The 72,089-nt window shown below is 38.2% G+C and overlaps 1 protein-coding gene across 1 annotated transcript; it reads right to left on the bottom strand.

Annotated features, from left to right (window-relative positions):
- Positions 1-22,250: 22,250 nt before the first annotated feature.
- LOC120770681 (acetylcholine receptor subunit alpha-like 2) lies at positions 22,251-48,392 on the bottom strand. The gene is made up of 7 exons (XM_040098269.1): positions 48,159-48,392; positions 44,611-44,765; positions 40,063-40,243; positions 39,762-39,921; positions 32,415-33,009; positions 32,074-32,275; positions 22,251-22,843 (listed from the first exon to the last, which is right to left on the bottom strand). The coding sequence occupies exons 1-7, from the start codon at positions 48,390-48,392 to the stop codon at positions 22,649-22,651; spliced, it is 1,722 nt and encodes a 573-aa protein (XP_039954203.1). The 3' UTR covers positions 22,251-22,648.
- Between the last annotated feature and the right edge of the window lie 23,697 nt (positions 48,393-72,089).

Below are 72,089 nucleotides of genomic sequence, written 5' to 3'. Positions count from 1 at the left end.
ATACAGCTCGGGAAAGAACTGTAGCCGCTCGACCTTCCCAAGCGATATAGTTTCGCTCTATTGGCTCTTGAAAAGTTTCAAGAAGATGCCACGTTTTCGATGGGTATATAAAAAACCAAATTCTCGCATTTGGAACGATGAGCAACCTAAAGAGATTCAAGGCCTGCCATTTCATACAGATAAAACAAAGATTTGGTGTTTTTTGTAGGCCTGTGGAATCACCGGTCCATATTTCTTTAAAAATTGATGACGGTGAGAACGTAACCGTCTATGGAGACCGTAATCGCGCCATGATAACTGACTATTTGATACCTGAAATTGAAGCTCGTGCTCTGGTTTCAACAAGAGGGCGCCACGTTCCACAGATCGCATCAATCAATGAATTTATTGAGAGATCACTTCGGTGAGCAAATAATTTCACGTTTTGGGCCGGTCGATATGCCACCAAGATCGTGTGATATCACACCGTTAGACTTTTTAAAGACTATGTAAAGTCTAAAGTCTATGCGGTCAATCGCGCTCCGATTCAGGCCTTGAAGCAGACATCACGCGTATCATTCGCCAGTTACTGGTTGAAATGCTCGAACGAGTAATCGAAAATTGAACTCCCTGGATGGTTAATCTGAAACGTAAGCGCGGCCAACATTTGAAAGAGATAATCTTCAAAAAATAAAGTCCGACGAATGATATTTCGTTCATTCGGTTCATTGAGTAATTTAGCTAATTTATGAAATCTACAGTGTTTGTCCGGAAAGTAATAGGACTGAGTCGATTTTTATTGAAGCAATCGTTACAATTATTTAAAAACTTTCAAAATATGCTCCTTCTGTGTCGATGCAGCGCTGCCAGCGCGATTTTCAAGCATTGAAGGCGTCACGGAAGACATCCTCCGAAATAGCCTTGAAAGCCGAGGTGCATGTTACTTGGATCCCCTTATCGTCTCAAATGTTTTCCCTTCATCGGCCTCGATTAGGTAGCTGTTCACAACAAAGGCGGTGTGATCCGGGGCGATGTCGTGGTGCTATTTCCAATCGGATGCGATGTCTTATCAGACCCGATTGACCTTTCGTTTGAGTCTCTTGAGGACTACCACGTAAAACTTGGCGTTGACGGTTTGTTCAGGAGAGACAAATTCATGGTGGACGATACCTTTGATGTCAAAAAAGACAATGAGCTTCGTTTTCATCTTGGATTCGTTCATTCATCAGCGACCTCTTCCTGATCCTCCAAAAAAGGCTGGTGCCCACCGAAACACACCACTTTTTGCTAAAGTAACATCTGGGTGAGCCTGCTTGATCATATCAAACGTCTCTGTCCCAGAGTTTCACACAGAATTTAATCGCGTACCTCTTTTGACCAGCTCGTTCGTTAGCTGGGAACGCCCTCTACCGAATCCAGTCGGTGCGCGGTCCAGGAAATCTCACTTTCGGTTATAGTCAGTTTTTGCAAGCCGGTTTAGGTTTATTGAAGACAAAGTTCTGCTCCAAAAGAATATAAATAACGAAAGCTTATTAAAAATAAAAACAAAACATGTAACTGAATAATTGCCAGATTCTGAAGTATGACTCTTCACTTATGACAACCGGCATTCGCATGTGAACCAGCGGTGAAACAGCATCTTCTAGCCAAGCCAAGCAACAACAAAGCGTATACACCTTCCGCATAGACGTCATAACAGCAGAGCTTTCTTGTCAACGTTGCTGCTTTTGATCATTAAATTAGCAATATTGACACCGCCGTCAAGTGGACTTACAACCAGTTTTGAGCAGCAGTTCTCAACTGATACGAATAATGCTTTATAGCATAAACAATGAACCGGCGTTTTTGTAGCGACGTGAACACAGTCAGTATTTATAATACTTTTTGGTGTTTTCTTTATTTGATCTTCTGTAGACCTTCACGCCACTTTGCGCTGATATGCAACTACGGAATGCGGCGCAACAGGTTGCACATCACAATAATATTTCTCTCCTGATGAAGTCATACAATTTGAGGTGAGTAGCCTTTGTGAAGTTCTGCTTTGGCTGTCGATGTTTTAAATTCATAACCAATAATATTCGTCTACTTATGTCAGCCTGCAGATTGACTTACAGTGAAACGCTGTTGGGTGAACGATTACCCGAGACAAAAGTCCAATGATTGATATGCGTGGTAGTGGTGAATCAAAATCTTTAGCATATACTATATATCCATTGTATCTATACTTTTCCCGCCCATAAATGCACAGTTTTCTGCCGGTGGCGTTAACATATCCACCGCCACCTCACAATCCTCAAATGGACGGCTTGATTTTTCTTGTTGTTTGTGTCAGCTTACTTGTTATCAGCACCTAATTCTCTGCCGGTGGTATTAATATAACGGCTATCAATTCGCAAGTGGTTGTTGTTGTTGTCTGCCTAGTTGACAGTCCTCGGCCGTATAAAAATCCGCGTCCGCTCTGGTTACGTAGATCCGACTGTTGTGGCAATGAATTCGCAAGTGGTTGTTGGTGATGAGCAACCCATGTGTGATGAAAGCGAAGAATGTGTTGAATATATGGTATGTGAAAATGTAATGTTGCGGATGTGGTAGCGATATGTAAACTAAAAAGGGTTTTTTTGAAAGCTTTAGATTCACCGGCGTTTTAAGCTGACCAAGTGAGATCGAATTAACCCATTTACAGTTATTGGTCGATTTCACCAAATCGAAAATGAACGAGATATGTCGTGAAATCCATAATTGTATGTATTTATCTGGATATCGGAAAACCTTTCTTTCTACATTTTTTATATAAATTTGGAAGAAATAGAAAAAAATGGAAAAAATAAACCTTTCGATTTATTGTAATGTTTGTTGCATATTTTATGCAAAATGTATTTTTTATCATACCGGTTGTAATACAGAATGATGACGAATGTGTGAAATTAACTAGTTGATAAATCGACCACCAGCCGAAAACGATACGACTAATTTTTCCATTTCATTACCTTTGTTCCGTGTGAACTTCAATGTTCCAAATGAATGATGGCCACTAATATGCTTTCAATTTAACAGAAACCTTCTTTGTTGACTTTATTGATTACTGAGTTATTGTACAACTGAATAATAGCAAAAAGTATCACAATCAAAAACGTACGGGACAAGAAGTCGCCTTACAGTGCATATAGTTTTTCGTGATTACGTATCAGAAAATGAAAAAATCGTCTGAATATTTATTTCCACGCCATGAGAAATTCAATAGATTCCTTTTAGATATTTCTGGAATGGAATTTTCTAGAAGCTTCTTGGGTCACGAATACAAAATGAACCCTTTCAGGCAGGCAGTTAGTCGATTGTTGTCCGTGAGCCCGAAGTCTTCCAGTGTGATTCGCAGGTATGCCCTCTAGCTGAGCGGAAGTGATGTATAGTATATCGTTCTTCGGAGACCGCTCTGGAGTGTGCTCGTAAAGACAAAATTGGACATAGTATTGACAAATTACAGAAGCGTAACATTCCCAGGTTAGTGTGAGTTTGCTCATATTATTACCTACTAGAATTTGGGTATATAAATATTACTTAATGGTTTCAGAGACTGTTTCAGTAATACCGTCTTCGTTCAGATAAGGTAGTCTATAATACGATTGGAATAGTTTTGGCGTTTTAATCGCTCACTTGTATCTACAAAGTTTAGCAACTGACCACAAAGCTTATCTTTGCGCTTTAATGTAAAAGTATAACCAGACACTGAATTGCATAAAATGTAGTAATCTACGCCATTTTTATACGCTCGCAACAAAGTTGCTAAGGAGAGTATTATAGTTTTGTTCACATAACGGTTGTTTGTAAGTCCTAAAACTAAAAGAGTCAGATATAGGGTTATATATACCAAAGTGATCAGGGTGACGAGTAGAGTCGAAATCCGGATGTCTGTCTGTCCGTCCGTCCGTCTGTCCGTCCGTCCGTCCGTGCAAGCTGTAACTTGAGTAAAAATTGAGATATCATGATGAAACTTGGTACACGTATAAGAAGGTTAAGTTCGAAGATGGGCAAAATCGGCCCACTGCCACGCCCACAAAATGGCGGAAACCGAAAACCTATAAAGTGTCATAACTAAGCCATAAATAAAGATATTAAAGTGAAATTTGGCACAAAGGATCGCATTAGGGAGGGGCATATTTGGACCCAATCGTTTTGGAAAAGTGGGCGTGGCCCCGCCCCCTACTAAGTTTTTTGTACATATCTCGGAAACTACTATAGCTATGTCAACCAAACTCTATAGAGTCGTTTCCTTCAGGCATTTCCATATACAGTTCAAAAATGAAAGAAATCGGATAATAACCACGCCCACCTCCCATACAAAGGTTATGTTGAAAATCACTAAAAGTGCGTTAACCGACTAACAAAAAACGTCAGAAACATTAAATTTTACGGAAGAAATGGCAGAAGGAAGCTGCACCCAGGCTTTTTTTTTAAATTGAAAATGGGCGTGGCGTCGCCCACTTATGGACCAAAAGCCATATCTCATGAACTACTAGACCGATTTCAATGAAATTCGGTATATAATATTTTCTTAACACCCTGATAACACGTACGAAATATAAGTGAAATCGGTTCACAACCACGCCTTCTTCCAATATAACGCTATTTTGAATTCCATCTGATGCCTTCTCTGTATAATATATAGTACATTAGGAGCCAATGATGATAGCGGAATAAAACTTTACACAAATACGGTATTTGAGCTGAGGTATCCCTTGTGGAAAAATTGTCGTGATCGGACTATAACTCTTCAAGGTCCCTTATATCGAACACGAAGAATTCAGTGCTTAACCTAACCTAACCTATTTTTTCACCGAAAATATCGGTAAATCTCTCAGATATTTTCATGTAATTCAGAGGGCATCATTTTTATATTCTCGCAATAAAGTTGCTAATAACGTTATCTCGATTATCACTTTATCATGCGAGAGTAATGAATGAGAAATGTTCGGTGACACCCGAACTTAGCCCTTCCTTACTTGTTTTTTTTTTGGGTTCGAAGTGAGATTGAGATTTTTTTTTAACTATTTTAGTCCACAAATAAATACTTTATTGTATTATGTTTTATAGTACTTTAATGAGTTACGCCAAATTGAGCTATTTCGGTTTAGAACTCAGCAGAACTAACCACTTTGGAAATCCTATATTATGCCAGTGGCTATAAATATATAAATATATAATTTTAAATATCATTATTCTGTATTTACCTTATCTCAGTTGTCTCTTGCTATAACGCATTTACATATTAGTACCTCACTTGTACTACAAATTTGTTATCAGTAATGTGAATTCGCGCTACAAATATATTTACACTACTCTGGATGTTGCTCACAAAAGACAAAGTAAATAGCAAAAACAAGAAAAAACGTTAATTTAGGTTGCAACGTAGCTGGAATAACCTTAACAAATAAATAAGTCGTCATTCAAGAACTTGATTTTCATCGTTCACTTTGTATGGCAGATATACTTGTATCACATAGTATTATGATCGGCAAAATTTCTTCCAAAATGTCGAAATTCGTCAAGTTATCTCGTCAAATGAAAAAAGCTTCTATACAAAAACTCAATTTTGATTACTTAGTTTTTATAACAGCCAAATGCTCTAGTAGTCCAATATCAGCGGCTCCGACACATGAGCAGCTTCTTGGGATGAACAGGACGAGTGCAAAATCTCGAAAACTGAGGAACTAGTTTCCGTATACACCAGTGGTTCCCAAACTTATTTTGTCTACCGCCCACTTTGAGAATAAATATTTTTTAGCGCCCCCATTTTTTCATCTACATATTTAAAAACCACTATAACTTCAAATGAATTATTGTGACCTATATACCTATGTATATTAACGGAGAATTCTAAACGAAACTTTTACTATAACCAGCAACTTGAAACCTAAGCGCAGTAGGTAACATACAACAGCGCTTAGGTCTCAAGTTAACTCTTACGGGCTCCACCAGCCAATAAGAATGATTATTGAACACAACTTTATAGTACTAAAACAGAGAATATTTTATTAAAAATAAAACTAAAATAATCGATCCATATATAAAAACTAATGTGAAGGATGTATCTGATGCTGTTTAATAAGTTTGTTAATATCAGGTTCTAATTTACTCAAGAACAGTCGCAAGTCGCCACGTTCGGTAACAAACAAACGATTTATATTTTTAGTAAGCAGTGTTGTCACAGCACTAAATCCACGTTCACACAAATTGACGATGGGAATGCTATCAAGAATTGTTGAACGATTGACCACAATCCAGGGTACAATTGCGAGATCGGTTTTTGTAGCCAAAAATCTTGGTAACCATTTTCGAACTTGATTTTTATTTCCTCGTTTGTGGTCAATTCTATAAGTTCTTCTTCCAGCTGAGGTGACATTGCTGTGTTGACATTTGAAAACGGATCCAACACCCAGTCTGGTATTTCCAAGTTCAAAATGTCCTGGAATCGTTCGGTGAACTGAATGTGGATAAAAATTCGGAAAATTGTGAAACTCACGTCTGCCCAGATTCTTTTTGTGTAGAAGCAGTTTGGCTGCGAAAGCAGCAACGACGTTTTTTGTTTTAATTAAATTTAGTTTATCGCCTTGCAGTTGGAGATTCATGTCGTTGAACAATTTATACAGGTCTGTCATGTAAGCTATATCATTCTTTGATGTTATGAGCTTGTCTTGAAATTCTGTATCTTTAGTTTCCAAGAACTCTATAACAGAGTCAAACAGGTTGTAGAATCGAGTCAGACAATTGCCTCTTGATAGCCAACGAACTTCAGTATGAAACAACAAACGATTGAAATCCTCGTCATTAGTAACACAAAGCTGATGAAATAATCTATCATTCAAAGAGCTGTTGCGGATTTTATTGACTGCTTTGATGACATATTGCAGTGATTGAAATAGTTTTTCACTTAAGTTTCTAGCAACTAAATGTTGTCTATGAATAACGCAATGTACACCAAGGACATCTGGAATTTTATTTTTTAAGTACGCTATGAAGCCTTTATGGCACCCTGTCATAGCCGGAGCGCCATCCGTAGCAACTGAAATAATATTTTTCAAAGGAATTTCTTTCTCATCGCAAAACTTTTCCAATATATTGAATATGGTTTCGCCTTTTGTATCGGTCTCTAAATTTCTATCAAATAATAGTTCTTCACATATTTTCTCATCTTTAATAAAACTCACGTAAAACAACAACAATGCTTCATTAGTTGGTAAAGTGGACTCATTCAGCTGAATTCAAAATTGACTTGACCTCAGGTGAACGTACAATGATTCTTCAATGTTTTCAGCCATTTCATCAATTCGTCTTTGCACAGAATTATTACTCAAAGGAATTTTTCGGATAATATCTGCAGCCGGTTTATGAAGCACGGTAGTTATTACTTCATTTATTGCTGGCAATATTAACTCTTCTCCGATGTTATGTGGTTTGCCTTTTTGAGCAATTAACAAAGAGATATTGTACGAAGCTCGAAGTCCGTCGTCATCTTGCTTAACAACCGCCGAAAATAGTTTTGCTACATTTGGCTGAGTATTATGCTTCTCCTCTAGGTCTTGAAAATATGCTACATTCTTGTCTCTCTTATCTGGATGCATTTTATTCAAATGATCTTGCAGTCTTGAAGGCTTCATTGCTTCATTCGAAAATGTTTTTAGACATTGAAGACACAAAGGCGAGGATGGGTTTGTGGGATTTTCAATGAATCCGAATTTAATGTATTCCGCACAGTATTGCCGTCTCTTCCTTTTTACTTCCGACATTGTTTTGCTTTGAGAAATACTTTTAACTTCGCGAGTAGTGTAAAGGAGGCGTAAGTAATGCTCATCTATTGCGCGCAAAACTACAAATGAAAATAGAATAAATATTACATTGTTTAGTATTCAATGAACCAGCCGATTGATGCAGGAATTCACAATTTGGGTTATTTAACAAAAACTTTTTAAAACATGATAGATATCTACGAGTACTAATGTCTATTAAAATGCGAAAGTGTGTCAGTTGCCTTTTTATTTGTTTGTTTGTGTCTACTTTCATTATGAAACGGAGCGACCGATTGACATGATTTTAAATTTTTATATATTCAATAAAATAGGACAGATATGTGAACTAAGCGGAGAGAAATATAGAACCGAGTTTGAGCAATATTTTAATTCATATTAGTTGAAGTTCACAAGTTGTTGTTGAGACTCGAGAGCTCATGTAGTCGTTGTCTAAGAGGCCTCGTAGCTAAATAGAATTACAAATAACCCCCCAGGCCTCTACACAACGCCCCCATTTTCTTTCTGGGTCTCTTACCGCCCCCCTTGACACCTGCAGCGCCCAGAAGGGGGTGTTATCGCCCACTTTGGGAAACACTGGTATACACAGTCAGGCGGACGGTCATTGCTAAATCAACTCAGCTATTCACGCTGTTCATTTATACATTTTATAGGGTCTCCGACGTTAACTTCTGGGTGTTACAAGCTTCGTAGCAAAAATAGTATAAATATACCCTATTTAGGGAATAACAAGTTGCATACAAGTGTAAGTTAAGCTGTAATGTTTATGTTATGTTCGCTGTCAGTGTCATCAAGATTGGTTATGTTCCGCTGCTAAGCGCTTCGTTAAGTGAGTACTCGCAATAGTCGTGTATCACATGCCGCATAAGTATGAGTAGTTGTTATTGTTGTAAAACAATTCCCCCAGTCGCAACTTATTTGTATTTTTTTCATTTAAGCAAAAGTGCATTTCAATTGAAAATAATGATAATCGCCGAAATCCCCCGAGATTAGCCGTATATACACGCATAAAGAGCGACATGTGCATGCACTTGAGAGCAGAGAGGAAGTTTTGAAGAAAAAAAACATGTTTTCATGTTTGCAAAGTTTTGTGTTTCTGGTTTAGTGTGTAAATTAGGGTGGTACTTCAGGAATAATAAACAAAATTCCTTAATCTCACGCACTTGTATCACTTTAAAGAGATCATTTGAGCCGAGCAACGAAATACTTTAAGAAGAGTATCATAAACATAAAAATTATATTTGGATATAGTTACCAAATTGAAAAATTTTGAATACTGTAAGTCCCACTGGTACCTAGAACCGTCTCTAGTAACTGATATGTCTAAGTGATGCCTTTTAGTAAATTAGCACCCATCCTGGTTGATATTTAGCGATATTTAAGTATTGGTTCTTCTTAAATTTAAGAACATACCTAATCTAAATATATCAGTGAGTTATGTATATATATTTGTAATATATTTACTTATGTACAGATGTATTTCACTTAGGAATTCGTTATAAATCTTACATATTTTTCAAAGTGGTGTATAACGAAATGGCGAATCACTTAAGTATTGATACAAGCGTGATTTTGCATTGTTCTTTTTAATAATTTAAAGTGAGGCTCGAGCAGCACACTTTAAAACCTGTATATTAATTTAGGGGCCACGTTTTTATTGAGTGTTTCACTGAAGCATCACTGGCTTGTGATAATGGCTGGTTCGAATACAACCTCCAAAGTACGTCAGTTGAGTTCTACCAAGTTAGTAATATGGCTGAGTAGACTTCGATGATTTTATGTTTAATTCTCATCTTCGAAAACCGTTAGATAACTGCTTTTCGTTGACTAAACATCAAGGCAGACATTGATTTCGGAGCCAATGTTGTTATAACTTCCATTGGTAATGCAGAAACCCGCAGAAAATTGGTATGATTTGCTGACAGTTTCTAAAAATTCTCTCTCCTAACTCTTCGGTTGATAGCTAAACTAACAGTACGGATGTGAAAACTGATTGTATGTTAGTAAACGAAAGCTATTTTATCCTCCTCTAAAAATTGTAAACCTCAGTAGTTCACTTTTTTATATGGGCTCACATAGGTCCATCACTCTGTTGAACTAGCTATGCGCTATTGAGGCAATGTGCTCCCTGCTCTCATACTTGTATATTCACTGCGCCTGCAGTTAGCTGGGAAATCCAAAAGCAGGTGTTTCGAAATTTCCAGCTCCGAAGAAACCGACAGCTGGCACAATACGCTATTCCTATTTATATGTAGGGACAATTTCTTTTCTTCTTTACTGGCGTAGACACCGTTTAAGCGGTTATGGCTGAGTTAACAACAGCGCGCCAGTTGTTCTTCCTTTTCGCTGCTTGGCGTCAATTCGAGATAACAAGTGCTGCCAGGTCCTTCTTCACCTGATCTCTCCAAAGGAGTAGAGCTTTTCCTCTTCCTCTGCTTCCCCCGGCGGGTACTCCGTCGAATACTTTCAGAGCTGGAGTGTTTTTTTGTCATTGTCCATGCCTCTGCACCATATAGCAGGACGGGAGTAATGAGTGACTTACAGTGTGCGGTCTTTCCGAAGTAGCACCTTTTGGAAAGATTTATTCTGCATTACATTTCGAGCCTGACATTGGTTGTGGTTGGTGTTAATACTGGTTCCAAGATAAGTGAAATTAGGACTGTCAACAGTGGCGTGGGACCCAAGTCGCGAGTGCGTCGACTGTTTGTTAGATGACAGAATTCGTCTTGCCTTCGTTCACTACCAGATCGATTTGCTTCCCTTCCTTATCCAGTCTGGAGAAAGCAGAACTAACAACGCAGATGTTGAGGTCAATGATATCAATATCATCGAGGTACGCCAGCAGCTGTACACTCTATAAATAGCTGCAGCTCGAATTTTTTTCTCCAGCAGTATATTGAAGAAGTTGCATGATAGGGAGTCGCCTTATCTGAAACCTTGTTTGGTATCGAACGGCTCGGAGAGGTCCGCGATCCTCACGGAGGTTTTGGTATTGCTCAACGTCAGTTTACACAGCCTTATTTGTTTTGCGGGGATACCGTCAGACATAACGACATAAACGCAGCTCCTTTCCGTGCTGTCAGGAGCAGCTTTGAAATCGACGAACACGGGCGGATAATTTTCAATCTGTTTAAAACTTGTGAGGTCGAAACCTCTCATTATAAGTATAACCCAGCGCATGTCTTTAGACTGCTGCCGACTATACGCCACCGTGTTGCAGTCTTACGGATACACCTTTGCCTCTCTGGACCTAGATGCGGTGATCTCGGTTGCAGACTGATAAGCTATTCAGTTGTTCAATACACTTCACTTGATGATTTCTGGCTTACAGTTCCAAAGATATCATACGACAAGACTCTTTAAAATTTAAAGAATTTCTGATTGATCAACATAATTTTATCCACTAGTTTAATTTTTGACCGAATATTAAGTGCTTTTCTCTGCTTCGCGAATCGTGACTTTCGAGATAATAGATCGGCAATAGCGGCAATCTAGGTCATAAGTTAAGTTATATTTCACTTGTCTTCCAATTATAATTTTCACCTAACTCAACTTTAGTTGGGTCGAGGACACCAGCGTTGCAATTTCATTTATTATTCTCTCTATTAGCTTGTTTTAAACATTGATCATATTAACATACTTCACATCAATATAAATTATTTAGAGTGTGCAGAAAAATGGCACACCATCCACTTTCTCTAGCGGAAAACTAATACAACTGCAAGCAAGTTAACGGCATAGCGCTGCTCGCCAAGCCATTCGATGGCAGCAATTTTTGTTACTTGGCTTTCAATCATCATCACAACCAATTAGCATATTAAATTAAATAAATTTTAAATTACCAAAGCCATGCAAAGAAAAGCTAAGAAGCGAGAATAAAATACAAAGCGACTGCAAAGTAATCTACAGGATATGCTGGCGAGGCCACTACGTTGCATTACATAACTTATATAAACTCATTTCGATGATGTTGCGCTGCAAGTGCGAGGGTAAAGTTTGAGAGTGTCGAGAAAAAAGTTCACAGCTGAATGCATAATGGAGCGAAGGTGGAATACCATCAATGGTGACACCGTGCAGCCAATGACAAGGCACTAATAGACACTAGGGTCTCGTATATTTCGGTTATGCAACGAGAGATGCATTGCGATGAAATGATAAAGGAGGACGCAAGAGAAAGCGTAAAGAAGAGTGAAGGAGGGCACTTTGTGTTTGTGTTAGGCTTTTATTGTTTGCTTGCCGTGCTGTAGTGCAGTTTGTGTAGCCGACCACCTGTTTAAGAATGCACAAAACCAACAAAACAAAGGCAATCTCAAAGGATTTCGCAAGTGGTTTCATAGCGGAAAACTGCGGGCTGCAGGTTGACGGGTATGCAGTGCAAAGCATGAGTGTTACAAGTGAGCGCTGAATTTTCCGAAGATTTCAAGCTTGAATACCTAAAACTATACAATGATTAATTAATGAAGCTATAGTGTATAGGCTTTTTGGAGGATGGAGTCATGTGTAGAAGTTCACGCAAGTGAGGAAAGTTCTTGGTCTTTGACCAAGTATCGGGTAGCCTAAGAACATCCATTTGAAAGCGAGGTAAAGTGAGATGGCGAAACATCCTCTACATAGGGTTGTGCGCTGGGTTTGGGACCCACTAAGTAACAAAAGCCCCCAATAAACAGTCAAAATCAGCAGCGGATGAGATGTCCGGTCCCTTAATTGGGAAGGTGCCGCTGCCCAGCTGGTTAGTGTCCTCGTGAAAATAGAGGCTGACATTACCGCCGTCCAAGAAATGTGATGAACGGGAGAAGGACTGAGGAGAGTAGGTTCTTGTGGCATTTACTACAGTGGCCATATAAAGGAGCGCAACTTTGGTGTGGGATTCGTGGGAGATAACCGCCGTCGCCGAGTACTATCATTCACTCCGGTGGATGAACATCTCGCCACAATCCGCATCAAAGCGAGATTCTTCAACATATCGTTGATTTGCGCCCACGCCCCGACGAAAAAGAAGGACAATGTGACCAAAGATGCCTTCTATGAGCGCTTGGAGCTCACCTATGAGATCTACCCACGCCACGATGTTAAAATCGGGCTTGGCGCCCTTAACGGCAGGGTAGGAAAAGAAGGTATCTTTAGCGCAACAGTCGGTAAAGATAGACGTGCGTACGTTTCGAGGTCCCAACATCGACAGCCTGCTGATTGGCAGTGAATGCATAACGCCAGGAGACGGTGAACCCGATTCCCCAATCGATGACGATGGAGCAGACGTTCCATTGCCCGACTATTGTGTCAACAAACTGATTGGACCTTATCAGTGTGGCTTTAGACTTGACAAATCAACAACTCACCAGATATTCACCATGCGCCAAATCGACACTCACTGCCTCTTCGTCGATTTCTAAGTTGCTTTTGACAGCACGAATACGGCTGTGTAAGCTGATGTTGAGCAACACCAAAAGCTCCGTCAGGATCGGGAAGGACCTCTCCGAGCCGTTCGATACCAAACGAGGCTTCAAACAAGGCGACTCTCTTTCGTGTGACTTCTATAATCTTCTTCTCGAGAAAATAACTCGGGCTGCAGAACTAAACCGAGAAGGTACAATCTTCTATAAGAGTGTACAGCTGCTGGCGTATATTGATGGTATTGATATCATTGGCCTGAACAACCGCGCCGTTAAGGCAAGACGAAATATAGGCATCCACGTCACTGTTGACAATCATACTAACTTCGAAGTTGTAGATAATTTCGTCTATCTTGGAACCAGCATCAACACCAACAACAACGTTAACCTCGAAATCCAACGCAGAATATCTCTTTCGGACTAAGTAGGCAATTGAGAAGTAAAGTCCTCTCTCGATGAACAAAACAAAACTCTATAAGTCACTCATTATTTCCGACCTGTTATATGGTGCAGAGGTATGGACGATGACAACATCTGATGAGTCGATGTTGCGAGTTCTGCGCAAGATGTGTGGTCCTTTGCGCGTTGGCCACGGCGAATATCGCATTCGATGGAACGATGAGCTGTACGAGATATACGAACACATTGACACAGTTCAGCGAATTAAAAGACAGCGGCTACACTGGCTAGGTCATGGCGCTGTTGTTAACCGCGCCAGTAAAGAAGAAGAAGAATGTGCATAGGCGCTACTTATAAATTTTGGATATTCCTAACTATTTCTTTCCTTTGTCTCGGCTCTGATTTCTCTGAAGAAGCAATTTCTTTGCAGATTACACTGTTGCCTTGGACAATGAACCAAATTTGGTGAAAATATGTCGTCGAACTAAAAAGCTTTTCATACTAGTACCTGATTCTGATCGTTCAGTTTGTATGACAGCTATATGCTAGATTAATTCGATCTAAAGGATTTCCTCGGAGATACGACCATGGTTTTAGGGAAAAATTCTTACAAAATTTCTTGAAGATGAAGAGTTTGTTCCCACAAATTAGCAGTTTCTTAGAGAGAAAAGGACGGGTGCCGAATTTCAGTTCCATATCTCAAAAACCGTGTGTCAAACTTACTTAATATACCCTGTTTAGGGCATAAATACGTACCATCTATAATCATAAATGTATACATACTTGTGTACAAACATAGAAAAAAAAAATAAGCTGGCTTACTTTTGCATCAAACCTGTCCATAATTTATACAAAACTCACTAATCACTTCGCGTGCAATGTGTGTTAGTTGGAAAAATCTCCACAGCCTCGCTTCTGAATGGATACAAGATTGGTGTGCAAAACTTTTCCTATATGTATGCATATGAAATGGTTTGTAGGCTATGGCTTCTGCAGAATATTAGTTGTTTCAGATCACACACTCATCCATATTCGGTTATATATGTAAATATGTGCTTGCGGTGTTTATGTATATGTAAATTTTTTCTCTGGTCAGTTAGTTTGAGTCTTGTTTAGAAAAAATGTGTTTATCGTTGTTGTTGTTGTCGGGCAGATTTTCTGGCAATTTCTTTTTCGTAATTTGTTGTGTGATTGTGGAATTAATTTGGAACTTTCATTGCAGTTTGTTATGTCAAAGGCACTGAAGCGACCTCAAGGGATAATGTCTTTTTCCTAGGTTTAAAATGTAGTTCGAAATATATTTTATTTAAATGAAAAGGTGGGGATGAAAACGGACTCCGATTTGAAGGCCTGAGCTTAAAACTTCACACTATCAAATCGTTATCTAAATTTTGAGGTTCATTGCTACCTGGACGGAAAATATATCGAACAATTAAGCCATATTTGCATTCACAACATTTATTTCATTACAAGACTGAAAACGTTTTAGTCACTACCTTTTAGGACTCTTAGTTTTCGTTTATCATGCCGACATGACTCGAAAAGAAATGTTTAGAAAAAATATATATAAATATGGCACCGCCCGCTCCCCATACAAAAGTTATATTAAAAACTACAAAAATCAATAAATAAATACCACAGAAAGATAAAATTTCACATTCGCGATCATAGAAGGTTCTATTGGAGCCACTGTTAAATTTTCGCACTTCCCACATTTAGGTGAAAAACCATATCTGGGACCTTAAGCGAAACAAAAGTGTTCTAGCCCCTAGGTATCGAATGTGTGGACCCAAGTGCCTTTAGTTGACTTTTTCCGAAAATATCGGTCAAATGTCGGGGCGTGTCTCGTTGTGGCGGACATTCGACCTCTTCTACTGATGAAAATATGAAAAAAGTGAAGGATATGGTGCTTGGAAATCGTCAGGAAAGTGTAAAAGAGATGGCAAGAGAGCCACGTCTCTCGTGAATCCGTTCGTATGGTTTTGGAGGATATTTTGTGTATGAAACGCGTTCTTGCTCGACTTGTACCCATAAAGATGATTTTTTTTCAGAAAGAGAACCATTAACAGGTCTCTTTGGACATGATTGATCGTGCGAATTTCGATCCCACATTCATGAGAGTATTATAATTGTCGATGAGACCTGCAAACAAGTCAGCAATCATCGGCATGGAGGGAAAAAAATGCGATCCGAAACCAAAAAAATCGACGTCAAAGCCGCTCAAAAATAAATTCGATGTTAATTGTTTTTTTCGATACTTAAAGGAACAGACGGCCAATATGAAGTTCTATTTGTCCGAATTAAGGCGTTTGCGTGAGAACATCCATCAAAAACGGCCTTAATTGTGCAAGAAAAATTAATGGACTTTACACGATGTTAATACACCAACGCATCGAGCCACAATTGTGACCGCATTTAAAGCCAAAAAGGCAATGAATACTATCGATCAAGCACCGTATACACCAGATTTGGCTCCGTGCGATTACTTCTTGTTTCCCAAACTGAAATTGACGCTTCGTTTAATCCGTTTTCAGTCGATCAAAGGGATAAAGCAAAATTCGCTGAACGAGCTGAAGTCCATCGCAAAAAGTACTTATGAAAAGTGTTTCGAGGACTAGAAAAATCGTTGGTGAATAATTAAATGTTTTGCGTTTTATTTATAATTTCCGGGTGAAATGTCCGGTGTTGTAAGTAGATTATAACATTTTCAAAGCAGTATAGGAGAATACCATTTAGGTAGCTACAGTACAGGATATGTTCCAATTTTGAAGCTCCATTGCTTTCAAAACAAAACAATCGGTTCCATTTCACAATTCATCAAAACTTGGAAAGTGGTGAATAGAACAAACAACTGACATAAATCGAATAATTGATCGAATTAGTTATATAGGAAGATAAGAAAGAGATTACACCACCTCAGTAGATCACCACATAGTCCCTGGATAACTTTTTTCTTGGTAACTCATATCGTAGTACATCCAGTTTTCAAACTTACTCGTTATTAACTACGAAGTGAACTTTTACTCGTTAAAAGTGAGATTTTGTACTCATTATTAATGATGTAATATAATTATGCCACATAATAGCACAAGAATGTAACTCGAATTGCGATGATCGCATTATTATGAGCACTTTAATTGCAAATTTGCCAATGACAACAAACAAGCTGATAATAAGTGAATCCATATAGACCTAGTAGAAGTATGTAGCTATCATGTGCAAGTAGCAGGTACTCAGGTAAAATTTATAATATAATGTTCATGAATTACATTGTTATAAGCACATACATATACAGTTATCTACTTAAACATGTGTGTATTCCCTTTGGCCAAATGATGAGAACACACTCTGTGCGAATGTAAATCAGCAATAATGAGCGTGAAAGTGACAGAGGAAAGTGCTTTCACGGTTTAATTGTAAATTTAATAATTTATGTTATTTATATGTGTTTCTTTGTAACCAGGGAGTATTAGGGTGGAACGAAGTAATATTTACCTAAAAATTTGTATAAAGATGAATACCAAGAGATGAACAGATGAACTTTTAAACATGATGAAAGAGAGCGAGATCGTCTGAGAGTATCGCACGGTAAATGAAGGTTACACAAAATATCGGCAACAAGCAAATTTATTTAACAACTTGCTGATTTGCGTGCCGGTACGAATGAATGATGAGCATTAATCTAACAGAACCTATATCTATGACTTGAGGACATAATGAAGCTTGGCCACCTATCTGCTTGTCAAAACATGATCGTCAGCACCAGGCGTTGCTTACCACTGCTTAATTGTTATGCTAACCTTGATAACCTCGGTAAACGAACCGTTTCGATAGGAAGGAGGAAGTTACATGAGTTGGTTTGAGAGAACGAGTGGGTATACAAAAGATGGGTTAGTATCGGTTGGGATATATGTTGTGCCAATTATAAATATGCTAAAGTTTAGCTTGCTACAATGTCTAGACCTCAATTCGGCGATTATGCTGATTGTAGTTTCGGCAGTATCCGCTAGGAGTTAACTTGGTCGGAACAGGACTTATGATGGTTCGCTCCATTGTTTGTGTCTCTTCTAACCGAGTTGGAATTTGGACGAAGGCTTTAAGCGTTATGTAGCAGGCAAAATTCTTCGAGATCGTTTTAGACTCGGAATCGAAAAAGAGAATTTTCTCTTCCTCTTCTACATTAAAAAAAAATCTGTATTCAAAAAAGTGAAGCATGTGTGTTTTAAAAGTCGATAAGTATTTATGAGCTTTTGAAAAGTTCCGATGTTTTCGAGCTAAATTTTGTACAGCGATGCGGCCAATTTCTGGTACAATGGGTATGTAAACAAGCAAAATAACCGCGTTTGGGATGAAGAGCAACCTGGAGAGATTCAAGAGCTGCCATTTCATCCAGAAAAATAACGGTTTGGTGTGGTTTGTCGGCCGGTGGAATCACCGGTCCAAATTTCTTCAAAATATGGCGGTAAAAACATAATCGTCATTGGCGACCATTAACGCGCAATGACAACTGACTATTTGATATTTGAAATTAAAGCTCGTGATCTCGGCGACCTTTGGATTCAATGAGACGGCGCCATTTCTCACACATTGCATAAATCAATGGATTTATTGAGAGAATACTTCGGTGAGCGGATAATTTCACCTTTAGGGCCGGTCGATTGGCCACAAAGATCATGTGATAACACGCTGTTATACTTTTTTCTGTGAGGATATCTAAACTTTGAGGTCTATACGGGTAATCGATACAGGTCTTGAAGCAAAACATCACGCGTGTTATTCGCCAGTTACCAGTCGAAATGCTCGAACGAGTCATCGAAAATTGGACTCAAAGGATAGACCATGTGAGACGTAGTTGGGCCCAACATTTGAAAGAGATAAAATTCAAAAAATTAATGCCAAAAATTGTGCTTTCGAATGGTAATAAACCTTCTCCATTAAAATTGAAGTTGCTGTGTTTTTTCTTTAAAATAGTAGAAATCTCGGACATTCCGGAGAAAATAGTTCGAGCTGCAGAACTAAACAGAAAAGGTACCATCTTCTATAAGAGTGTACAGCTGCTGGCGTATGCCGACGATATTGATATCATCGGCCTCAACACCCGCGCCGTTAGTTCTGCTTTCTCCAGGCTGGACAAGGAAGCACAGAAAATGGGTCTGGCAGTGAACGAGGGCAAAACGAAATATCTCCTGTCATCAAACAAACAGTCGTCGCACTCGCGACTTGGCTCTCACGTCACTGTTGACAGTCATAACTTTGAAGTTGTAGATAATTTCGTCTACTTAGGAACCAGTATTAACACCACGAACAATGTCAGCCTGGAAATCCAACGCAGGATTGCTCTTGCCAACAGGTGCTACTTCGGACTGAGTAGGCAATTGAAAAGTAAAGTCCTCTCTCGACGAACAAAAACTAAACTCTATAAGTCACTCATAATTCCCGTCCTGCTATATGGTGCAGAGGCTTGGGCGATGACAGCAACCGATGAGTCGACGTTACGAGTTTTCGAGAGAAAAATTCTGTGAAAGATTTATGGTCCTTTGCGCATTGGCCACGGCGAATATCGCATTCGATGGAACGATGAGCTGTACGAGATATACGACGACATTGACATATTGCTGGCTAGGTCATGTTGTCCGGATGGATGAAAACACTCCAGCTCTGAAAGTATTCGACGCAGTACCCGCCGGGGGAAGCAGAGGAAGAGGAAGACCTCCACTCCGTTGGAAGGACCAAGTGGAGAAGGACCTGGCTTCGCTTGGAATATCCAATTGGCGCCACGTAGCGAAAAGAAGAAACGACTGGCGCGCTGTTGTTAACTCGGCTATAATCGCGTAAGCGGTGTCTACGCCAATTAAGAAGAAGAAGAAGTAGAAATCTCGAAATGGATTACCTTTAGAAATTCTGTGGTTTGGTTATTGATTTTGAAAGGGAAATCGTAAAAGAGTGAACCAAATTTTGGTTTAGAGGAGTCTGAGGGTTTTTAATGAATATTGGCTAGGCGCCTTTACCAGAGACAGTAACCAGCACAAAAGACCCCATGGAAGCTATCGTGTATTGTATCGGTGATATGAACGATACACTGTCATTTTCCTCACTCTAGATGAAACAGCGATACCAGTGATAAATGTGGCCTTCCGTCATTACAACGGTTCGCACCTCGCTTTTGCCGATTTGGTAGAATAAGACTTCGGATTAGAGCTTCGGCGCACGTACCAATTTTCAGTTCTTTCTTCATTTTAGTGGACTTTTTGAAATCAATTTTAATTTTTTAATGAAGCCGACCCTGCTTAATGCAAACACATCTACTTCTTCACATGTAATTATTGTACATATTAACACCGTAAATATTGTGCAATATTATTATATATGAATTTATCTACAATGACCTACATACATATAGAACTGATGCTGTTGATTAACGGAATTGCTCAGCTGACTGACTGTTTGATTGTCACAGTGACCGAACAAATTGCTGCTCGTTTGTTAATATATATATTTATATAAACACACACATAAACATTTACACAATCATAAATATGGGTATGTGTGTGTGTTTAAATTTGCGTAAATTCACTTCACGTATTTCATTTTCACGCGTTGATGACATTTTACAGGTGTAGCAAGGACATTTATGCAATTCATTGCTTTTTGTTGCACTGTTATAACAACAAATTGTGGCAAATTGCATATACAAGTCATTATTATAACTCACACACATATAGATATATGTAAATGTCAGACTGGCGTAATGAACAATTAAAAACGAAATAGCATGAATTGAGCAAAGTTGAAAGTGAAGTGGAGTGTGTGTGTGTGTAAATGTAGGTAGAAGAATAAGAAAAATCGCTTACCAGCCTTTGGTGGTATCTCAATGCGTTTCTGGAGCTTTGCGTGAAAGTTCTTGTTAATTCATCAAGACTGAAGGCGATTGTGTTACGTTGAAAAATTAATGACCTGCTCAATTAATGGGAGAAAAGCGAAGGATGTTACTGTACTATTATGTAGAGCAGTGTTTGTATGTATCTTATAGTTCAGTGTAACTGAGCTATAGGTTGTTTGAAATAAAGTACCTTAAAATTAAAACAAAGTTCAGTTTTGTAAGAAAATTACTGTTATAGGTCTTTAAGATAAAATTGCTGTTGTTGTTGGCATGAAATAATAAAGTCTCAGTGCCATCGATGTGAGAGTACTTGGCCGGATATGAAACCGATTCAGTTTCCTTTACCTCCTGTGTAATTTCCAGTGCCGTCGTGGTTTGATTGTATTAGTCACTGGCATTATTCGCGCCTGCATATCTTCTGAAAAAAATACTTTCCCTATATTTTTTCTCTTAATCTATACATTGACATAAGCGGAGCCTAAAGTAACCTATACAATACAAGTATATTGTCATTGTATGGTAATGTTCTGTAGATCCTTATTAACTTCTATATGTAACGAGTTGGAAGAATTAATATCAAGAGATATTAAGTTGCTCAAAGAACACTTGCCAAAGAAGTCAAAGTCCGCTTTGAATCCATACACAAAAGTATTGATCATCTTGTACATGATATTTTCTTCAGACTTAATACTTCTAACAAACTCTGTATTCTCTTAAATCCTCTAAACAGCAACAGATTCTGTAAACCGATATAACATAAGTAGACAATTGCTTCTAAATTAAATAGACCGTCTCTGTGGACTACGATCTCTTCTAATAACTGCGCTTAAAATTGGCTTGCCAACTGCCGTAAGCATCCATATCGCTGTTTGCCACCAATTTGAGATTCCAAGTGTAGCCAGGCCTTTCACCACCTGGTCTTTCCAACAGCCGATGTCTCTTAATTCGCTGAACTATATCAATGTTGTCGTATAACTTGCACAGTTCATTGTTCCATCGAATGCGATATTCGCCGTTGCCAGGAAGAATTTTTTTTCGAAAGCTCGAAACGCCGACTCATCAGATGTTGTGATCGTCCATGCCTCTGCACTATATATGCGGGCGAAAATAATGAGTGACTTATATAGTTTTGTTTTTGTTCGTCGAGAGAGAACTTCTCAAACGTCTTCTCAGCCCAAAGCAACACCTATTGGCAAGAGTTATTCTATATTGGATTACAAGTTGTTAATATTGGTTCGAAGATAGACGAAATTATAATTAAATAAAATTCTAGTCTGTTTTGAATCCATACTTACCGCCGTAAGCATCCATACAAACAATTTCCGAAGTTTAAAAATGTAATACCGGGTATAGTCTTACTAAGTGATTTCTAAAGGAAAAAATCGTTTTGTTCTATGATTATTTTATTTCCAGTTCCCAGTAATACAGTTCTGACCACAAAATTACTTTAAGATAGTGTGGACTTTGGGAACGATGGAACTGGAAAATACATTAGAGATCATCACTTTATGTGATCACTGGCTACAAAGAAAGACTTCGTATATACTTTACTTAGGATGAATAACTGTTATATAATTCACCCATGGCAAGTCTTCAGCTGGTTGAGTCTGTATACCTTTTAAAACAAAAAATCTTTTGAGTTGTTGATTGTTTGAGTTGGGACTCACTTCGGCGCCCAATGAGTGAAGTGATGGCTTAGGTGCATTCGCTTGAGATCAGTCGTTCCTTCGACCACGCTCTACGAACCAATAAATAAAGATTCTAAGTATGACTTACTTTTGATAATAAGAAAAAAACTCAACACATTTTTCTACTTATTTAATTTTTATTTAAATGCTCCATATTTCTTAGGGGTTTATGTGCTTCGAAGTGCTTACTAACTACAAATATTTCTCATTTATGTGATTTGTTTAATTTAACATTATTTTTCACCCGGCAAACACGCAGTATAGCTTGCCATGTTCGTATTTAACTTTCTTTTTAATTAATTTTTATTAAAATTTTGTTTCTGGAAGAGTCAAGTCTTGCGAGAAAACCTTCAGTGCGCGCACGTTGTGTGCTTCTTGCTTACCATATTTCTAAGTAAGCGTTAATTTTATTAGGCTCAGCTTCTTTTAAGAAGTCTTTTACTTCCATTATATTTTTTTATTATTTTTTTATTTAATGATTTACGCCTTTATCTTTGCTTTCTGCTTCGACGCTTATGACTTCTTTTCGGTTAAGTTATAAAGTTGCTTGGCAATCACCGACAACTCCACATCGATCGGCTTCGTGTCGTCGTACAACGAAGGTGCCTCGCATAGAATCATGAATGTACCAACCAGTGATGCGATCATGAAGAGCCATAAAAAGAGACGATCCAGTACCATGGCAACAAAACCCCAATCTTGATCTTCCTGTAAAGAAAACGGAAGTGATAGGTGTTATTACGATAGAAGTTTTAGAGGTGAGATTTTATTTTGGTATTATAGTATTGAGGGCTTGAAATTGGTTTTGGAAAGGTGCTTATACTTTTTGATTGTTATGTGTATTAAGTGAAAGTATATAATTAGTATATAGATAGAGAAGCTTCGCAATTGGCGCCAGATTCTCTACGGAGCACTTTCTAGACTGTTAGCAAGTACAAAACAACTGTATCATTCTCAGAGTGTTGTGTTCTTCATACTTCCAAAAATCTTGCTATAAATTTCGCGAGTTTTTGTTCAATGGACATCAAAGCTCTCCGTAAGCTTGATTTTCTCAACGAATGAAGACATTTGATTTTAGCAACTCGCTTAAATGTCTGTTGCAAAGGAGGTTCCATAGTTGATTTGATATTTATCACGTTTTATATATCAAGGAAATATTGTATTTTACATTTATAATAATTTTAGGAACCAATTTCCAACTTGGGTTGCTGTGATTAAAGTATGCTATTCATTCCCAGAAGTCGAGTTAGTAGAAAATTTTATTGATCCACCTTGACCCACTTACCCAAATCGTATGGACTTTTTGGATCAATTGACCGAACTTATATTTTAATGGGTTGTAAAACTTTGGGGTGGTGATTTCTTCTTCCTTCATGACCAGCATATGGAGTGAAGGAGGTTAAACTATTTAAAGTAAGCAGTACCGGATTATTAGCCATAGACTTTAGACGTCATCATATCTATCTATTCTTGTTTCAATGGTTCGCGGATTTAGATTTTGTGAAAGATATTAGGCATGAAAAATCGAAATGATAGAGAAAATATTTAATAGCGTAATGTCATCCAAAATATATATAATAAGTAAATAAGAAGTTGTGCGCCGTGAACCGTTGTATAGCCTGATTTCCCGTTGTTTCTAAGTTTAACTGGTTGCACCGTTAAGGTACCACTGCACAGTTGACCATATTGAAAGCTTTCTACAGTATCTGTGTGGGTGTCCATGTTACTGAAAAATTGGACTCGGTTAATGAGTAAAAAAGTCGCAAGTGGCTTCATTACTGGATAAAAAGGGATATATGGCGATAAGTCTTTTCACTTTATTCAGCAAAGGTATTGAGTGATTGTGAGTATAGAAGTGTATCTATCCACATACCAAATGTATAGAGAACTAAGAACTTAGGTTAAAGATTTTATGAAGTCTAGCAACCATTCTTTTAAAACTTTTGGTTTGCTTCATGATGGACTTTATACCACAAAACTAGTATATACAGGAGCACAGTAATTCCTATAACGTTATATCGGCTTAAAACATACTTTTTGGAAGATAAAATTGTCGTGAAAATGAAATAAAAGAATTGGTGTTTGAGAATCGACGATTAACAGTCAGAGATCTTGATGGTGTCGTTGCAATATTTTAAGAATCAGTGAAACAATTTTGAAAGATCATTTGTGCCTAAGAAAACGGAAAGCAGGGTTGATTGCAAAATCACAAATTTTTTTTTCAAGAAACAGCGTCTTGTCAACGGCTGCAACGTCTGTGAAACAATGTTTTCGACTAGCAGGATGTCATGAAATGTATTACTACTGGCAATTAGGATAGAATCTATGCTTAGACCCAGAAACAGAAGATCAGTTGGCCGAATATCGTAGAAAAGTTGAGCCGAGCCGAAAAAAACGTCAAAGCATGTGAAAAGTCAAGGTTATGTTGACAGTTTTCTTCGATTATCGAGGTGTGGTGCACTCCGAATACCTTCCTACCGGTCAAACTGTCGACAAGAAATAATTCTGTGCCGACAACTCTTGGTTTGTCTGTTTAAATCATGCTTAGAGTTATTTTACTCCAATTTTGTGAACAAACAAGAAGAAAGAGAAGAACGCAGAATGACACAACCAACATTATTGACTAGAACACATGCACCAAATTAACAAACAGCAGAATCGGGAACAAAGAACATTATCCTAAGCACACTCTTCTTTAACTACACTTTCTTAATTATCCGCTGGGCAAACACTGAGTTAACCACAATGATTTTCCATTCATTTGAAAAACATATTCCTCTACTGCTATCTCTTTCAAACCCTACTCAATAACCCACTAAAAAGAGAATTGGTTACAAAAACACATTTGCTTTATCGCGCAAACTTTTTAGACTACTCATGGAAAACTTTTCACTGTCTTTTCGCGCGAAGTCTGCGATTGAATTGCGTCTTCTCATAATCCTTGGATTTGCCGAAGTTATCAGCAGAATGCTAGCGGCCGTTCATCTTTCAATCATCGAAATCAATTGCCAAATGATCGATGTAAACCGCAAAAGTTGGTTATCGCTTGTTGTTATTGTTGCATGGTAGCGATTGACCCGCTTTATTGCTTTTGCGAGGGAAAAAGTCACTGAAGTAGTCATTTGTTGTTGTTGTTGCTGCAAAAGAAGCGCCACAGCTAAAGCATTGTGGGTTGATGGCCCTCATAAGTGCATACTTCTGTCGGTTGCTGTCCGCTCACACACACATACACACACACACACACACACAAACATACATATACGAATACGTCCGAGTTTAGCGAATATTTATTCTCTTGATTGTAACAGCACAACATTGCCGAAATCCACTTTTAATTACTTTTATGCAATTGACTGCCAGCGACCAAGCGAACAGCTACAAAAACAACAAGTCCACTCTGACCAAAGAAACCGCTACAATCGGTGCCTCGGATTTTTTGTTTGTTTTGTTTTTATTTTTATTGGTGATTTGGCGGTTATTCACTGTCGCTGTTGCTGCAGCCGGCCAACATATTTATTTATTGTTGTTGCGATTTGTTGTTGCATATCTGACTGACATGTGCAGAAGTTCAATCAACATCAAACGGTTGCGGAGCAGTAACGCTTAACTTTGTTGCCTTTTCGCTTGTTGGCGGCTCAGCGTATGTATGTCCCTGTGAGTGTGTGTGTGGCTTTGACTTGTAACCTTATGCGTCGATGTGTTTTAGATGAGATAAATCCACGCTTATTTGAGGGATTGCTGACAGTTCGCTGAATGAAAGTTATTGACGACTTGCGACTAAATTGTTCCGCTCTTCTACTCAGTCAATTGACGAATGGATTTTAAGGGAGAGCTTTGTAATAATTGAGTTATTGAGAAAATACAAAACGTTGTGTAAGTATGAGTTGTGCTTTAACAGTTTTAATTGGCCTTTACTAATACAGGATCTTAAAAATTATTCTCTAATACTAAAAAGCTTTAATTGAGTTAGGCAATGGACATGGCTTGAGTTCCGAAAAACAGATGTAAGCCAATAGAGATACAATTGACTCAGCCAAGGAAAATAAATTGCTGCTTTTAGTGGAATTTTCGATCACGTTCTCAGAACACCTTTAACCGAATGAAAAGGTGACAGTTGGTAAGTTTAAACTATTGACAGAATGGCCAGGAAGCCTGATTAAAGTCGGAATATTCTCGGACTGATAAAAAAAAAAAACATTTTCACGTGTTCCTCATTATCGCCTTTAAAATACGCTTTCAGCGATTTTTTTGTTTTTCGTTTTGGTTTATTCATATTAGCGCCATTCGCTAGATTGTTGGATAGTTTCGTCCTTTGTTCATAAACCCACGTCTTGTCCCCAGTAATGCTGTTTTGATGAATTTGTAGTTCTGAAATATCTCTTTAGCGACCTCTCCTTGATGTCGTTGTTGCAATAAATTCAGGTGATTTGGTACGGTTCTAGCAATGACACGCTTTAGATCCAAAACATTAACCAAAATATATTGAGTCGATCCATAAGAGGTGTTTAGATCCACTGCTTCCTTTAACCTTTTCAATGTTACCGTCATTAACAGGGGTAGATGATGAACGACCCTTGTGAAAAGTTGTCCGTAACTTCACAGTATTTATTGAATGCTTTATGCTCTTCATACACTTGAGTTCGTCATAGAGTAGGCCGTCGAGGTACAGTAATCAGTTCTGCAATATTTCCGAGGATTCTGTTGCCATGATTCAGTTGGAAACCCAAAATTTCAAGCAAAGTCTTTGTCTTTTCACTATCTTATAGATTATTTTAGTCTTTTCGTTTTTAAATTTCAAAAAAAAAAAATAAACTCTTCATCTAGTTCTTCTTGGCAAATTTCAGTCGAATGAGATGTGTATGACCTTCTTGGAGGCCTACTTTGCAGACCGCTACAAAATTTATTTTGCTGAAGGGTTGAACAAGTTGGAGCTTCTCGGGATCGAGTGTATTAAGTTAAATAAAAAGAAGAATATGAAATAAATCTCAAATTTTTGTTTAATCGGTGTCGGAAGTTTTCGGCTCCATGTTGCAGAATCGGGAGTTTGCAAAAGTTTTACCCTCCTTGTTAAATAAGTGCTTCTTGAGCTTACATAACCAGTATGGAATGCAACAAGTAGACGTAATTTAAGTAGAGAGTTATACATGCATTGTTGTACAAGGATTTTCTAGTAAAAGTTATAGCTATTTTAACTTGGAATAAATCAATCTCGTCAAAGGATTTAGTAGCTATTTTCTCACCTTTCTTTTAAGCTCTCTCCAGCTAGAGTGTAGGCTAATAATGGGCTCAATTTCTTTACATTTGATAGAGTTAGGTTAGGTTAGATGGCTGATCAAAGATCGCACCTGGGCTACTATATGTAGTCCTTTGTGAGACCACAGAAAGAAGAACTCTTGTGTTCGAACTTATAAATTAGCCAAACACTTAGTAGCCAATATAAATTTGTCTGAATGTATGCGCTCCCAAGTGTTTAAGTCTTGACCTTCCGAACGCGGGACAGTCCAGAAGGAAGTGTTGAGTTGTTTTCCCCTACTTCAATACAGCTTTTGCAGATGGCATCTGGTAGGATTCCCAGCTTCACTAACGCCAATAGGGCAATTAAAAGCCCCAAACTAGGGAGAGGCTAGCCTCACTGAAGGCAAGGAGATCACTATATCTCTTGGGATGATTTTTGGGCCAAAAAGATTTTGCGACAGTGCATGTACCGATGATAATCCAGCGCTGGCCAAGTTTCCGCGAAGCTCAGTTATGTAATAGTAGGACACAAGTGGATCCGGAAGTACCGATCCGCTCCCATTCTACTTGTAGCGGTTCTAGAGTTCCTTTTCTTACTAGCTCAGCAGCTTTACAGTTTACTGTGATTCCGCTATGGCCTGCCGCCCATACCAGTCTTATCACAAAGACACTCGAAGCTATTGATAGCGAGGTTAAGTATTCTTTGACCAGCCTTAAACGCACTGTTAATGAGTTTAAGGCTAGATCGCCGCTCTGTTATCTGAGTGGATGGCCATTTCTCTGAAGGAGGCTACACACCGGAGCAGTAAATATATTGCTACCTTAATGGCCGCAATCTCTGCTTGGAAGACACTGCAATAGTCAGGAAGTCTGAAGTTGGAGTTGATAGAGAGCTCCTGATAGTAAACTTTTCCACCAACTTTCCTCGCAAGCTTTGACCCATTTGTAAGGAAGCTCACTGCCCCTTTCCTCCAACGGCTTCTTCCCACCCACAACTACCTCCCCAAAGTTCGGTGTGGCAACTCCAAGATCTAAGTGATCCGGTATAAAGTTAAAGTGAGTAAGGATTTACGAGTGTTCAGCTTCCGACGATGTCTACGGGCAATATTTGATATGTGAAAGATGGCGTTAAGTGCCATGGTTGGAGTGGATCTTAGTACACCACACATGCTGATGAGCGCCGAACATAGAACGCTCTCGACTTTCTTTGCCAGTGTGGTCTTTTCTAGAGCTCTCCATCACATAAAGACGTCTGATAGAGTTGGTTATTTAAAATTTCGAAAACTTTAATGAGAAAAGCAGGTTTCGGTTGTAGATCCGTTTATATAATAGACTTATAGAAAATCTTGAGGTACCGTGTTTTCGAATTATCTTGAATGCTTCTTGAAAACAGCAAATTTTTGTGCTTTATTAGTTTCTTTTGTAGGCTTTCTTGTAGTTTTTCTTTCGCAGCAACTTGAGTTTAATTTTTAAAGTACTTCTCGATTCTACTATTACCTCATCGATATGCGCAGGGGATCACAAAAACTCGTTTAAGTAGTTCAGTAATGATAAATTCATAATCCACAAAATGTTCAAAGCTATAATGATACCCATAATGATGGTGGTCACCAAGCCTCAACATAATTATTAATGTAAGCTTTCAAGCTTTTAGGAAGCTAAACTGTTTATCGCCGGCAGACAAGAAGTTGGAAAGGAATTCGATTATGTAGGCATATTTTTTGTGCCTCTAAATATGTGAATCACCGGGCAAAGAGCAAAAGGCGAGCGCAATGAACCGAGTAATGGCGGTATTGAAGTAAGTCATGGTTAGCTATGAGTTAAAGCGGAAGCAAAATTTTGAGTTTTTAACAAAAGTTGAAAAACGGAAAAGTTAAGCAATTACAACAAAAGCGATACCAGAAAATAATCGTAAATACACAATGGACAAAAACAAAAACAAACTTGTATCAATATTTGCAGCACAGCGCTGTATTGATTACTGTGAGTAATGACTGGACACAATCGAGCGTGAAATTAAAATTTTTTAAATAAAAGCGAAAATTACCGAAAACCGCAACTGAAATATTCTGTGCATATACATCACTATATGCATTGACTTATATAGTGAAAGTTTAAAAATATAGAAAACTTATACATATGCTATACGAAGTGAATACTTAGACATTACATATTCTGAATTTTGGTAAGATCTAAAAAATCATTATTATTATTATTATGATGTGTTATTCCGATGTGTCTTTGGTAAAGCTAAATTAAGAGACTGTTAATTCGTTTAGACACGGACTTCCGTTAAACTTTCTGAACTCTGTGACTGCGTTGGAAACCTCCATATAGTAAGACTCTGGCCCGCCTTAAAGTACATTCTTCTAGCGTCATAATTAAGTTCTGCAGATGTACGTTGAAATGAGTCGCACTTTATTCTGAGCGATTCTAAAAGCACTAGATATTTCAAAAGAGCATGTGATAACAATTGCTTTGGACTTTTTACTGAGATAACCTAGATACCTTGATTGTGACTCCCTTCCGGTAGTGAATTTGCGTGGATGTGAAGATGAGTGGAAAAAAAGTGGGAACCGTTGCCTTGGCCTCGTTACTGAGATAGCTTTGTATGAGTGCATTGTGGATTTGAGTGGGTAAGAAGATGAAGGCAAAGAAAAGTCGGTACCGATTCCAAAATCAAAGTCTATATGGTAATACTCAATACCCAGCCGGACGGTACTGTTTCTCGTAAAAGAAAATGTAAGGACAGTAATCTCAATTAAAGCAGAGTTGTCCACTGCTTTCTTAGGTTCCAAAAGGTAGAAGAATTCGACTGTAGCCTTTCGACCGAAAATATTGGGATACGGCCCTCGGTGTAACTGCCGAAAATTTCAAAAGCGCGTGACTCCGTCCTCTAATAAGTATCTCCTAAGCAAACCAACCTAAATCTCCTAACACAAATACTATAAGATTTCATAACGATGGTGTGATATAACGGTACTTTAAAATCTACTTAAAATTAAATCATTAACTAAATATGCCAGAAATATTAAATTCACCTCCAAATAGTCTGAGAGGTCTTTAAAGGAGCCGGGGTCAAAACTGAACGATGAGCACGATGTCCATAATAACCAATAGGTGAAATAACATTTCTCGAGACCCGCTCGACCGATTTCAACCACATTTGGCACGTGACATTCACCTTCATAGCGTTTACATAATACAGTGTTGAAAATGTCACGAAATCGGTCTACAGCCACGCCTACTTTCCAAATAACACAATTTTAAATTCTATTTGAAACTTTCACTTTTCACTATACAAATCCAGAACCAATTATTAGGGTAAAACTTTGTTCAAATAGTGCCTTTGAGATTTGCCATCTTATGACTAAAATTTGTCCAAATCGAACTGTTCAAGCCTCTATGTTCTGAATATGTGGACCCAGTGCTTATAGTTAACTTTTTTTTTAAAAATATTGGTCAATGTGTGAGATATAAAATTGAAACTTAGAGATAATCCCTTTCTGATAGTAGTATGTATATCTGTGTGCCGAAAATGGGTTGAATCGAGTCAATACTTGACTTAGCCCCATATACCTAATATAAACATTTTCGAACTTCCGGATGACAAAAACACGCAATATCGGTCAATGTGAAAGTTATCATGTTAAAATTGAGAGTGCGTGTTTTCTCAATAACGATGCATATTTATGCCTAGAACGAATAAAATCGGATGAAAACAAGCCTTAGACCCCTTATAAGTAACAAGTCTTATGTAGCTGAAGGTACTTTCCCGGCTTTAATCCTTGTTATACTCGAAATTATGTCTTCCTTGCTTGTTTTCTTTTTTTTTGTATTTTATTTTTCTAGACTAGGCTTTATTTGAATATTTGTCTACCAGATGCGTGAAATCACTTCTAGATTCCTTGATTCGTGCTTTGTCCTCCTATCGCAATGGTCTACGCACCAGGAACTTGAAACACAAAGAGCTTTAAAGGTCTTGAATTCACCATGCATTCATGCTTGGTATATAATATTGACAAATAAAAGAGAGACCCACGAAGAAAATATGTGATTGACTAGAGCAGGAGGGTAGTAGCACAGATATTGTTGGGTTAAAACGGAGTTTAACTTGTTTTAGAATCTACTAATTTGGGTCGCATTAGAGGTAAATATTTTACCTTTGAATATCTAAGGGAGCACGATATGTGTTAAAGAAGAAATCACCAGGGTTTGTATGAGAACACAAAATAAAGGAATATCATAGGTGTTATAGTTATAGATGTATGTATATCATTTATGACGCCTTTACGAAGTCGTATCGTGGATATTCAGCGGGTTGAAAATAACAAATGGAGAAATATGAAGAACTAATTGATTTGCTTGTGTAAATTAAGCAGAGCTGATATTATCACAAAAGAGGAAGTGAGCCGTCCAAAGCGGGCATTTTCAAAAGTTTTCGAATCTGTAAGCCAAAAGCTCTTTATGATAGAAATCGCTTATATCTGTGTGTACGTAAATTTTATTTGAACGGACGTTTTCAGTAGTCTACAGCATTCATCACTCCAGATATAAATAAGTAATCATTCAAAAGGAATCTTAAAGCCTATATGAGAAAATTACATATATTTGAAATATATATTTGTATACGGATATAATACATACACTTTTAACAGCAGTGCGAGTATATACATGTATAGAGCCAATATGTATTCACTTACCGCATTGAATTCATCCTGTCGCTGCATGTGGTGCTGTATGAACATCACATTGTGAATTGCCTTTTCCAGCTCGAATGGATATTTTTTACGCTGCGCCACATCGCTGAGTGAGTCGTCCAGGCCGGAGAGTACCGACGGTAAGCCATTGTAACCGCTGAGAGTGCTTAAGCCGCCGCCCAAAGCGCCTACCAGACCGCTGAAGCTGATTTCGCGGAATCAAAAAGAAGCAAAGCAGAAAAGAACACAGAAACAAACCGAATAATAAGTGAAATCCTTATATGTATGTAAAGTAGAAATAAATAAGTAAACTACAAACAAACTCTATCAATAAAATCAATTACCGATTGGTTGCGCTGGTGGCATGTAGTCCATTGCAACCGCCACCGCCTAAGCCGCCCATCCGCCCCTGCATGCGGCGCAATGAATCCGGACTGGAACTGCCCGAGTTCATTTGCATCTCATCCATGAGCGCCTTGCCGAATTTGGTCTTACTAAATTTGGTGCCGTAATTAATTTTACTAGCCGCTAAATCGCGTAGCAAATCTTTTGGCACACGCATCAGCAGTAATTTCGGCAGCCGTTTGATGAAGAAGGCACGCACCCACGGTGCCATCTTATGTGTGCTCGGCTTGCGGTAATGTATATTGAGTATGATAATCGTGATGACGACACTCAGCCCCACCAAAAGCATAGTGAAGAGTAGATATTTGCCAAGCAGCGGTAAGGCTAGCGATGTAGACGGTATAATTTCCGAAATTAGCAAGAAGAACATAGTCTGGGAGAGTAGAATGCTTATGCAGAGCGCGATTTTCTCACCAGAATCGGCGGGTAAGTAGAATACGAGCACGGATAAGTAGGAGATACCGACGCAGGGTATGATGAGATTGACGGTATAGAAGAGTGTCTTACGACGCAATGTTATGTTGAAGAAAATATCTGCAAGTATTTAAGAAGTTGGGTTTATAAAATGATGAGAGATAATACTAATATAGACAAAAGTACGAATCCAAAATTTAACTTAACTAACCTAAAATTTGAGTGAGCAGTAAAGGTACAGGTTAGGCTTAAAAGTGCGCTTAAATGGTCTTAAGATATAGTGGTGAATTATTGGATCACATAGAGGACACTATGGGTTTTTTCACCCAATTACCCGTTTACCACCAACACAGGGGCGTGGCAAGCCTCTAGACTTTACCATGGTCGATTTTGCCCTGCATGCGGTTTTTTTACACCTTTTTGTGACATCCAAAGGCCGGAGCATGTAAGCTAGATGTTTCGAACAAAATTGTATCATTTATTGGATGTTACAGGCTTCTATTAGCGCTATAAAACACTTACAATCGTCTGCAAATCACTTTGCATTCATATGCGTCACCCTTCGGCGACCATTAGCGCCGAAACAGGGTGCACTAGATGACGCAAACAACTTGATTCATGTAAGCGCACAGTTGCACGTTACGTTAGAGACACCAATCTCGTATATCGTTGAACAGGTGAGTAGCGATCAACAAAACACAAAACAGCGGGAGCGGGTGTCTTCCAAAAGAATTGGATCACTTAGGGGACACTATGAGCTTAGGCATATAGAAATACAGTTCAAAGAACTTTATAATCGCGTTAATGTAGTGATTTCGGAAGGTGGTCAACTCCGAGGAAAATGTTCAATTTTGGAGCCTTAGAAAAACCCATTACTTGGGTTGGGAAAGAATGCGGGTAGCTTTAAGAGAGGCGTTGGAAGTGTTTGAGATCATCAAAAATCTCAACATAGAAAGGGTGAAGGTAAAATACCCAATATTTTCGATGTCTAGGAAATGTAACTCTGCTAAGAATAAAATGGAAGGTTCTCAAAAGAAATCCGGGATGAAACTCATCTGAAGGGTTATCGAATACACAGTACATACACGTAAGTTATGAAGTTGGAAAAATAAGAAAAATTGGCGGTTTTAATAATTCAATTCCGTTAATTTTGATGTAAAATTTCCTCAGTGCTCTAGCAGGGCAGTTGTCGAAGTCAGACCGTTATGTAAGCAAACTGAACAAAGCTCGTTTAGAACCACTTAAGGCTGGATACTGCAAGAGGTTCGTATATGCGATACGAGTTTAGGCATAAAGACTTCATGAACCGAATATCCATCTGTAAGTCGCAACTGAATCGCAATGAAATGAATTCTTAAAGCGGATGGATACTGGATGGTCACTTACGAGCATGTTAAGCGAGTACGTTCTACTTGAGGTGAGTCCCGAAAATGGCCAAACTAGGATTGACGGTCTGGCTGAAGGTCCAGGTTGTTATGTATTTGGTGAGATTGGCTCCAGTCAATGACCATCTACTACAATCACCTGCTCTGCCACGTCCAAACACTTATTTCGGACCTATAATTTCCAATATTGACCGTTTGAATTAAGCAATTGCTACGGCCAGCTTAGAAGAGAAATTATATTACATTAGGACAACGCAAGACCGCACACATCGATAGTGACTCACCAGAAGCTTCCAGAGCTTGGTTACGAGATTACATATGAATCCAGCTTATATTTCATTCTGACGCGAAGTGATTAGTCCGTACTTATCTATGGAAAATGATTTGCTGAGCCTGAGCTAGAGAGGTGAATGGGTGCCTCTTCTTATTTAAACGGAGTATGGCACTCTCTTTCTAAGGTAAGCAAAGGCGTAGACAACATCCAAAGTTGGACATTCGGGAGGAAAATTTTCAAATTTTTGTGAATCTCCAATATAATATTTTTGTTTAATGAATATGGACATAAGTCAAAGAATGAAATCTAGAAAAGCTGACAAAGCCCTGTTAATCGAACCAAATAACGGGATAAAACTCAAAAAAGTTCGGATATAGTATTTAAATGCGAGCCAGGTTGGACTCGCTACGTGATCGTTAAAAAAATTTTATAATGTGCAACGGTAAATGGTTGATTGAAAAGGAAGGCGCATTAGTGTCGGACTACTGGCGGCAACAATTAAGCCATCATAAACACATTTTGGTTCCGGGTGGTCCAGCAACTCAGTGGAGCTCATCCAGGTGAAGGCTGGGCATTCGCATAGTTAATAGAATCATTATTCTCCGCGCATGGCTGCATTCCGCCGAATCCATTTTTCTTACTTTCTGAAGTTGGGATCTTAAGGTTAGGTGTCCTCTAATGACCAATAAGATGTTACTAAGCTTCCTTTTGCCCAGCAGCAACTTTACGGTATACCCTTTGTTGCTTGTGTTCCTTTATGATTGGGTACATTGTTTTAAACAAACCTTGAAGGCGTTGAAAGGGGTGATACAGCTTAGTGGAATTGTGTCTTCTGCTGCTCTCGAGCGGGCCAGCTCGTCTGCCTTTTCCTTTCCTTCTATATGACCGGGTACACAGATGATATTAAGCGAGTTACCTACTGAGTCAAGTCATAATCTCTTATTATTTATTGGTGCAGACACCGCTTATATGGTTATATCCCGCTTGCATAAATTAACGCAATGATTCTTAGTATTACCGTTCTAGATAGCGTTAATAGCTTATCCACTAGAAGGTTTATGAATTTGCTGGTCAGAGCAGCAGGCCACTTGGCACCTACAGCTGTACCCACAAGTTCGGGCTGAAAGACTAAATTGTAGTAATTTAGTTTGAAGTCATCTTCTTGGAATGGGTTACTACAAAAGAAGCCTGCTCCTGTTCCTGTCGCACCGGTAAATAGTTTGAATTACACATTGTCTTGTCTCCTATTGCAAATAAGATTTCTCTAATAATCGCGCAAAAAGATGCGTTTTTCTCAGTGTAGTACATGAAAAATTACCGATCTCAACAACGTTTACAAAATCTAGGCATTGAAATAACCAACTAGAGACTCATAAACAATTTATACCTTACCGCTGGAAATTAAGTTCCAAAGGCAGGCAGTTTGACAGGCGTGTATTATTGAAAACCGAAGCGAAGGGAGCAAGCGACGCAAATAAAAAAAGAAAAAGGTGAAAGTACAAAGAAAAAATTTTAAGAAATAAAACAATAGGTATACGAAATGTACGCTACCGTTAATCGGTTTAGCTTTAGCCGAATTGAATTTTGAAATGAAATGAAATAATCAACGAGAGACTCATAAATCTTGGCTGCCGCCTTTGCCGCCTGTGATTGCTGCCTTTGTACTGTAATTTCTGCACATATTTGTATTTTTTGCTTTGGTTTTGATTTTGTTACTCGCTTCTTGCTTATTTTTGTTGTATTTGTTATTATCCTTATTTCTGATTTATGATGTGTTAGACTTTTGAGGCTTATAAATTGCAAGCGCTTGCCATGCGCTATGCTGCTTTTGTCGGGAGCATACATACATATATGTTAAGTATACATACATACATATGTATGTAGTATTAGTGGGGAGTGTGTGCCCTTGCTGGTGTGCGTGCTGGGCGCGTTTTGGTCATGTTGACAGTTTGATTACACTTTGCATGCAAAATAATAAAGTCTTAGACAGCGATGCGTTGTAGCGTACTGGGAGTATTTGTCAGCAGGCACACAACGACATAAATACACATACATGCACATATAACGATACACATTTAAAGACAAAGATACACAGACACAGTTATATGAAATAAATGCATATATCCTCTCATTTGTGCTCTAAAAGCTGTCACAGACGTGCTGCATATGTGCGTGTGGTTATGTTTACATGTGTGTGTTCAACAGTAGAGAAATATTTAAAAGTTTCATAAATGTTTTAGCACATTGTTGTAGAATTTTACTTTTAATTTAATATTTCGGTTCTTTGAAATGGAAAATGCTTCGCAAAATTCCTACAGGACTTCGCATTTATCAGCATACACACGCATGTACATGCGCATATTTCCATATAATCCAATTCAAATATCTGCATATATGTAAGTATACAATTGCACACACACGCACAAACACATATTTGCTGATATTTATTTGTCTGCAGAATTGAAAATTCCCTATAGTATCTTACTCGATTTCAATTCATAGCGCAGTGCCGTTGTAGGCTTTGTGTTGGTTTGGGACTTGGAAGATCGAACACGTTGCCGAGTATACTCTCAAGCCAACAAAAGCACAATAAATTAAGTTAAATACTGAAAAATGAATTATTCTCGGGATTAAGGCAAAATAACCATGCCTCGGTTAGAAGATAAATGTGTGGAAATTAAATGGCTACAGTCCGACTATTTGATAAAGAATTGGTTAGAGTAATGATTACATTATTATTGCACTCAATGTGTGTAAGAAAAGGAAGAAAAAGGAACTGCAGTTGAATATTGAATTTTATGACAGCAATATTACAACATTTAGATACTTCTTGTGTCGTGGACAGTTGGTTATTACAAGTAATATACAGAAATATGAGGATATACCCGAAAATTGATTGGCGGTACTTCAGAAAAAGGACTATGCCAGTATTATAGATCAAAACAATGCGTTGCTCAGCGCCCCAAATAATACCTGTTTTTTGCAAGTATTATTTGGTTCCAATTGGTAGGACACCTTTTCCACCTTGCTTGCGTTCGAGGCCGATCTAAAACCTCTGCTGTGTTGGGGGCCCGGCACCCGTCCGCATTGCGACTCCACACTGAATTGAATTTTCAATTCTACCTGCTTTTGGGTTTACACCACAGCCACCACGAATCTTCTCAAGGAATCAAACCCAAAGAGCAGATTGGAGCAAGCTTCGAGGGCTAACTGCTCTCCGTGGTACCAGATTTAAGTCTTCGCTCAGACATTCTAGCTTTTGCTACGTCCAGTTGAGCACCCATAAAACTAAACGACTGCTGACATTTGCCGCTTGAACTTCAATTGTCTTTTCATTAGAAGGAATCTCACTCAGAGTCTACAATATCAGTTCAAGCTGAGTTTTTTAGCACTATTTCTGACAAGTCTATGCTGAAATTACGAGGCAAGCCAAAAAAAAACAGATATAATGCGTATTAGACTTTAGACGCCACTTACGACACGCATACCTTACGGCGGGAAAATTCTACCCCTGTCCGCTACGGAAGTAAATTCGACAGTCGGATAATTAGTGTGAGAACTATATCGTTTTGAATGAAGGACAAAATCGTCGCAAAGCGGCGGCATTTCAAAAAAAAGAAGTGCTGTTTCACCAAGACAATGCACCGTGTCACATGTTAGTGAAAACGATGGCAATGATGTCATGAATTAAGCTTCAAATTGTTTCCGCATCCTTCGTACTCTTCAGATCTGGTCCCAGCGACTATTTGCTGTTCTCAGATCTCCAAAAAATGTTCGCTGGGAAGAAAATTGAAGAAATGTTCGCCCAAACTGAGGCCTATTTTGTAGTAAAATGAAAATTGAATTGCTTCCAAATCCTTCGTAGTCTCCAGATCTGGTCTCAGCGACTATTTGCTGTTCTCAGATCTCCAAAAAATGCTCGATGGCAAGCAATTTTTATCAATTGAAGAAATGCTCGCCGAAACTGGGGTCTACATATTTTGTAGTAAAGTGCAAATCGAACTACAAAATGGTATTGAAAAGTTTGAGGGTCGCTATAAACAGTGTATCACTCTTGAAAGGAAAGAATTTTGCAAAAAAATATTTTTGCTGCGGTCATTTGAAATTTCCTGTTATAAAAAGCTAAGAAAATCCTCTATGCGCATTATCTGTTCGGTTACTCTTGTGCTTTTAGTTGATCATTTTGAACCATAGTTACCCGCCCGACACATTGAGGTACTATCTAAAATACAGCTAAATAAAACGCATTTTAACGGATACCTTTTGAGTCCTTTTATTTGAAGATATTGGCGTATTGGCGTGATCTCGTGTCAGTCCTTTGAAAAAAGCAGAGCTCTCTGTAACTTTTCCCTTGTCCTTTCTCTTTCCTTCTCTGTCCTGTTTTTGTTGTTGCTAAAGCTTAGAACATTCCTCAAACAATTTTTAGGAATATCGTCGAGCTTGGCTTTTTATAAACTGGGGGCGTTAAGTTTTGGAAGAATTGTGTAATTGGATTCCAAAACGCGTTTTTTTCGCAATGCTGATTTTAGAGTTGGTCAGAAAATTTTCTCCGAAACGGCTGAATCGATCGATCGAAGTCGTTCCCATGACTGTCGGGTCTAAGTAACCGGAACGGACGTGGATTTTTATCCAGCCAGGAACTGTCAAATAGGCACCATTCCTCGAAATTAATTCGAGAATTTTTTCTGCCGCTACAACAACAACAACATCGATCGATGTTTTCTTACGACCTTCTCTGAAGCAAAGTTTTTTCACAAATATCGAAGCCGCCATTTTGCCAATGAACTAAATTTTGCTTAATCCTTCGATCAACACCCGCATTCATCTTTGTACATTTTTTTTGGGGTTTTTGATTTGAAATAATTTTAAGTAGGAAAATCTTCCTCACAGACAAACATATTTTTTGAGAGGTTTTCTTCGAGATTAGCTACGAGATCAGGAGAATCCAAAAGTTTTAAGAATGAATTACCGATTAGCAAAGTACACTAAATTTTGTTAAAGTGTTGTTAGTTCCAAGTTGAATTGAGGAAAATCTCTAAAACTACAAAATGTAATTGTTTTCATCTGTAGTCTCATTGAAGGAGCTCTTGAAGCTTTCAGTGCACATCTGATGAGGTTCAAAAGTCTGTAAAGTCTCTACAGCAAAGTTATGATCTATGATTTAACAACTGATATTCCAAAACGTTAAACATAATTATAGTTTTCTAAATTACCTGGATATGGTTCAGCACAGCATGGATAGTATTTCTCATGCCGCTCTGCTGGTACACCTAAAATATCCCACTCCACGCTGGGATAGTACTCACGCAAATCTATACCGATCTCGACTTTATTGTCTTTATCGTTTCGCTGATTGATGTGCTTTAAATCAATCTAAAGAAGAGTGTAGTGGAGAAAATACAATAAAATATAAGGCTTAGGCAGTTATAATCTTTATTTGTAAAAAATATTTTTATAAACTATTTTTATTTGAGAGTCTTGTAAAATTATAGCAATATACTATTCACATCTCACCTGATCACCATCATAGGTCCACGAACCGAACTTCATGAAGCATGTTTGCTGATCGAACGGAAAATAGCGAACATCGATTTCGCACGATGATTTGAAAATAGCCGGCGGCGTCCAAACAACTTTGCCGGTGTAATGGAGAATAGCTTTTGTCATGGTTGTGACCACATATTCGCCGTCAGCGCTGTTGAAAAAATCAAAGGTAGATGTTTGAAAAAATCCTGACATTAATAAATAAGGGATCGAATTTGTATTTGGAAATAAGACTTTTCAACACAAAATTAACAAAATATTTATTTCAAATGATTTCAAAATTACAACTCCTTTTTTGGGCCTAGATTTTATAGCAATTTCAGGATGGACCCAATCACCTTAGAAGTTTATGTGCGAACAATCAGTTAGTCAGTAATGAAATTATTCTATAGTCTTCAAGCTCGGACTCCATGTTCGACCGGAGAGCTTATGATATAATGCAGTAATAGTTGATCAACGTGCTCTGGTTATTATTCACATGCACTTCGGGGAAAATCGATAGATCTATTTCTTTATAAAATTCAATCCGTTTGCTTCGTAAATCCAGTAGTGGTTGGGATATTTGAAATGAAAGTAATTTAATAATTGCTGACATATCTAATGGGATTGGAATTATACTAATTATAATATACAATTATTCAAAATAATCATTAAATTTGACTTTGTGAAGTTTAGAAATTTGAACTATTCCATTTCCCTTTTCGGTTGGTTTGAAATTCCTTTTGAATATGAAAGCGAAAAGTGTGTTCAAGTGAAATAATTTAAAAATGAAAAGTAGTAATTGCTATTTGTGATTGCATTACCTAACAGGGTGGTACGAAATCAGAGTCAATAAATATTTTCAATATGAAAACATATTTATTAAAATGTTTGAGATAAAATTGCTATTAATAAGGAAAAAAATCACGCAAGTGAAAACAGTTCTCTGATTGCCATTCACTTGGGAGTGGCCAGAAACAATTCTGTTACATATGGCTCAAGCAGCTCACGACTTCCGGTCGTTGACCAAGTATCCTCTGGTTAGCCAGAAAACACTCGTTGGAAGGCGAGCTAAAGTGAGAAGGCGAAACATTCGCTGCGTAGGGTTGTGCGCTGGGTTTGGAACCCGCCTTGGAAAAAACACTACCAAGGAAAAGAAGAGAGCTTTTACTACTGTAGGCAGTAAACAGTAAGATTTTTATACTCTCGCAACAAAGTTGTTAAGGAGAGTATTATAGTTTTGTTCACATAACGGTTGTTTGTAAGTCCTAAAACTAAAAGAGTCAGATATAGGGTTATATATACCAAAGTGATCAGGGTGACGAGTAGAGTTGAAATCCGGATGCCTGTCTGTCTGTCCGTGCAAGCTGTAACTTGAGTAAAAATTGAGATATCATGATGAAACTTGGTACACGTATTTCTTCCCTCCATAAGAAGGTTAAGTTCGAAGATGGGCAAAAGCGGCCCACTGCCACGCCCACAGAATGGCAAAAACCGAAAACCTATAAAGTGTCATAACTAAGCCATAAATAAAGGTATTAAAGTGAAATTTGGCACAAAGGATCGCATTAGGGAGGGGCATATTTGGACGTAATTTTTTTTGGAAAAGTGGGCGTGGCCCCGCCCCCTACTAAGTTTTTTGTACATATCTCGGAAACTACTACAGCTATGTCAACCTCTCTCTACAGAGTCGTTTCCTTCAGGCATTTCCCATATACAGTTCAAAAATGGAAGAAATCGGATAATAAATCCACGCTCACCCACCTCACACAAAGGTTGCTGCGTTGAAAATCACTAAAAGTGCGTTAACCGACTAACAAAAACGTCAGAAACACTTAATTTTACGGAAGAACTTGCAGAAGGAAGCTGCACCCAGACTTTTTTTAAAAATTGAAAATGGGCGTGGCGTTGCCCACTTATGGACCAAAAACCAAATTCGGTATATAATATTTATGTACGAAATATGAGTGAAATCGGTTCACAACCACGCCTTCTTCCAACATAACGCTATTTTGAATTCCATTTGATGCCTTCTCTGTATAATACGAGTATTAACATTAGGAACCAATGATGATAGTGGAATAAAACTTTACACAAATACGGTATTTGAAAAATATGTAAATGACGGATAATGAAATCTCGATTATCACTTTACCATGCGAGAGTATAAAATGTTCGGTGACACCCGAACTTAGCCCTTCCTTACTTGTTTTTCTTGTTTAATTTCAATTTCATACGAAAAACCATTCGTTGAATTCTGAAGTATATAAAGTGCATTCGGCGACTTTTTCGATAAGTGAAATTATTTAACAAAGAAGTTGCATTAAATTTTGTGTGCGAAATCAAATTTCTGGTGCCGAACCAATCAGAATGTTGGAAAAGCCCTTTCGTTATAATTATTTGTCGCGAGGCAGGTGTTTTGTTTTGTTCGAACTATTTAAAGAGGATCGAAAACGCGTAGACGACGAACCACAGTCCAGGACGGCCATCAACTGATGATCAACACGTCAAATTGGTGCTTTGGAATCGACGATTAACAGTTAGAGATCTTACTGGCATCATTGGGATATCGGAAGAATTAGTGAAACCATTTTGAAAGAACATTTGGGCTTGAGAAAAGACTGGTTCTAAAGCCATAAGATTTTATTGAAAAATAGCGCCGCGTTAACCTCTGTGAAATAATGATTTCCGACTACCATGATGTCATTAAACCTATTATTACCAGCGATAAGTCTCGGATCTATACTTACGACACGGAAACAGACGATCAATCGGCTGAATATCGTGGCAAAGGTGAGTTGAAGCCAAAAAACCACGTCAAAGCAGATCAAAAGTCAAAGTTTTTTTGACAGTTTTCTTCGAATTCCTTCCGATAGACCAAACTGTCAACAAGGAATACTATTTGAGTGTTATATGTCGTTTGCTTAGTAGTAAAATTCTGCAAAGAGTATAACGATTCCAACCGTTGATTCTTTGATTACTAAAGCATGTTTCTTCTTCAAGAGCAATCAAATAATAAAATATGCTGGGTACAAGGATTTCCAACGTCTTTCTCTCTTGGCCTTCCCTTGGTTTTGGGATTTAGACTAAAAAACAGGTTAAAGTGGACTTTTGATATCTATTTAGGATAATAAGATGATGTCATAGGTGAACTAGGTAAGCAAGCTACTTTCAAAGAAGATTTGCTAACAAAATTGGATTAATTTGATTTGATGTCGTTGAGTACTTCCGTTATTTCGGTTAATATTAGCCGATTAGTCAAAGGTTGATGTTGACTTTGAAAGAACACTTGATCGTAAGCGGCCATATTTTAGCCATTTTCCCAAAAGAATTCGAAAAAGATATAGTTCTGCAATTCGCCTTTCGAACCATAATAACCAATTCTGTTTTTAAAGTGGACTGTCTACCAACCAACCTATACAAAAATAACTTTGACTTAGTGCTGTTTCAAGACCTGTGATTTTCTGCTAACATCCATTGCTTAGGGAGCCTTTGAAGGAGCTGTGCGGTTAACGGCAGCTTTTTGGGACTGCGATGAGATTGTACAATGCGTTTTTTTCTGCCTCCTATATAACTGGGTCTAAAAGCAAGCTTACTAAGCTAAAGGTTTACAGATTGCCAGATTAAAAATCAGTGATCATCTGTCGGATCGCTTGATCTTCAACCCACTTTACATTTTGGCTCCCAGTTAAGATAATAAGGATTAGATAAATTGTCGCCGACGTCTCCAACGGCAGGCCCAGTAAACATGGTGTTTCGACGGGGTCCAACCAAAGGAAGAATGGTGTCAGATGAGTAGGGTTAGGTCATGCGAGGACTCATTGTACGCTGGGAATATACTATATATGTCGGAGTCTGTTCTGGATAAGTAGGAGTTTGACCCGCTACAGTGTCCAGAGCGAAGTTGCGCAAGGGTCATTTTCGTTTCTCGTGGTGGTCACAAATCGGTGATTATTGTCAGTCGGAATCTTAACGCCATCGGCTGGTGAAGTCTGTACTCTAGTTTGTGTCTATCGGTGTGCATTTAGAGGGGGGTATTGATGGGCATGTTAGGTGCAGGAGGAAGATAACTTTTTAAGAGATTTTAAATTTCTTCGTCATTACTGTTGATAACTGTATCTTTCCCTATCTATGGCAGACGAGGGGTTATTTTTTGTTTTCTCAGCGATGTATTTTTCACGGTGTTACGGGCAATTTAGCTAAAGTTTTTTTAACAAGACTCGGTATAATGCAGTGTCCGGTTAGTATAACAGTAGCTACACCATCATTTGTAGAAAATGTTGTACGCTAATTATTTTTTTGGTAATAAAAATTGGTTCATATTCTTTAACCAATTGTTCCTCTGAATCATCTTCAGAGATAATCAAAATTTAAATGTGATAAATTTGACTTCATCCGCAACGATGGATTACGAAAATCTAACTTAATGCTGCTTTCGGCCATTTTGGACCGAGCCATCATATTAACATATTTCAGCCTTTTATTCAAAAATTAACATTTGCACACTCTTAAATCATTTCTACTTTATTCAATACTCACTTATTATAGAGCACTATATCGGGCAGCCAAATATGCTCGGATGGCACATACAACTCGGTAACACCGCCATACTCCGAGGGATCCCATTTGAATTTGTGATCCTGCCATTCGTGTTCGAGCCAAACGTTCGTCGTTAAGATTTGGTCTTTCAAATTCTGCAAGGAAACAAAAATTAATTCTATTTTTTTTTATATTGCAAGTTAAATATCGACACAGTGATTGCATAAAATTACTGCACGCCAAAGCAAGGTGAGCGGTGGCGGCGGGAACAGCATGAAAAACTAAAGTTGATTGAAAAGGCTACAAACACTTGAACATTGTGTAAAATGGCAAAACGGCTGCAGGCATTCCAAGAAACCCGATGGCAATCTCACTGAATTGCCAACTGTGCTGTTGAACGCTTGCGAGCGCCTGATTGTATGCTTTGATTTTTGCACATTTTTTGCTTTGCTTCATTTTGCATTCACCATTTCATTGCTATTTCTATTTTGATGTGCTTCATAGTATGTGTATATGTGTGAGTGTGTGTGCTGATTTTCCTTCGCTATAATTGCTGACCTTTTGTTTCAAAGTGCGCGCTTTTAATTTCGCCCGCATGTCCTTTTCCATTCATTATTGTGCAAATGAAAAGTCTAATTTCTTGACTATTAAATTTATTTCCTCATGCAACTGAAGAGAAATGTGTACCAACCATTTTTTACAATTCCCTTCCAGCCAACACTTTTGCATAGTAATTGCCTTGCCTTTTAGATATGCAGTGCTTGTGTGTGTATTTGTGACTGTGTCTGTCGGCTAGTTGAGTTGATTGTTTGTACCGGTGTGTAAGTGTGTGAGTGTATGTGTGTGGGTATATTTGACACCATCAAATTGCTGTTAAATTGGCACTTTTTCGTGTCCTTTGTTGGCAATAAAAGGGTCAGACGTTGATATTATTTCGGCGCTAGTGCTGAATGAGCTGATTGACTTAAAGGTGTAAGGCAAGTTTTTAGCGCACCTTTGTGATTGCCCAGCGATATGGTTGGGGTTGCAGCTGGGCGCGTTGAAATTGGTGTCAGCAGAGAAATGTACCCAATTTAATTTTGAAATTACTGATAACCAGATAGGCAGAGGAGCAGGCAGCCGAAGCACACCAGTTACATAGACTTTGAAAACAATTAAAGGCGCCAGTGTGCCTATGTATGCGTACCAAATAATAGTGGCTTGAATAAGTTAAAAAATGTATATATTAAAATGAAATTGTTAAAATGTTATTGGAAATATTTTAATGGGTCAATTGCATTAACATATGCGTTGATATAGCGACATCTGAAGGCAAAAAGTGTGATGTTCAAAGCAAAACAGTAGACACGCACTTGCAGTAGTTCCGAAATCTGTGTAATTTTATAGCGTAAAGGGGTGAGAACATTGGCTAGGTAACATTTGAAGATCGAAAACAACATTTTCGGCACACAGGGTTTGTCCGGAAAGTAATAGCACTGATTTTCTTCAGCAGCGACTGTACTTCGGAGCGTGCGCGCGAGTGGATTCGCTGTTTTCAGGCCGAAAATCCAGCGTTCATTACAGCAGAGGTACGCGATTAAATTCTGTGCTAAACTCGGTAAATCTGCGACAGAGACGTTTGATATGACGGTCAAGCAGGCTTGCAGATATTGCTATAGCAAGAAGCAGTGTTTCGGTGCCAAATATAGGTCTTTTTGGTGGAATCTGGGAAAGAGTTCAAGAGTATCGTTCACTCATGAATTTGTTCCTCCTAGAACAAACCGTCAATGCAGGAGTTTTCCGTGGAAGTCCTCAAGAAGAATCCAAACGAATGGTCAATTGGGTCCGACAAGAACATCGCAGCCGGATTGGAAGTTGCACCACGACAATGCCCAGCTTCACCAACCGCCTTTCTTGTGAACAGGTATGTAATCGACGTCGATATCCACAACGCTTCACGCAGTCACCCCTATAGCCCAGATGTTATAAACAGAAGAAGTGATGCGCAAACAGAAGAGGTGACTGATGCCCAGATCATACTAAAATTATGGATGGCAGAACGCTTCTCTGAGGCTTCCAGAATGGTGCGGAAGCATAACTCCAGGTTATGGCGAACTCAATTCCTTAATAGATTATGGAGCAGATGTTCCATTGCCCGATCATGAAGAAGTTCGAATAGCAATTATCTGCCTGAAGAACAACAAAGCGGCAGGGGCCAACAGATTGCCGGCCGAGCTATTCAAACACGGCGGCGAAGAACTGATAAGGAGCATGCATCAGTTTCTTTATAGAATATAGTCGGACGGAAAGCATGTGCAATGATTGGAATTTAAGTGTGTTTCGCCTAATCCACAAAATGGGAAACCACACAAGCTGCGCCAATTACTGTGGGATAATTCTCCTCAACATCGCATACATGGTTCTATTGGAGTATTGTGTGAAATATTAAAGCCCATCATCAAGAAACTGATTGGATTAGATTCCGTTAGTTCTGCTTCCTCCAGAAGGGATAAGAAAGCAAAGCAAATGGGACTGGTAGTGAACAAGGGTAACACGAAATATCTCCCGTCTTCAAACAAACAGTATTGGCTCCCACGTCACTGTTGACAGTCATAACTTTGAAGTTGCAGATAATTTCGTCTATCTAGGAACCATTGTTAAATACCAATAACAATGTCAGCCTCGAAGTCCAACGCAAAATAGCTATAGCACTGAGTAGGCAATTGAGAAGTAAAGTCCTATCTCGACAAACGGAGGCCAAATTCTACAAGTCACTCATCATCCACGTCTTGCAATATGGTGCAGAGACATGGACGATAATAACATCTGATGAGTCGATGTTACCAGTTTTCGAGAGAAAGGTATATTCGATTAACAGTAGCAAAATTCTGACTCTACCAACACTGTTCTCAAATTGTTATGAACCAATAATTTTTGGGTTGGACGAAAGTCTACAAACCATAGAGATAATATGAGTTTTAAAAATAGTTTATATACATATGATTAGAACGTTATGTGAGTGTTACAATTGAGAACTTGGAACTTAGACTTATGGTTCAGTTTTATTTCCTTATGTATAAATTTTTTTTGTTTATATCCAGCGCTTAATAAGATAGCACTTTATCATGCAATGGTTCTTCTGTCCAATACCTACTCATCATCTATTATTCCTAGACTAGACAACAGGTAGTTTAAATATCTTGCAGGAATTCCTGTCTATGAGAGAATGTATCTCTTTATCGGTGGTGCTCCAACTAAATATTATGATATTTAGAATTACTCGAGAGGAAACTTATAAACCTGGCTTCGGCACACGATGTAGACTAATTAAATGAGGTTTTACTTCTAGAACGATTGCTCACTTTCTTGGGTAGGGAAATATATATTTAAGGCACCTTTATTAATTACCGAATTGTCTAAACGATTGAAAATGAAACTTGCTTGCTTTTCTGATTAAAGAAACTGTCTTAAATACATATGAAAATACATCTCTTGCCGATTTAAAAAATATTTATATACTATATATCAATGTAACAAACTTGCGCTTCCCACCTTCTAGTCATACTTACCAAATCGATCAGCTGTGATAAGCGTAGACCGAGTTTTACCAATACCGTGTCCGTATTATTGCTAACAGGTCGTATGAGCCGATTATAGTTGCTGAGCAAGTCATCGTAGAGCCGTTTGGCATCTGGATTCGCGTGCACTTGAACAACGCTTTCGCAGAGCAATAGCAACACAATTAAAAGGCAAATAAATTTGCAATTTAGCCAAAAAGTGGCTAAATTGCGTAATGAAGACATTTTCTACAACTTGTTTAGTTTATATGTATATTCGTTTAGTTGCATATCATGAAAGATTAAAAAAAAACTTTTGCGCGCTTAAATGTAGGCAACGATTGATTGTTACACAAAAAGCAATTCAGTGCATATTTACGGGCGCTTATCGGATATTGCTGAGGGCACAGGCATATTAGATTTGCTATGCAGCCGGTTGTGTTGGCGGTTACCGTTTTTTTTACTACACCCGCCTTATGCTTTTCCTCGTGTTTTCTGTCTTTTTTTTTTGTTTTTTACGATTTCTTCTTTTGTTACTTTTTATTTATTCTGCTACTTTGGTTTTTGTGTGTGCTTTTAGTACACTTTGCTGTGACGTCCAAACAGACAAGTACTAAAAGTCGCTTTTGACACAAGCTGGGTGTAGAAACGTCAGCAAATCGAACAGCTGGATGAATACAAGCGGCTCGTGAAATGACAGCGCTTAACTGTTGCTGAGAGTTTGTCGCGCTGAGAGCGTGTGCTCGTGTCTAGTGTGCAGCGCACGATTGGGCGTGCTCGGCGTGAGCGGTATGCAGTGTTGTTGCTATTGTTGTGATGCGCACGTTTTGTTGCTGAATTTGTTGTTGCTTTGCTGAGCGCTTGCTGCGGCGCTTTTGTGTGTCATTATATTATTTTCTATATTTTTTTACGATTTTACCCTGTGTCATTGACTTGAATGTTGGTGATGACGGCGGCAACGCGCCTAAAAATATGCTTTGCGTGTTTTTTCTACAAATTGTTTGCTTTTAATTTCAGTGCTTTTGACAAAAATTTATAGAAAAATGTTTTCTTGGTAAATATGTGACTCTGAAGAACTTTATTTTATTTCGGAAACTTAAACTATTACTTGAATTATACGACTTTGTTTGTCTAACACCGTTAGAAATAAAATTATGTTTACATTCAACACATTTTGTAACATTACTCGTTGCACTGGCTATCTAAACTACTTTCGTGCACTTGAGGCGCGCCGTGTCATCACAGTTCCTTGCGCAAAAATATCAAAAACCATACTGAAGCACTGAGTATTGTTTTTGTAGCGTCGCTGGCATTGCCGCTAGAATATTGTGTGCCACAATGCGGGATGTGATTTGTCGCTTCGTTTACCGAAAACAAAATTCTCAGCTCAGAAACGCGTGGAAGCTGTTGGAGGCTGCAAAGGCGTCGCGTAGCCATCTTGCTCTCCTCTGAGCGGAACTTCTTACCGCTTGAGAGCGTGAGAGCGAGTAGATTTCACATAGTAATATCACAGCCAGTCTTATTCATACTCAACGTATTAAGTTTCAAATTTGTTGTAGTTAATTTATTACATTTTAAGGGCGTGCTTCGCTTTACATTGTCTCCTGTATCTAATGTTTACTAACTGCTGCTATCGTGTGCTATGTTGACAAACATTCGTGGCTGCGGGTGTATTGGTGCATGCGCGCTTTGAATGAAATCGGAGCTTGCTTGCGCAATTCGAGGAAGATTGAAGTGAAGATTTTTTGAGCTTTGAAATATGAGGTTTGATTAAATAATTGTGGTGATTAAAGAAAAAACATAGTCATAATCTCTTCAGGTTGCTCTGGGTCCCAAATGCAGCAATTTTGCTTGTTTGCATTCCTATTGAGAAAGAAAATGGCTAAACAAGATTTGGCTTGAAACCATCGGATCTTCTTGGAAGTTTTGAAGAGTCCATAGAGCGAATTGACGCTACGACTTCATTTCTTGTACAAACTGTACTTTGCACGCTTTCAGTTTAAGATCTCGTCGTTCTATACGTCAGTCCGAGTTGCTGCGAACAGCGCCGAATCGATTCTCCACGGTCTTCGGACTGAACGTGGTCTATTCGGTCGAATATTATCTTATAATGAATTAGTCATTTTAGCAATGTTTTGAGATAAATTATTGTCCAGCTGTTCATGTGACCAATTGTCCGTCCGTTTATCCAAGTAAGTAATAACCTGAGTAAAATTTCAAATGTTTTGATAAAATGGTCTCTTGATATTAGGCCTTATTTCTCAGATTCTCTCCCTTTCTCAAATTCTTTTACTTCATAGAATTCGAGTATTTGAAAAGCTTTTTATTATATTTGAACTCTCATCTTCAAGTTGTCGAAATTGGACTAAATTTTTGTAGAACTCCAGATACCGGAAGAAGGACCTTCACTCCTCATTTTGTTGGTGGTTCATTTTAATCCATAAATGTCGTTAACTTTTGACGAAATTTAGAAAAACAAAAACAAGAAAAAACGTTAAGTTCGGCTGCACCCAAGCTAATATACCCTTCACAGGTGCATTTCAGTAACTATGTGTCCAGTTTGTATGGAAGCTAAATGCTAAAGTAACCCAATCTGAACAATTTTTTCGGAAAGCAGTAATCCATGTCAAATTTCGTGAAGACATCACGTCAAATGCGAAAGTTTTCCATACGAGCCTTTGATTCCGATCGTTCGGCTTGTATGGTAGCTACATATATGCTATAGTGAGCCGATCTGAACAATTTCTGCGGAGATTACATTGCTGCTCTAAAAAATCACCAACATTTGTGAAGATACATTGTCAAATGCAAAAGTTTTCCATACAAGAACTTTTTTCCGATCGTTCAGTTTGTATGGCAGCTATATGTTATAGTGGTCCGATATTGTCAGTTCCGACAAATAGCAGCTTCTTGATGAGAAAATGACGTTTAAAAAATTTCAAAACGATATCTTAAAAACTGAGGAACTAGTTCGTATATATACAGACGGACAGACAGACGGACTTGGCTAAATCGACTCAGCTGAACATACTGACCATTTATATACATAATTTAAAGGGTCTCCGACGTTTCCTTCTGGGTGTTACAAACTTCGTGAGAAACTTAATATGCCCTGTGCAGGGTATAATAATCGACATTCCTTTTCTGACAATGAACTAGTCTAATAAAAAGTGAACAAAATCAGTTCAGAATTTCTCCTGGTCTTCATGTAGGATATCAAGTCAGCTTATTGTTTTAAGGTAGATTACATTGAGTAGAATATATCAAGGTGTGCCGTTATTCTATTAAATTTAGTTCAAAATAATTTTAATAATTAATTTTAGCTACTCTCTTCTTATAATTACAAATTTATTCCTCAAAGTATCAATATCTGTTTGTTATAAATTTTGCTGGTAATGACTTAGAGTTCTATTTCAAAATAATATTTCCAAGTATAGCATTTCTTTCTCACTCGTATATTTCAATATAACGGTTTGTTTTACGTTCACATATTTTGATATTTGTTTCTAAACTCTCTCCTAATTTTATAATTGTATCTGTTGGCTGTTGTGCCTACATTACTCTTACATATGAAGCGCAATTCTCTTTTCTGTTAACAAAATGTTAATCCTATAAAAAAGTCTCCAAAATAATCTTTATACAGTTTTTAACAGCACGAGTATAGACTCTTATATATGTACATAGTTTTATGATATTTTTGCAAACTCAGATCTACTGTTATTAGTACTACAGTTTTTGTATATATTTTTTACGTCTAGATATGGCTTTGGTATGAAGTTTGAGAGGAGCGACTTAGAAAATACTATTTTTTTCAGCATGGAGCATTCGAATGATTTTGAAATATTAAGTCACAATGCGATAATATACTCTAAAATCCAGATATGTACTTCAGATCCAGAGCGTACTTTTTAGGAATTAAAATATACTGTAATATAACTACATACGCATATTCTTACGGGCGATACAATAAAAACCGTTTAGCCCTCGGTGTTGATGCTAGTGCTGACATCGAACTCAAAATCGGGGAGTTGAAGTCCGAAAGAGACGATGATATGTGTTTCGGCCTCTTCGATTAACATTAATGGGTAATGGGCACAATAGACCTTAGGTCGCGGTGCATTCCTCATTTATTTATATACATATGAGTGACTGTCTACGAGCGCCAACCTTGCAGTGTTAGCGAAACCAGCTAACGTGACTGTTGTAGTAGATGGCAGCCGATTAAAGTGCTTGCTAATGTATCAATGCTCTTTACAAAACATTTTATATTACATATAATGCATTATATTTATGTATTATATACATACATATATACATTTTATTAGCTAATAAAAGTATTTATATCAATCTCAACTTTACAAATATTGAGTGAGCAGTACTTAAAGAAAAATTTCATAAATTTTAACGTTCAGTTATCTAGCATAAAAGACTTTAATTTTTGGTTGTCTACAGAAGATTAGTGATCGCTAACAGCCCATTGGTAGTTGAGGAGATCTCGAAATCTTAGATGAGTTCTGTGTTCAGTTCAGTTTCTCCTGAGTTAGGTGTACTCTGATCTTCGCCAAAAAACCTAATGGAGATATGCCCTATACTCCAGTGCCTTTGGCTGACTTTTTTCCAAAAATATTGGTCAATACGTAAGACATTTAATTTAATTTTGGTGAGAAACCTTTCCTGAAAAAGTATGTCTGGGTGTCGGAGATGAGTTGAAATGATACCATATTTTCCCTAGCCCCATATACGTAATAGACATACTTGTATTTTCGAACTTCTGGGAGACTTCCAATATATGCGGGCTAATATGTGAGTTGTTTTAATATAAGAGAGTAAGCGTTATTTCCTAATAACAGTGTATCCTTTTCTTTAAAAAGATGAAATCGTGTGAAAACTCGCACTAGCAAAATGTTATATCAGAAATCAGCCTTTCTGTACTTTTTTTAATAAAAAATATGAAGACAATATTGGTATAGTCACCACATATTTTCCAATTAAAGTGGATTGATATGAATCGTTGTTGAAGAACGAAACGCTATTCTCCTATTAGGTTGGAGGCTTTTTGACGTAAGCAGAGGTAATTATTATATATATTATGAATTATGTCTAAATTGTTGACGTTACTTTGGAGGTAAGTTAATGGTCTATATACCAGTGTAGATAATTTTTGAAAATAAAACAATCATACCTGTAGAAGGTGGAAATTGAATGAAAACGAGAAATAAAATAACAAACAACCGAATTATTTAATTTTATTCTCTTGCAACTTGCATGAATCAAAGCCAGGGAAATATCGTGGTGACCTCACCAGTGTTACCTATTTGTTACATAGACGCTAATTCAAAATTTTGCCCAATTTTATTCATCTTAGGCACAAAGATACACTGTTATCAGAAAACCACGCCCTTTTTTTGCAGCTCTCGAGACACTTTTCAAAAGCACTTTTTGAGAAGGCTTTCAGCTCTTTCAGCGAATTTTGTTTTATCTCTTCGATCGACTGAAAACGGCTTCCATTAAGATGATTGTTGATTTGTTTGCAGTTACAATGCTCTCCATGAATGTGGGATCAGAATTCGCACGATCAAACACGTCTCAAGAAACCTGTTTGCAGTACTCTTTTTGAAAAAGAATTGAAGTGAGTGAAGCAAGAACACGTTTCATACTCAAAACATCCACCAAAATCTTTCGAGCGGATTCGTGAGAGATATAGCCCTTACCTGACGATTTTCAACTACCATATCCTTCACTTTTTCATCAGATAAAGAGGTCTTTCTGGCAGAGGCATGTATTCAACGATCTCTCGACCGTCTTTCCAGGCTTTGCACCACTCGTTTGGCTTGTGTTTTTGATAAAACTGAATCACTGTAGGTCTTTTCCAACATTCGCAACGATTCCGATCACGAAAGATGGTTAGAAATACAAATAAAATAATACTTTTTTTGAAATATTATTGAGCCGTGGAAAATAATTACAATTTCCGACTATTCGTGCAAAGTTTTATCCTGTTATATTAGTTGCTTCTCGATTTGTACACTGGAAATGAAAGAGAGATGGCTTTTAAAATTGTCTTAGATTGGAACTAGGTGTTCTTTCAGTCCGATTTCGCTCATATTTCATTTCACTGTGCGATAAGAAAGTTAGAATAATGTTACGTTCCGAATTTGGTTGAAATCGTTCGAGCAGGTTTTGAGATATGTGATTTTACCTAAAAGTAGGCGGTGCCACGTCCATTTCCAATTTTGGGGGCGTGATATTGGTTCGATTGCGCCCATCTAAGAACTTCGTCTTACTTTTTTTTCAAGAAACATGTACATATACCAAGTTTTAGCAAGATATCTTAATTTTACTGCAATTACAGCTTGCATGGACAGACACACAGACATTCACCCAGATTTCAACATTTTTATATCTCGCTTTATATCTATCTCGCTTAGTTTTATGTGATACATATCAAGTAACCGTTATGTGAAGCAAACTATAATACTCGTACTCTGTAGCAACTGGTTGCAAGAGTATAAAATTAATCTGAGGGTGTGAAGAGGAAGTCGAGGGTAGTGGTTGAATTTTTATATATTTGTGGTAAACTTGGATATTTCATTATTATAAATATCTTTAATTTTTTACTATTTTCAAAGGCTTCTGCACTAGGGTATTATATACTTACGGTTTTAATTATCTATCCTCAAATATTCAGCACATACTGTAATAAGTCGGGTTTCCGCATTTCACCTTACTTAAGCAACAGCCGATAAAACGAGGCACACAAATATTGACGTTTCTAATAAGATTAAGATTCTTTAATAATAGATTTCAGCTAAAATACTACGATTGCACTGGGAATCGGCTAACAAATTGTGTTGTGTCGACATTTCTTTTTAAAACATATACTTAGAACTTCCCTTTTTTCGAGTTCGGGGCTTGGAAATATCCCAGTAGCCTTTCACGAATAATTTTATTCGATATTTTATATCTTTATATTTAAATTTATTTTTTTTTGTTTTTGAGTTTAAGATTCCATCCGCAATTAAACGAACTTTTCTTAGTCACCACACACCCATTCACTTGCTTCTTGATCTCAGCAACACTGCGCCCGCATACGAGTACTAGCTGATGAACTTATGCGCAAAGTTGCAAACATAAATACCATGCCTGAGTCCATAAAGATCTATGCTTTGTGATAATTTTACGTTTGTCCTTTATGTTTTCGAAACTTTTGCTCGTGAACTGCAATTAATTACATGGCGAAACTACAAATTACATAAGGCGCAAAGGCACTTGAAATGCCGTTATCAGCGCGACAAACAATAATACAACTAAATAACAATATTTACACGTGAACAACAACAACAATAAAACAAACAAGTGCCATTCGCTGAACACTAATTGACAAGGTGTGTCATAAAAGTGACAGCCGATACCGTTGTAGCTAAGTTGTTATAACGGTAACTGCGTAAATGTCGACACTTGCCGACGAAAAGGCCAACAAATGAAGGTTAAAAGGTAGCCGATGCGGAAGCGGTGGGAGAGGCGAAAGCAACGGATGAGTGGAAGATGCCGAAGAGGCAGACGAAGTGGCGGAGTGGTAGACGAGGAAAAAGTGAAGAAGAGGCAGCGATTGTGGTAACTACGCTGTATATTTGCTTGTATGTAGATTGCCGACGCTAGTGCTGAGTGGGTGTCATGGGCAGCACGGTAGTTAAGCTGCGCGCTGAAAAGTATGCAACGAATAGTGCGTTAATAATGCGTAAGCGCCTACAAAAAAACAACAAATTAACAAGATGAATGTTGAGGCATAGGCGTAAAGGAGAAGAGGGAGCGCGTGGCAAACTCTGGGGGAAAAACCGAAAAAGGCAAATGTGTAATGACTTGCAGGCTGACATAGTGCGCAGTTACACACTTTTAGCGACACGTGTAAGTGTTCTTGTTGTTGTTGTTGTATGCTTGCTGCATGCTCAGTGTGTCGGTGTGCGTTGGGAGCACAACGAAAACTCAATTAAAATTTAAATTTTGCAACGCAACAAAGTAAATGACAAAAGTTTTATGTGATTGTTATAATAATTCTACGAATAAAACAAAACAGCAACAACAAAAGGTGGAATGGAATAGAAGAAAGAAGGAATTATCAGAATAAATACCCAGTAAAGTTACACACATACACATGAATATTCTTATAGTTGTGTGTGTGTGCAGGGCCCTGGGAGCACCGCACCGCAACAGACAGTTAACCACTGGGAAAACAAGCTCTAATAATCTGCACATTAATTGCGTAGCTCCAAATTTTATCATTATGCTTGTGTTGTTGTTATTGTTGTCAAGGTAAAATGTTAAGTAAAGATTTCGAATGGCTTTGATGCCTCAACCCAAGTGCAACAACAATGCAAAACTTCTGCAAAATTCAAAGTGATTAATAATTCCCAATGTGTCCATTGCCGGCTTCCGTCTGCGGGCGAACTCCTCTTTTGTCAGACGCAGCAAGGCAGCAAGCAAGTAAGTAAAGACAGAAAAAACAACGACAACAAAGTGTGCAAAGAAAGCGACGATATGATTGTCGGCATACAGTCGAAATTGTTTGCTTGCAAGTATTTAATGTGCTGCTGCGTGTGTGTGTGTGCGTTTATGACTTCGTGGTAGATTCATTTATGCTTCTCCGCATCTCTGCTTCTTTTGCGTATGGCACCCGCAAGGAAATGAGAAAAGTTTCACTAGTTGGCGCTGAGTTGCGTGAAGTTGAGTTGAGTTAAGTTCGGTTGCGTTCGTTTGGTTTGACTTGCGTTGATTGCATTTAACAGTGTGCTGTGATGTATTTAGTCATGTCTGAAATACTCGGTGGGAAAAATTAGCTGATGGAAAATTTTCAGTGTGAACACCGGCCCCGAACTACGTGAACTACGTTAGATAAAGCCACATTCCCAATTCTTATTAGGTTTAGGTAAGGTTGGCGTTTATCCCGAAGGCCGAAAATAGCTCTCATGTTAATATTAAGTAAATCAGGTCTATCAGCTTCTGCTCACTTTTATTAAAGACTCTGAAGAGGCTTATGGAGATGCACATCAGGGACAGTACACTCAGAGACATGATATTAAAGGCTTGGTACGAATAGAGTAAAGCAAGGCCGGTGGACACTGCTCATCACGCCGTTGTAACGTGTCACGGACGGAAGCCTTCATTTGCATAAGAATATGCGGTGGGAATACTTCAGGACATTGAGGGTGCATTCAATAATGTGCGACCGGAAGCGGTCATTAGTGCTCTGGAGGCGTCTGAGGTCGAATCGAACCTCAAGTATCTCATATATTCTCTTCTGTACGACAGAACATGGCAGAGTGGGACAGTGCGTGTGTGCCACGAAAGGTCAATAGAGGCACGCCGCAAGGAAAGAAGCGACCGAGCTGTCAATCCAAACAAAAGTGAACTGTTATTATTTAACAGAAGGTATAAAATCCCAGATGTAGCCATTCCCTCATTTTGAAGCTCTCGGCATCAACCTGACGAAAATGTTATGCACTTGGGAGCTATTGAAGCTATTGGGAAGCGCTGGGGACTCTTACCAAAAGCATTTATTTGTCTTTCCGAAACCGTAGTTAAGTCAATACTTTTCTATGTTCAATTTGTCTGGTGTAGGACGCTTGGTAAAGCCACTCTTGTTAGTTAGTTAGCAAAGATGCTATACAGGCCGTGAACTCGCTGATAATGAGCTCAAAGTTTTACGAAGAGTGCGTGACCATATTAAACTTGTCTGGATGTCAGGCCATAGCAGAATCGTCTGTAAATCCAATGAGCTCACTAGAAAAGGCAACCTTATACAAATCGCATTGCTATGGGAATGAGCAGGTGTTCTCCTCTCGCCGTGCTTCAGGTGAAAATGTCTATACATTTTCCCATTCACTGTTCAATTCTCGCCAAACTAAGGTTGAAGCGTCTTGGTTGTCATACTCTCTACGAACGCTGAGAGTTGGCTGGGGTAGACATTAGCCAGCTCAGTGAATTTTTGACTGGCACTAGGCGCTTTGTAGATAACTACTAATTCAGACATATTAAAGTATAATACAAGAGTTCCTTGGACTTTACTTCCTTAAGTACTTAAATGACCTTTAATGTAGGTCTTGTAATAAGGTCTTTACCGCGTTGAAAATGGCTTTAATTTTCTGTTCCCACATAAGCGAAACGGAATTCGGTTTTTATTCGATAAGTTCAATTTACTTTGGACCCACATCGTCTGTCAGTACAACACCAACGGCAGTTTGTATTGTCAGGAAATAAATTGTAATTTCTTTAAAGAACGGCTCATCGTTATTTGTTGCAAAGGCAAAGTCCTTCGAGATCCCAGAATGCCGAACATATAAAAAAGTTATGGGTTTTCGATTGCTGTATGAACTTTTCTGCTGAAAACACGAAAACTGTAATTAAATTTTTCGGCTGAAAGATATTTAAAAACATTCGGGTGTCACCGAACATTTTATACTCTCGCATCATACAGTGATAATCGAGATTTCATTATCCGTCATTTACACATTTTTCAAATACCGTATTTGTGTAAAGTTTTATTCCGCCATCATCATTGGTTCCTAATGTACTATATACATATGTATGTATTATACAGAGAAGGCATCAGATGGAATTCAAAATAGCTTTATATTGAAAGAAGGCGTGGTTGTGAACCGATTTCACCCATATTTCGTACATGTCATCAGGGTGTTACGAAAATATTATAAACCGAATTTCATTGAAATCGGTCTAGTAGTTCCTGAGATATGGTTTTTGGTCCATAAGTGGGCGAGGCCACGCCCATTTTCAATTTTTAAAAAGCCTGGGTGCAGCTTCCTTCTGCCAATTCTTCCGTAAAATTTAGTGTTTCTGACGTTTTTTGTTAGTCGGTTAACGCACTTTAGTGATTTTCAACATAACCTTTGTATGGGAGGTGGCGTGGTTATTATCCGATTTCTTCCATTTTTGAACTGTATATGGAAATGCCTGAAGGAAACGACTCTTAGAGTTTGGTTGACATAGCTATAGTAGTTTCCTGAGATATGTACAAAAACTTAGTAGGGGCGGGGCCACGCCCACTTTTCCAAAAAAATTACGTCCAAATATGCCCTCCCTAATGCGATCCTTTTGTGCCAAATTTCACTTTAATATCTTTATTTATGGCTTAGTTATGACACTTTATAGGTTTTCGGTTTCCGCCATTTTGTGGGCGTGGCAGTGGGCCGATTTTGCCCATCTTCGAACTTAACCTTCTTATGGAGCCAAGAAATACGTGTACCAAGTTTCATCATGATATCTCAATTTTTACTCAAGTTACAGCTTGCACGGACGGACGGACAGATGGACGGACGGACGGACGACAGACAGACATCCGGATTTCGACTCTACTCGTCACCCTGATCACTTTGGTATATATAACCCTATATCTGACTCTTTTAGTTTTAGGACTTACAAACAACCGTTATGTGAACAAACTATAATACTCTCCTTAGCAACTTTGTTGCGAGAGTATAAAAATGTATCTTGCTAAGTTGGTAGGACTGTCTTCTTAATTACTTATGCCAAATAAGAGCGCGATCTGACAACCAGTTTGCATACAGCAGCTGCTTAAGTCGGTACATCTCAGTAGTGCGTTGCTATATTTACAATGGATAAAAATATCCAACGAAGAATTTGTCTCAAATTTTGTACGAGGAATCAGTGCGAATGTTGGAAAAGGCTTACAGAGATTCAGATTTATTTATAGTAGAGAGATCGTTGAAGACATGCCTCGTTCTGGACGATCTTCGACTTCTTCAACTGATGAAAATTTTATAAAGTGAAGGATATGGAGCTTAAAAATCGGCAAGTGTAAGAGAGATGAGAAGAGACCTTGACATCTCCGGCGAGTTCGTTCAAACGACTTCGGAGTATGTTTTGGGTATGGAACGCTTTCTTGCGCGTCTCGTACCGAAAAATTTGAATTTTTTTCAAAAAGGCGTATCGTAAACAGGTCTCTTTGGACGTTTTTGGTAGTGTGAATTCCGATCTCACATTCATGAAGAGCATTATAACTGCCGACGAGACATGGGCTTATAAGTTTGAGATGCAAACACGTAAACAGTCATCGGAATGCAGGAAAAAAAAGCTGAATCCAAAAAAACACGCCAAGGCGGCTCAAAAATCAAGGTGATTCTGATATTAGTGGTTTGGTGCAACACGAATTTGTTCCGGAAGGACACACGGCCAATAAGGGATTCTATTTGCCCGTATTGAGGCGTTTGCGTGAGAACATCCGTTGAAAACGGACGGAATTGTCGAAGAACAATTCGTGGATTTTACATGATGATACAGATTTTCAGTCGATCGAAGAGATAAAACAAAATTCGCTGAAGGAGCATCCCAAAGGTCATCCCAAAACTGCTTATGAAGTGTTTTGAGGACTGCAAAATCGTTGGCATAAGTGTATAACGACTGGTGAAGATTATTTTGAAGACGACAAAATAAATTTTTATGAATAATTAAATATTTGGCGTTTTATTTATAATCCGGGTACTCTTTTTATGCAGAATTTTAAAAAGAATATTTGAAAATGTACCGTTAAAGTGAAGATAAGGTTTACTTAAAATTTTGAAAAGATACTCAAGAATACTGAACTCTATTAAATGCGTGTTTCTGAAGGCCTCAGTGTTGTGGGGGGGTTAGAGTTTCCCCCTCCCTTAAGGTTAAGTGACTAATATGTATGGTGTATGCCAGAAATTTATCCAACCGGTTTTCCGTACTCAATTAGATACTACTCAATTTTGGTCCAATTTTGTTATTTTGGACTTGAGGAATTTCTCGAAACTTCTACGACTTCAAAATTAAATCGCATCCCTATTTAAGTACCGAAGGTGTGCAAAATTTTATTCTTTTATTTTTTGGCACACAGTGCCGACGGATGTTATAACAGCACACGCAAACCATTAAAGTTCCTTTTTCTCTGAGTTTTTCTATCAATATTTCCTAGTGGGAATGTTTGCAGCTTTCAAGCGCCAGCTAATTTATTGTTGCTTTTGTTAATTTAGTAGGTACACTTGAAAACAGTTTTTTTGGTTGGTTTACTGCAATGTATACAGCTTACTTATCTCTTGTTCTACACACTCTCTCAACGTATGAGTTGCAAATTAGGAGTAAATAATTCGTCTCTTTTTTCAGAACGAAAAATTTCCATCATTTGTTAAAGAAGATGGTGTCATCTCATCTGCATACTTAGTTATGTATACACACGAATCGGATGCTTGAATTTTGCATAAAGTCATGTTGCTAAAATATGTGTGTGTGTATATGTAAATATATCTGATTGTTGTACTGATAAAAATAAGTTTAAGAAAAAGCGTGGGCGAAAATTGCTTTTTTTCTTGTAATATGTGCAAATGTAAGCTATGCACGTGTAGTTGCTTAATGCTTGTAACACACACTTACACTTATTACTACATATTACTATGTGTTATCAGTATTCTGCGAAATTTGGACTTTTTCTAAATTGCACTTAAAAATTTTTCGCATTTATGAGAGTTTCTGTGCTTTGGGCTGCATTAAATTGTTTTCGTTTGCTTTTTGATATTTTGCCTTGGCAAAACTGATCACTTTTACTAGTGGCAGTATTGATGTTCAAACCTCGGATTTCAAAAAGATTTTAATTTTAAATTTTTCTGGACAAAAATCCACCTATTAATTATGTAAATATATGTATGAAATTCTTTGTGAAAAAAATTAAAAATGGCTTCAAGAAATTATGCTGAATCAGAAAATATTTTCCTAATCATCACCAACGTTGCCAAGTCATTACTTGTTGGCTTTGGTAGAAAAAAGTTTTCACTTTCTGGAGAAGTTTCATACTTCGAAAAGAATATTTTTAACTTCACGTTGAAATAAAAAAATCGAAAATTTTATCACGATTAAGTCTGACTCACTGCGCCTTTTCTTCAGTGCCTCCTTTTATGATTTCAATTTTGATAAAAGAAGTATACGGAAATTGTAAGTAAAACGCAAAATATTTATCATCCAAATTAATCATCAATATTTATTTAGTCGCCTTCAAAGTAATCTCCACCAGATGTAAAATGCCAACGATTTTTCCATTCTTCGAAATACTTTCCATAAGCACATTTTGTTTTATCTCTCTGATCGACTGAAAACTGGTTCCACGGAGCGGCAATTTCAGTTTGGTGAACAAAAAAAATCAAATCGAGCCAAATGTCGTGAATACGCTGGTATTCATTGCGTTTTTGACTTTAAATTCGGTCACAATCGCGGCTTGATGCGATGGTGTATTTACATCGTGAAAAATGCATGAATTGTTCTTCCACAATTTCGACCGTTTTCAAAGAATGTTCTCACTCAAACGCCTCAATACGGCCATATAGAACTCTTTATTGACCATCTATCTTTCCGAAAGAAAATCATGATGCATCAAACCACGTATATCGAAAAAAACAATGAACATCATTTTGATGTTTGAGCGATTTTGAAGTGGTTTTTTCGGTTTCAGCTCGTTTTTTCCCTTCATTTCGGTGATTGTTGACCTGTTTGCATGTCAAACTCATAAACCCATGTCTTATCGACAATTAAATTCTCTCCGTGAATGTGGAATTGGAATTCGCTAGATAAAGCATCTCCAAAGAGACGTTTTTGCGGTACCTTTTTTAAAAAAAAACTCAGCTTTATCGCCATGAGTCGACCAAGAACGCATTTTATACCCAAAATATCGACCAAAATCAGTCGAATGGAGTCGTGAGAGATGTCGAGCCCTCTTTCTTTTAATATTTTCATTAGTTAAAGAGGTCGAAGGTCGTTCATAACGAGGCGTGTGTGTGTGTTTTATAAAATGAATGACCGTAAGCCTTTTCCAATATTTGCAATAAATGCGCATACGAAATGTACTGTAAGATTTGATCTATTGTTATAGCTCCGGTATTGTAGGTAAAGCTAAGAATACTATAAATATCACCGAGGTGTCTTCACACTCTAAGCATTCCAACTCTCAGCAGCGGTGCATATCTAACAAGTCAATTAACCCAGGGTATTATTACCGATCTGACGCGGCGATGCCAGAACTAAAGTTGATATCTGTGGAATATTAGATGGTGGATGGCATTTCATTTTGTGAGTGAAGTAATGATGATAATGTAAAAAATGGGATTGGGGGCGATTTTGGCATAAATGATTGTTTTGAGATGCGCCAGCCTGACAATCGAACGAAATCGCCGAAAGCCACCGCCTTTGCTTTTGCGTCCCGTTCTCACCAACATAATCAGCACCTGCGAAAAGTCAAAGAAAAGACGGAAAAATCTAGCGAACTCACACGAATCGCTCACGATCCAAATCTATCTCCGGTGACCCGACTAAAAGTAACCATTTCAATGTTCTCAGATCTCAAAAGTATGCTCGCTGGGAAGAAATTTTCGTCCAATGAGAAGGTGATCGCCGAAACTGAAGCAAAGGACAAATCATGCTACAAAAGTGGCATCGATAAGTTGGAGGGTCGCTACAATTCGTGTATCAGCCTTGAAGAGATTTATATTGAATAAAAAAAACGAATTTTACCAAAAAAATATATTTTACTATGGTATGTTGGGGACTTTTCAATTGGTCTGTTGGTTTGAGAAAACTCTACCTGCTCTACATTGTGTGCTGACATCTGTCGTAGTAATTTTAAATTTTTTAAAGTTTATATTAATAATTAAAGTGAATTTATTGGTAATGCCAAAACCATCGTCTGCAATGCTTTTATTTTGCCATTATACCGTGGACATGTGAACTTTTCTTGCTGGAAAAACTTGCTACTGCGTCAAATAAATTAGAAGTGGTAGAAAGCAAAATTTTGTGTTGCATTTTACTTGAATAATTTTGGAAATGACCAAAAATAGCTTTAGTTTCTGAACAAAGTTTCTTAAAAGCATAGAAACCAACAAGTTTCATTTGCTAATCACGACGAAAAATGACTCAAGGGGAAGAACGTAAACAGCATAGGGGAAATCTGATGCACGTTGCTCTACCCTACTGACAAACAAACTAATATGTTGTTGTGAATGCACTTAAAGACATCGCTGCGGTGTTGATACAAGTAAGCTGCTGAAATTGTAGTTGCTTTAGTATATATATGTGCTTACCGTTATGGAAGGTATATTTGCTGATGTTAAGTTTAAAACGAACAACGCTACAAGCATGTAAGCATATCGTCACCTAAAATTCAAAGCAGCGTAAATCGAAAATCGCTGTCAGATATATATACATATATTAACCAATATATAACCATTTTCTAACCAAAACTCAAATTTTATTTAAATTTAAGTGGTTTTTATTGCATGATTTTTCCTTCGCCTTCCTTCTGAAAAGTAATGTTACTTTATTTTGCATTTTAGGTGATGATATATAGTAGGTACATATAACCATTGTAAGTGTTGCTTAGTGAAAATGTTGCGTATACGCCAAGTCTACTCTCTTCAAAGTGAGAGATGAATATTTTACCACATTTTTTTGTATGTGAGTATCAGGTAGAAGAATAAACTATGTATTTTTGAAATGCTCTTGAGGGTTAAAGTTTTTAAATTTCTTAAAATTATTCTTCGTTTTTAAATAATGGAATTATGAAGACAATGCCATGCAATGTTCTAATATTAATTTGCACTTCGTTAAATTAGAAAATTGTGTGGAATAAATATTTTCCATTGAACGAATTGAATTAAGAGCGCTTAAGGGGAGTTACACTGAATGTTTTGTTTTTCACAGAAAAACTGAGCTAAATTTATACATGTTAGTAGGTTCAGCTAGGTTGTGATATTAAAATAAATATCTTTGTTATTTTTTTTTACATTTTTATAATACCATATCCTTACAGGCACTTAGTTACTGCTATATTTATTGATTTTGTTGAAAATTACACGTTTTCATCATAATAATTGTACTTTTTGTGGGCAGTGCGAAGTAAGACTAAAGATAAAGCATAAATACTGAAATTGAAGAGGTGAAAACTCAGAATCGCAAAATAATTGCCAAAGCTGTATGAAATACTATCAAAAATATTCAAAATTGAAAAGTGAGAGTAATTAATATTTTTTTAATGAAAGTAATTATTTCCATTGGCTTAAGGGTTATATAAAAAAAGTAGATTTTTTTAAATTTATTTTCTTAATGTTAAGGAGTTTTCAATAAGAGCGCTACAAAAGTTTTAAATAAAACAAAAACGGTTTGGGATATGAATGAAATTCTTTATATCTGTGAATGTACATTCGATGCCATTTTGTATGGAACTCGGGACTGGCCACCACACGGGCATCGGAGCTTGCAGAAGTCCAGACGCTGAACCCAATTTTTCGACGGTTTTCAAAATAAATCGGGCGATACTGCTGCGAATTTACGTTTGATATTCGTGCGAAGTTCATAAATCGTCATTGCCATGTTGGCATAGACCATAGACTTGACGTAGCATCATTGGAGAACATAGTCTAACGACGTCAAATCGGCCAGTTGACTGGGTCATTTCGTGAGATACACGTTCACCAAACTTGGTTTTCAATAAATCGATTGTGACATTCGCTGTGTGGCTTGCAGTGCCGTCCTGTTGGTACCACGTATTTTCCAAGTCTATATCATCCAATTCGGGCCAATAATATTCAGTTATCATTGAGCGGTGGTGATTCACATTCACAGTAACGTGCCGGTCGTTATTCTCACTGAAGCAGTACGGCTCATGATGACGTCGGCCCATAAACCGCACAAACCTGCACCAAAATTTTTTAGGGATGCAATGTTGACTCGTGAAATTCTTGTGGATTGCTGCCTGAACAAAAACTCATATTTTGCTTATTGACGAAGCCCTTTAGCCAGAAATGAGCCACATCGCTGAAGATGATTTTTCGATGAAAATTCTGTTCATTTTCAAGCTGTTGCTTCACACACATACGTCGATTCTGGTGGTCAAGCGGCTTCAGTTCTTACGTCAATTTGATCTTGTAAAGATGTAGGCCAAGATATTTTCGTAAAATTCGCCACAACGACGTCACAGAGGCAAGTCACTCATTATTCCCGTCTTGCCATATGTTGCAGAGGCATGGAAGATGACAACATCTCCAATTGGCGCCACGTTGCCAAAAGAAGAGACGACTGACTTAAAGTTGAGGCCACTGACTCCGAATTTCGTTAGTAAATTTTAATGATTTCGACTCATTGTTGGGTCGCATATCTTTCCATGATGAAGTGGCAAAGCTTGTTGAAGAGAAATGTTAAAACAGCGGGAAAAATATGTCTCGTTTGCTGTCCTTATCGGTCTACTTTTGTAGCGCGCTTATGAAAAGGCCCTCTAAATATATATAAGACAACATACAGAAAATGTCATTTCGTTCCGGTGAATATTTTCGAAGGCACCCGTAAATTTGAAAATGCGTTTCGGAGTGCTTGGAAGTGCATTCCAAACTTTAAATCCGTTTTTTTCAAATGGTGTTTTCAAAGTCGGTGACCAACATTACTCGAAGACGGCCATTCTCAAATTTTTAACTTTGAGCTTTTAAATATATTTTTTAGTAATTAATCTACGATTTTTCTCACCCATAAATGCTTTTTATACTTCTCGCAACGAAGTTTGCTAATTGGAAATATTATAGTTTTGTTCATATAACGGTTGTTTGTAAGTCACCGAACTAAAAAAGAGAATTAGATATAGAGGTTATATATACGCAAAGTGGATCAGGGTGACGAAGTAGAGTTGGAAATCGGATGTCTGTCTTCGGTCCGTTCGTCCGTTCATCTGTTCGTCCGTCCGTCTGTCCGTCCGTCCGTCCGTGCAAGCTGCTTGAGTAAAAATTGAGATATCATGATGAAACTTGGTACACGCATTTTCTTGGCTCCATAAGAAGGTTAAGTTCGAAGATGTGCAAAATCTGACCACTACTTACACCCACAAAATGGCGAAAACCGAAAACCTATAAAGTGTCATAACTAAGCCATAAATAAAGGTCATAAATGAAGATATTATTGGACGTAATTTTTAGAAAAGTGGGCGTGGCCCCGCCCCCTACTAAGTTTTGTGTACATATCTCGGAAACTACTATAGCTATGTCAACCAAACTCTACAGAGTCGTTTTCTTCTGGCATTTCTATATACAGTTCAAAAATGGAAGAAATCGGATAATAACCACGCCCACCTCCCATACAAAGGTTATGTTGAAAATCACTAAAGTGCGTTAACCGACTAACAAAAAAGCTTCACGTCAAACACTAAATTTTACAGAAGAAATACGGCAAAGGAAGCACCCAGGCTTTTTAAAAGTAGAAAATGGGCGTGGCGTCGCCTACTTATGGACAAAAACCATATCTCGGGAACTACTTCTACCGATTTCAATGAAATTCGGTATATATTATTTTCTTAACACCCTGATGACATGTATAAAATATGGGTGAAGATCGTTCACAACCACGCCTTCTTCCAATATAACGCTATTTTTTGAATTCCATCTGATGCCTTCTCTGTATAATATAGTATATACATTTAGGAACCAATGATGATAGCGGAATAAAACTTTACAAAAATACGGTATTTGGAAAATATGTAAATGACGTATAATGAAATCTCGATTATCACTTTATCATGCGAGAGTATAAAATGTTCGGTGACACCCGAACTTAGCCCTTCCTTACTTGTTTATAAATAATTTAAGACCGAAAGTTTGTCACTGAGAAATTTATTTTGCTTATTTCTACGATTTTCTGTACTATACTATTTAACATTACATTAACGAAATCTGTTTGGCTTTTTTAATTTCAGAGGATCCAGTCTTTTTTGAGAGGAGGTGCCGGAGATCAGCCTTAGTTCCTTTCCAAATAAATATTTTTACTAATAAAAAGTTGTAAAATATAGTTAAAAGATACCATAATATGTGCGTTTTGGATCAATAAATTTAAAAGTTTTCGTAAGTACCTAAAATTGCCACTTTAACTGTATATAACCCTTATATGTGTTTGTAATGCAATTTGTGTATAAAATGCTTTTTCGTTCGTTTATAAATTATTGAAAATACATATATTTGATGGATATAAATTCTTTAGGGGCTACAATTGATGCGGTTACATGGTATGGCGGTAATACATAAAACTTCCATGCAATCAATTTTCTTGCCGGATGTTTCTCATTAAATTTACTTTTACTAAACGAACATTTAAAAAGCTTATAGAGTTAGTTTTAAAGCGCATCATGTCACACACCGTGGCATTTTCATAGTAATGACTCCGTCTGGCACCACCCGGCAAAAATTGTCAGCTATTTTCAGCGGACACTCCTATTTACTGAGCTGCATACCCCACCTTGACTGCACATTAAACCGCAAACAGACACACCCACATGCAAACATATATATACATAGTATATATATATATATCGTATATATATATATATAAATTTATATGTGTGTATATGCCCAACAGTCGTTCTAGTATCACCATACCCCTGCAGTGCTTGTAACACTTCCACTATTTCTATAGCAGCGCTTTGCAATGCAAGCATTTCACTTCGCCTTCGCTGGCGAAAGAAACGCGACAATACGGTGCGCATTTCTTTGCTTTAAACGCAACCGGCTTTGTTCAGCTTAAACCGCCACGTACACCGTCCACAAAAGTGCCGGTGGTGTGTGTTAAAATATGCGCTAACTGAACACTTAGCATGGCCTTCCGGCCATATAGGGTAAATATTTACAGCAGCGCCGAGGAAACATTTAAAATTTATTGTTATTGGGATTTGCACCATTAATTACTGTGTACGTTGTGGCGAGCGGTGACAGCAGCCACGCTGCTGCTTGCATATTAACTAAGTGGTAACGGTAATGTGGTTGCACCTAAAAAGGTGCTGCTATTGACTGTTTTTAAAGGCCCCAAACGCCTGCCACACTGCAGCGTAAGGCGTAGGCTTTATCGCCGACGCCATACTGTCACCTGATGCCCGCCAGGGGCGAGCGCACCGGGCGGTAGTTTTTTTTGCCCACTTTATCACTTTAGCGTTCGATGCCAGGACCAGCGGTAATGAGTTGGCGGGTTGGATATTTGAGGGTCAGGGTATTAATATAGAAAATCACTGTTTTAAAATACATGTGAAACATTTTCGAAGACTGGCAGGTTCCTTTATAACGGCACCTGTTTAAACTCTTTCCAGGTTGTAACATTCTACCAGGTATCACACTCTTTTTTGATGTGACGGACCTATAAAACCAGCATTCCTAACAGTTTTGTGCTACGGGTGTGAATTGACCAACCCGAGAAAACACAAAACCGGCATACAAAATCGCTATGATAAACGCAACGTACCCGAGTTGTCGGGTACGCGACATGCAGCCGGTCATGTTTCGGGCGTGACCGGCGGGACAAAGTTGATGATGATGAAGATAGCTGTAGCTTTATCGCGCAGCCATGTGAGCGCATTTTCCACGATTCATAGTTGCAGAGTACACATTTTTTCGCGCGCCTGACTACCGCAGTACCGGCTGGCAATTCGAATGTCATTCACTTCAACCGGTGTAAATGTCCAAAACAAAGCAAAGGCGGTTACCCCGAGTCCGGTAGACCTGTAAGCACCCGGCTGGTGTATTATAACGAAGTCGCGTCTCAACACCGTGCCACCATGTCGTGCTTTGTAACGGCACCACGTTCCGCCGGATCTTGGCGGATCCAGTGTTACCTTATATAAAGACGGAAGCCAAATGTCGCAAAAGCCAGTAAGATCACACAAAAATAAGAGCTACAATCCGTCGAATTCAAAACAAGCAGACTGCAAAACTTCCGATGCAAGTAAAAGTGGTCGCGTTCGCGGTCCAGCGTTTTAGTTTGGCCGGCTTCGCCGCAGAGGATCGTGAGCAAAACGATACCGATGGCGCCCGCCATTGGCACTCAGTGACGATGCGCGGGCATCTACTTATGCTGCTGGTCATACAGACACAGACAGACGGTCTGCCTGATGACCTGTCGGGGAAGAGGGACCGTGCCCCGCGTAGCAGCATGAAAACATGCAATGCGACAGCATTGAAGACGCCGTCTGTAGGCTCAAACAAAGCCATGAAAAATGAGTTCAGCCACATCTGGCAAACTGGTTCAATCCTTGAGCTATATGTACATTCAGCACCATGGTGGTAATGAAACCTAAGGAGCCAGTTAGTGAGGCGATCACGCCGGCGCCAGACCCTCATAGAAGTTGGCGCTAAGTTGTGAATTTGAATGAAAGCCTGCTGTTATAATGGTGTCTTCAATTATTTTTCGATTCCATAATCCGCCGACACATGGAGAGAAGTTTCAAACAAACAGGCAAAATAAAGCGGAATCAAACCCTTTATGAGAGAACAGGTTTTGTAGTAGTTATTGATCCCCTTTATACAGACATGCGAGCCTTCACGAAACTCCAAAAGTTTGCTCTGCACTTGCGAATCTCTAATGAAAAGTTATATGCACCCACCAAACATGTCTATAAATAAGTACGGTCCAGTGCCCATAGTGATCAGGATACGGCGAGATGTTTAAAATACAGCTGATCCTAAGATCGTCTAGAAGAGAGTGAGGAACTCTATATTTCACCACATACTTGTAGTCACGAAAGTCTGGAATACGGTTGTTGTGTTGGTACGACTTACTGGTATCATAATGCCAGCGGCCACATTTACGCAAATACAGTGTTTACTAGATGAGAGGCACACGGGAACACCTTCTGCTTCGATATGGCATTATATAGAATTCCGGCTTAGATATCTGGAAATTCAAGGTTCAAGCAACTGCATGAAGTATCAGCATTGATTTCCAGCCGCTAGTAAACTTCAATAAAAGGCTTGTGGCCATGCAGGACTTAAAAATTTAGCCTGCCTACCACATCATCCGGCAAAGAACCCATGGTCTTTTGTGCAGCGTGACAGCCAGACGGTGTAATCTAACGTAAATCCATTTCTTTTATACTCTCGCAACAATGTTGCTAACGGGAGAGTATTATAGTTTTGTTCACATAACGGTTGTTTGTAAGTCCTAAAACTAAAAGAGTCAGATATAGGGTTATATATACCAAAGTGATCAGGGCGACGAGTAGAGTCGAAATCCGGATGTCTGTATGTCCGTTCGTCCGTCTGTCCGTCCGTCTGTCCGTCCGTCCGTGCAAGCTGTAACTTGAGTAAAAATTGAGATATCATGATGAAACTTGGTAAACGTATTCCTTGGCTCCATAAGAAGGTTAAGTTCGAAGATGGGCAAAATCAGCCCACTGCCACGCCCACAAAATGGCGGAAACCGAAAACCTATAAAGTGTCATAACTAAGCCATAAATAAAGATATTAAAGTGAAATTTGGCACAAAGGATCGCATTAGGGAGGGGCATATTTGGACGCAATTTTTTTGGAAAAGTGGGCGTGGCCCCGCCCCCTACTAAGTTTTTTGTACATATCTCGGAAACTACTATAGCTATGTCAACCAAACTCTACAGAGTCGTTTTCTTCAGGCATTTCCATATACAGTTCAAAAATGGAAGAAATCGGATAATAACCACGCCCACCTCCCATACAAAGGTTATGTTGAAAATCACTAAAAGTGCGTTAACCGACTAACAAAAAACGTCAGAAACACTAAATTTTACGGAAGAAGTGGCAGAAGGAAGCTGCACCCAGGCTTTTTTTAAAAATTGAAAATGGGCGTGGCGCCGCCCACTTATGGACCAAAAACCATATCTCAGGAACTACTAGACCGATTTCAATGAAATTCGGTATATAATATTTTCTTAACACCCTGATGACATGTACGAAATATGGGTGAAATCGGTTCACAACCACGCCTTCTTCCAATATAACGCTATTTTGAATTCCATCTGATGCCTTCTCTGTATAATATATATAGTACATTAGAAACCAATGATGATAGCGTGAATAAAACTCTTTACACAAAATACGGTATTTGAAAAATGTGTAAATGACGTATAATGAAATCTCTGATTAT

Source organism: Bactrocera tryoni, chromosome 1, assembly GCF_016617805.1.
Source record: "Bactrocera tryoni isolate S06 chromosome 1, CSIRO_BtryS06_freeze2, whole genome shotgun sequence".
Taxonomy (NCBI): domain Eukaryota; kingdom Metazoa; phylum Arthropoda; class Insecta; order Diptera; family Tephritidae; genus Bactrocera; species Bactrocera tryoni.
Note: the sequence above shows the minus strand (reverse complement) of the source record. Positions and strands in the feature narration are given on the sequence as shown.

Excerpts from the sequence above, each read along its gene's own strand:
- LOC120770681 (XM_040098269.1), bottom strand. The coding sequence starts at position 48,392 with ATGTCTTCATTACGCAATTTAGCCACTTTTTGGCTAAATTGCAAATTT. Across the intron at positions 44,766-48,158 it reads TATCACAGCTGATCGATTTG|AATTTGAAAGACCAAATCTT; the intron begins GTAAGTATGACT and ends GTTTCCTTGCAG. Across the intron at positions 32,276-32,414 it reads GCCACCAGCGCAACCAATCG|CTTCAGCGGTCTGGTAGGCG; the intron begins GTAATTGATTTT and ends CCGCGAAATCAG.